Source organism: Lithobates pipiens, unplaced genomic scaffold (assembly GCF_037356315.1).
Source record: "Lithobates pipiens isolate NorthernLeopardFrog02 unplaced genomic scaffold, aLitPip1_a1.2 Scaffold_25, whole genome shotgun sequence".
NCBI classification, from domain to species: domain Eukaryota; kingdom Metazoa; phylum Chordata; class Amphibia; order Anura; family Ranidae; genus Lithobates; species Lithobates pipiens.
The window spans coordinates 124,538,790-124,610,878 of NW_027507787.1; positions in this window are offsets into that span (position 1 = coordinate 124,538,790).

Below are 72,089 nucleotides of genomic sequence, written 5' to 3' on the forward strand. Positions count from 1 at the left end.
AATAGAAATGCTAACGCGACTAGGAGGACAATATGAAATACCCTTCTGGCAGGTGCTACAAGTTAAACATTTTCTTGAAACATTGGGACCCGCCGAAGGGTATGGTCGACCACTCACTAAGTTTGAGAAGTACTGTGGGGAGAGTGAACCTCTCTCCCATATTATCTCTAAGATATATGTGTTATTAACATCACCTTCTCAGGATTTTGATATATCGAGTTTAGATAAGTGGGAGAGGGCCTTTGAACAAACTTTTACACCACCCCAACAGCAGAAAATAATACATTTAACTTTCAAATCATCTAGATGCACTAAGATACAGTAATTAAATTATAAAGTACTAATGCGTTGGTATTACACCCCGTCTCGAATGAACAAATTCTCTTCAGAAATGTCGGATAGGTGTTGGAGGGGTTGTAAGGAGAGAGGCACCATAGCCCATATTTTCTGGTTTTGTCCAGTAATTAGACAGTTTTGTCAATTATTTACTGATTACCAGATCCCGGAAGAGCCAGCTTTTTTCTTATTACATTGCTCACAAATTCCTTTAGAGAGATATAAAAATTCAATGTTATGCCATTTAGTGAATGCAGCCAAAAGCTGCATCACCATATGTTTCGAAAGAGCCGGGGACACCTCGAATCTCTAATTGGTTAAATAAAGTAAGAAGAATTGGGATCATGGAAAAATTGATCCCTCTGCCTTTGGAGGAAAGGGAATGTCTATTGCAAGTTTGGGCTCCATGGGAGTCATTTTTACAATCAGATGAAGGGAAAAGGTTTATTGGAGAGAAACTAGAGGAATAGTTAGTAAGTGATGTGGCACTGGTTCCCCTGTCGGCAGGGGCAACATATTTATACTTATTTATTTAATTTGGGATTCCCCTGGGGGTTTTTTTTCTTCCTCTCTCTCTCTCTTCAGTTCTATAAGTCCCTCATGGGATCTAGGGCTTTGGAGCAGAGGGTTGTTGAGGGGAATTGTTATTGTAATATTGTTAGTTGCTTATAAAAAAAAAATGTATTGTGCATCATTGGTTAAAATAATACATTTTTGTTTTGAAAATTGATTTGATACGTTGTTCTATGTAATTATTTTTAATGATCTATGTCATGTATTCCTGCAGAGAAATAAAGTATTTAAAAAAAAAGAATACTATTCAAAGGAGTACTCCCATCTGTAAATGCAGCAAATTTATATGGAACCTCTTGTGATCGCTCTGCGTTCTTCCCCGCAGATACAGGGTATTACTGTTGGCACCCTGACTGAAACTACGGCCCTTTATGCAGAAGATCTAGTGTTATTTATCAAAGATAACTGGACCATCTCTGCAGGCAGCACTGTTGCTATTAGGAAAATTCTCTGCGGTTTCTGGCCTTAAAGTTAATTGGACCAAGTCTAAAATACTTCCCTTGCGGTCCCATCCTGTAATGGACAAGCTGATCTCGATAATCCCTTGCAGTGGGTCAACCAGATTAAATATCTGGGGCTTTTAATCACAAACTCAGTGACTGATTTCATCAACCTTAATGTATCCCCTTTACTTAGTATCCTATGTACTAAGTGCCACACTTGCAAAAACTTTCCACGGTCCCTCATAGGGAAGATAAAGCTGATCAAAATGAAAATTCTGCCCTTGCTACTGTATGTCATTAGAAATTCCCCAGTGTAGATCCCAAAGTCTCTTTTCAAGTCAATAGGCAGTATGTGGATGGGGAGACCTCCCCACCTGAAATTGCCCATGCTTCTGCAACCATGGGGTGAAGGGGGTCTTGCGGTACCTAGCTTTTAAAAATATTTCCTAGCTGGCCAACTGACAATAGCTCACCCCTGGCTGACTTCTCCCTCAGATGATGCCTCGGTGTCCCTGGAGGAAGCCTGTGTGGGCTCCTATGAGGTGCTCTCACACTTGGTCTACAGAGGTTTGAAGTCCCCATATTCCCTGACTCCTTCCATGCGTTCTGTAATAAGGGCATGGAATGTGACTCAGGGATTGCAGTTGACTAGTGCCAACAGGTTCTCCCCCAATTTACCACTGTGGAAAAATCCCAATTTAGTGCACTTTTATGATCACCTAGACCCCGTTGTCTGGACTAAGTATGGGGTCAAAACTTTACAGCATGTTGTACTAAATGGCACCCTAATGTCATTTAATGAACTCAAGGAGTGCCTCACCCTACCCAACTCACACTTCTTCAGATACATCCAACTTTGACATGCTTTTTACTCTCAATTTGGCAGGGAACTGCTAAACTTTGACCCTAGTGACTTGCAGTGACTCCTTAGTTAAACAAGTCTCTAGCCTATATAAGCATCTTTTCCAGGAAACTGTTGAATTAATGGAACCTTGCAGACTTGCCTGGGAGGCGAAGGCCCCGGGGTTAGACAGGGATGACTGGGACGACATGTGGGGACAGCTTTTCAATATTTAGTCTCAACCAGAGATTGGTTAATTCATTACAAATTCCTACATAGAACATACCTCACTCCGGCTAGATTTTCAAAAATGTTTGGGAACCAACAGTCTTTATGTTGGAGATGTTCAACGCCTATGGTGAACTTTATGCATGTATTTTGGGACTGCCCCCATATTAAAACATACTAGCAAACTATAACGAAATGTATTAGACCAGTCACCTTTGTTTCAATCCCACTGTCTATTGAGGTATGCTTGTTGCATTTGGTTGAACCTTTGGCCACTACTTGGGCTAAACGAACTCTCCTCACAATTATTGTTTTATGCTAAAAAACAAATTGTCCTATCATGGAAGAGCTTGTCTACCACAACACTGGAGGCCTGGAAGTCTCTGATCAACAAAGTAGTGTCATATTATAAAGCTATCTACTTTAGCCCCTGTACACACGGTCGGAGATTTCCACAACCAAATCCGTCGGATTTTGCCCGTCGGATTTTGTCCATCGGATTTTGTCCGTCGGATCTTGTCCGAAACTGTTGCATACACACGGTCGGACAAAGTTGGCGAAAAAATCAGATCTTTCAGAACGTGATGACGTAATTTCGTTACGATGGGACTACATTCAGGCTAGTAGCCAATAGCTTTGATGTAGGAATTTGATCTGAGCATGCGTGGCACTTGGTCCGATCAAAATTCTCTACACATGATCGGAGTATGTCCGATCAGCCCAGTTGGTCGGGAAATATTTCCAACATGTTGGAAAATTGGGTCCGACGGATATTCCGACGGAATCAGTCTGATGCATACCACACACAATCGGATTATCCGACGACACGGTCCGATAGGACACATTCCGACGGATTCTCCGACCATGTGTACAAGGGCTAAGAGGGGCTCTAACCAAGTTGGATAAGGCCTGGGATGGGTGGATGGCTTCAGTGGACACAGTCTTGGACTAACTACATTATCAGATATATTAATTGACCTTGGTCGTTAACATTTGCTGCTGAGTCGTGAAGGATAAGTGTTTTTTTTTTACTATTTTTTCTTTTCTTTTTTTGGAGTACTAGAGGAGTGCACAACAACCAGAGACTAATGTAAAAAGAACTTTCAATGGGCAGCTTCTGTATGTCCATAGATGTTACTGCTTCTCCTGGTAAGGGAACTGAAATGCTCGGGGAGGAAAGAACCGCATAAGTAGATATTATCCTGTAAGATAGAGCAGAGAGTCACTGCACAGAATTGCTATAAATCACACCTCCAGCTGGAGAGTAATGTAGTGGGCATATCTGTCTAGGCAAGACTAAACCAGGGCTTGGTTATTACCCTTTTTGATTTTGTTGTGGGTTTGCTTTTGGGGGAGGGGGTTCTTTTTCTTTTGTTGCTTTTCTATGCCCTTAATTGTTCTACACTGAAATGTTTTACTCTGTAATCCAGTAGTTGTTCCCGCTTTTTGCAGGCTGTTGTTTGTTTATATGTCATAAAATTTAATAAGAAAGTAATTTACAAAAAAATAATAACAATAACAATAAACCAAGCACAGTTAGGCCCCTTTCACACATGCGGACATTATATCCGTATTTCATCCATCCATTTGCGGATGAAATACGGACATACATGCATTCCTATGGAATAGCGGATGTCTGCGGATGAACATCTGCAGACACCCGATATCGTCCACCTCCGCTATTGTCCGATTCTGCAGACGGAGGAAAATCCTATTTTTCTATCCATCTGCAGAGCAGATCGGATGAACACGGAACAGACGGTCTGTGTTCGTCCGATGCCCCATAGAGGAGAATGGAGAGCTGACAGGGCGATCCCTGCACAGTGTGCAGGGACCGCCCTGTTATCCGCCAGCTCAGCAGGGACAATGGAACGATCCCCGCTGAGCAAGTGGATCATCACGGGGTGGATCATTACTGATCCGTCCCGTGGGAAAGGGGCCTTAGGCAATTCCTAACTTATGAAGGAAAAAGAAAAACTGAAACGGTCAAATAGAATGTATATATAAAAACGACCTTGTGCTAAAATCATTTATAACAGACTGCTTCACTTAAAAATCCCCTGAATACTGGAAGGTAGGCAAAAATAAAAGTGAAATAAAAGTGAGCTGCCAATTAAAAGATATCAAACTCTATCAATAGAGACCACAGTGATAGTCAAATCAACGTGGTGAATTATCTTGCTCCTGCACGAGTCTTCCTTCTTTTTATATATACACAACATGGCTCAATACTAAAGCCGCGTACACACGGGCGGACTGTCTGGCCAACTAAGTCCGTCAGACAAAACCCGACAGACAGTCCGTCCTACTTTTGAATGAACGGACTTGACCACACACGATGAACAGACAGTCCGTTGAAAGCTTGCGAGATGACGTGTACAGCACGTACGACGGGACTAGAAATAGGACGTCCAATACACAGCAATGCAACCTTTCGCCATGTAAATCCTTTCTGAGCATGCGCCATACTTAGTCCGTCCAACTTGCCTACTCACGAGCGGACTGTCCGCTGAAACCAAAGTTGGACGGACAATATTACGGAAATTCCGAAAGACTTAGTCCGCCAGACTGTCCGCTGAAAAAGTCCGCTGAAGCCCACACACGAGCGGACTGTCCGCTGAAATGTGTTTCAGCGGACTAAGTTGGACAGACAGTCCGCCCGTGTGTACGCGGCCTAAGAAGAGCTGGCTTAAGGCTTCCAAGGAGATCTGGTGTGGAGATTGAGGGGTTTATGGTTGAACATATGATCCATTTCCACACAGTGATACTGATGAAACACAGAAGCACTTTATTGCATGTCATTATTAAGGAAAACTGGGAACAGTGCACCTTTACTCATCTGTTTGTCTTTTTTTTTAAATCGTCTGGACACAATTTTTTTTAATTTTTTTATTTATTTATTTTTTGATTTGTTTTTGGAAATTGATGTTGATATATCACATTGGTGTCTTTGAGACATATTGCACAATAGATTTTGAGTAATGAACAATATGGATTTTGAGTAATGAACAATATGGACACTAAGTGACACATTTTATGTGGATGAGACATGTTTGTTTTACGTTTTGTTTTTATTCACTTACCAATTTGCTAGTTTGAGCAAGATAATTCACCACGTTGATTTGACTATCACTGTGGTCACTATTGATAGAGTTTGATATCTTTTAATTGACAGCTCACTTTTATTTTAATCAAATAGAATTCTCTAGCACTTCCCTATAAAAAACTGCCCCCTGTGAATATTAAAATGGTGATGGTGATGGTGCAGCCAACAGCCAAACACTCCAACACACTTCAAACACAGTAAGATGTAAAGTGCTAATTCAGTCCAATGTGCACACTTCAGGATACTTACCGTATATACTCGAGTATAGGCCGACCCGAATATAAGCCGAGGCCCCCAATTTACCCCCAAAAAAACTGGCAAACTTATTGACTCGTGTATAAGCCGAGGGTGAGACATGCCTGTCCATCCCTGTGTGTGTGTCCGTCCATCCCTGTGTGTCCGTCCATCCCTGTGTGTCCGTCCATCCATCCCTGTGTGTGTGTGTGTCCATCCATCCATCCATCCCTGTGTGTGTGTGTCTCCATCCATCCATCCATCCATCCCTGTGTGTGTGTGTCTCCATCCATCCATCCATCCCTGTGTGTGTGTGTATCCATCCATCCCTGTGTGTGTGTGTGTCTCCATCCGTGTGTGTGTGTGTGTGTGTGTGTGTGTGTGTGTGTGTGTGTGTGTGTGTGTGTGTGTCCAGCCTACCTGTGTCCCGAGCCTTTGTCCCGAGCCTCCGTCCCGTGCCTTGCCTCCTTGCCTCCGTCCCGTGCCGTGCCTTGCCTTGCCTCCGTCCCGTGTCGTGCCTTGCCTTGCCTCCGTCCCGTCCCGTCCCGTGCCGTGCCTTGCCTTGCCTCCGTCCCGTGCCCTCTTCGTCGGCGCCTCGGCGGCCATTGTAAAATTCAAAAGCCGCGCCTCCGCCTTCGCCTGTGATAGGCGGAACACTGAATTTCCCAGCAGCCTGTGTTCCGCCTATCACGGACATCGTATCATCCTCGTCCGTAGTACGAGGATGATACGATGTCCGTGATAGGCGGAACACAGGCTGCTGGGAAATTCAGTGTTCCGCCTATCACAGGCGAAGGCGGAGCCGGAGGCGCGGCTTTTGAATGATAGAATGGCCGCTGTCTGTCTGCTCGACACGCTGATCGAGCGGGCAGACAGCGATGACTCGCGTATAAGCCGAGGGGGGCACTTTCAGCCTCAAAAAAGAGGCTGAAAATCTCGGCTTATACTCGAGTATATACGGTAAATGCATGCTGGATAGGGCACTCCGTGGTAGCACATTAATAGCCTTCCACTGTGTAGATTGCAATGCCAGAAACCCCCTTACAGCAATATGCATCAAAGGCACCACCCCCCCCCCCCCCCTCCCGTTTCGGTGTGCACAGATCAAGCAACCAACATAATAATGCAAATAGCAGATGCAGGCCACCCTCTGCAACAAGCAGAACTGCAATCATTTTAGCATAGCTCTAAGAGCAGGGACTCGCAAAGTCTTTCAATGGAGAAATGCATCCATCTGGCTAGTATCTAAAACAGCCTTGCTGCAAGTTCCTCCATTCAAGCTCCTGGGGAAGTCACAGTGTATTAGGCACCAGGGTGATGTCATGTGCCTGAAAAAAAAAACACATGTGAAAGGCATCAGCTGAGGGCTGGCTTCATACCAATGTATGTTTCTGTGGCTGTGTGAACTGTTCAACTATCCATAGTCTCACATGCTCTTTCAGGCCAATATTACAGTAGCTATTGCTTACACATAGATGTCAATCATTCACAAATTTAAATTACTTAAATTGTATTTCCACTTTTGCAGTCACATATGTTTTTATGTGTACCTGTTCACACAGCATACCTAAAAAGCCTTTAAAAAAGAAAAAAAAATCTTACCTTTTTGATGTTTTTTTGTTGACTGTAAGAATTTCTCAACTAGGTCAGACTGATATGTCCCAGCAGAAAGGTTGGTTACTGGCTGAGCTAAATTCTCATTAGCATACAATGGAGAAGTCCGACTCCTAAACATGTAAAATCTTGTTGAGACGGGCAGTGTTCGAATCTAGTACAATTGATGAGATGATATCTGTCTGCACAGTAATTTCGGTGAACACCAATTCCCAGCCCCTTAATAACAAAAAGAACTAAGTAGATTTTTTCCTTGCTGAAAATTCTAAAAGTATCAAAAAACTTAAGCTGCAATTTTTATTTATTTGTTTATTTATTTATTTTTTTTAAGTTATGCTATATGGTCAGGGACATGTAACAAATACTGTAAAAAGTAGGTATTATTTCAATTTGGCTTCAAAAGTGAAAATATTTATTAAAGTCAGTCACCTTTTTATGGCTTTAACTTTCTCATTAACAGGTATGATGTTAGTTCTTAACAGAAAGGACAATCACCACAATGAATAACTAACTTTTAAAATAAGGTGCATATGGAAGGCACAAATAGAAAAATTCCCAGCACACTTACCAGTAAGCCAGCAAAAAAAGCAAACAATTTGATTTTTAAAACTAAAAGGCTTTAGCTGCACAAAATTTGCAAATATATGTGGAAGTTGCAATACCCTATCAAGACCCCACTGTAACGTATGGTCCTAACTCTAAACTCTGTGAGTCTTCATATTGAAGCAATTAATAAATTAAGGACAGGTGTGCCTAGAGGCAGCCTATCCCTTCTTAAATCCTTTAAAGGAATGGGCTGCCACCAGGTACAGTGCCTTGTAAAAGTATTCATACCCCTTGAAAGTTTACATATTTTTTCATGTTACAACCAAAAACATAAGTGTATTTTATTGGGATTTTATGTGATAGACAAACACAAAGTAGCACATCATTGTCAAGTGGTTTTCAAAATGAAAAGTGTGGCGTGCATTTGTATTCAGCCCCCCAGAGTCAATAATTTGTAGAAACACCTTTCCCTGCAATTACAGCTGCAAGTCTTTTTCAGTATGTCTCCACCAGCTTTGCACATCTAGAGAGTAAAATCATTGCCCTTTCTTCTTTGTAAAATAGTTCAAGCTGTGTCAGATTGGATGGATAGTGTCTGTGAACAGCAATTTTCAAGTCTTGCACAGATTCTCAATTGGATTTAGGTCTGGACTTTTACTGGGTCATTCTAACACATGAATATGCTTTGATCTAAACCATTCTATTGTAATTATGGCTGTATGTTTAGGGTTGTTGTCCTGCTGGAAGGTGAACCTCCACCCCAGTCTCAAGTCTTTTGCAGACTCTAACAGGTTTTCTTCTAAGATTGCCCTGTATTTGGCTCCATCCATCTTCCCATCAACTCTGACCAGGTTCCATGTCCCTGCTAAAGAAAAGCTTCTTCACAACATGATGCTGCCACCACCATGTTTCATGGTGAGGATGATGTGTTTAAGGTGATGTGCAGTGGTAGTTTTCTGCCACGCATAGCGTTTTAGTTTTAGACCAAACTGTTAAATTTTGGTCTCATCTGACAAGAGCACCTTCTTACACATGTTTGCTGTGTCCCCCACATGGCTTCTCGAAAATTGCAAACTGTACTTCTAATGGCTTTCTTTCAACAATGGCTTTCTTTTTGCCACTGTTCCATAAAGGCCAGATTTATGGTATGTACAACTAATAGTTGTCATGTGGACAGATTCTCCCATATGAACTGTGAATCTCTGCAGCTCCTCCAGAGTTACCATGGGTGCCTTGAGTGATTCTTTGTTCTCCTTGCTCAGTCTCTTAGTATATTATTATTACACATTATTATTACACAGGATTTATATAGTGCCAACAGTTTGCGCAGCACTTTACAACATGAGGGCAGACAGTACAGTTACAATACAATTCATTTCAGAAGGAATCAGAGAGCCCTGCTCGTTAGAGCTTACAATCTTACAAAGGAGAGAGGGTCAAGTGATTCAAAAGATAATAGCTGTGGGGGATGATTTGATGGAGAAAGTAAACGTATAGTTGCTAGATGGGGGCCGGATAGGTGGACGAGCATGTTTTGGTAGGTTTGCAGTTGTGTCATACTCTTTCATACTCTTTCCATTTTCGGATGATGAATTGAACAGTGCTCCATGAGACGTTCAAAGCTTGGGATATTTTTTTTTATAACCTAACCCTGCTTTAAACTTCTCCACAACTTTATTCCTGACCTGTGTGTGTTCTTTGGCCTTCATGATGCTTTTTGCTCACTAAGGTCCCTCAGAGGGCTTCACAGAACAGCTGTATTTATACTGCGATTAAATTATACAAAGGTAGACTCTATTTACTAATTAGGTGACTTCTGAAGGCAGTTGGTTCCACTAGATTTTAGTTAGGGGTATCAAAGTAAAGGGGGCTATATACAAATGCACGCCACACTTTTCAGATATTTCTTTGTAGAAAATTTTGAAAACCATTTATATTTTCCTTCCACTTCACAATTATGGGCCACTTTGTCACATAAAATCCCAATAAAATACGTTTTTGGTTGTAACATGACAAAATGTGGAAAATTTCAAGGGATATGGATACTTTTTCAAGACACTGTATACCACTTTTTTTTAGCATTTTTTTTTACAAATGATTTCAGTGTTAACCAAAAGGTGTAACTATAAAGACAAAATATTTCCTTTGTTAATTATCTTTTCATTTAGTGCTTTTACTCATCCTCAGCCATTGATGGGTATAATCTTGTTCCCCAAAATGTTTTGTTAACTCTTTGGCCTCCAGATAAAATCAAATGTGATCAAATGTGATCATTGGAACAGTTCCTCCAAATTCAGAGGAATTCAGAGGAATTGACCTTAATGGATACTGTAGGATGGCAGTGTGAAGGAGTTTATTACCCACTGTAAATGTATGGTAGGTATTGTTTTTCATATGTTCTGTCTGAATGCTGATTTGTGATCCAAATAGGGATCTCTTGAAAATCAGCAGTTTAGACAAGATAAATATTCCCACAATGCGTACCGAGCATGAACATGCCCCACCCTATTAGATTGTAAGCTCTTTTGAGCAGGGCCCTCTTAATCCTCTTGTATTTTATTGTATTGTATTATAACTGTATAACTGTAACTGTACGGGTGGCACAGTGGTGTAGTGGTTAGCACTGCCACCTAGCAGTAAGAAGGGTCGCTGGTTCAAATCCCAACCAGGACACTACCTGCTTGGAGTTTGCATGTTCTCCCTGTGCCTGCGTGGGTTTCCTCCGGGTACTCCGGTTTCCTCCCACACTCCAAAGACATGCAGGTAGGTTAATTGGCTTCTGTCCAAAATTTGCCCTAGTATATGAATGGGGACCTTGGATTGTGTCTCCTTGAAGGTAGGGACCTGTGAGAGTTTGCGATGTACAGGGATAGGGACAATTGTAGACACTCAGGTTGAACTGGATGGACTGATGTCTTTATTCAACCTTACTAACTATGAAACTATGTATTGTCTCCTTTTTATATTGTAAAGCACGGCAGAAACTGTTGGCGCTATATAAATCCTGTATAATAATAATAACATGAATTCATCCAGTTGCTCACAAGACCCCTTTCACATCGTCAGCACATCGCAACCACATTGCAACCTTCTGCTGGTCCCACCAGCTAAGGTGCAGATAGGCATAGGTCGAGGAACATGCCACTCCCATTGACATTCCACATGCTTGGTCATGGTATTTTCCTGAAAGCACAAAGAAACTATTGTTCAAAATCAATTACAACTTATTCGGGTTGAACTAGCGATATTTTTCACTCTGCCAGCTGTACTTACTTAACATATATGTGGCTTCAAGGCCAATCTAGGGTGGTATCAATGTGTAATGAGAATCCATATGGATTCACTGAATTTACCAGTTCACTTTTTTGGTCAAAACAATTGGTCTCCCAGGTAGCGTTACTGGGCTCTTATGAACCTTTGTTATTAAATAAAGAAAGCAGTTCATTTTATTAATTGAGTATAAAAGTTATTCCTGCGCCTAATCAGGGAGGGGAATGGATCCCCTGATGAAGTCACGTGACCGTGACGAACACGCGTCGGGACGCTACCGGAAGTGACGCAATCGAGCTCGCAGCTCGTTTATACCCTATGCTTGAAATCTTTTCGTTTGTGAGTACTTTAACTGCTTTTTAAATAAATCTATACTTTGTTCATAAAAATACTACGCTATGGGGCTCCCTTCCTCCTTATCTGCTTAAATCCCTTACATAAATTGCTGAGGTAACCACCCCCTCCCCCCACACTGGGCATCGCTGAGCTACTACCTAAAGAGACTACACAGCGGAATAGGCAGGAGATGGGGACACAGTAACAAGACCTCGTGGGATAAAGACCACCAAAGAATCCTGAGGATACACATGTTACATGCTGTTACCTTACAGCTGTAAGGTAAGGGGACATCCATATCCTGAATACACAGGACCACGCGGGATACTTTCACCACCACCATCACCGATCAGATCGTTATAGTTTATATAGAACCAAACACCAGCACTGTATGCGATTTTTTGCCTTATGCGACTTTGGATATAATCGCTTTTGGTTGTCGCATAAGCTCTGAATGGACACAATTCTAACACATGTTATTGTGCAACTTATATGCTATATAGTTTTTAACCACTGAGCACTATTTATCCTTATCAATCTTAGAGCGCATTGTTTATTTTTATTTCTATTTTTATTTCTATTTTTCCACTGGTAACACAAATATTACTTATGCGTTTTCTATGCTGCGTTCTGTATTCATCTTCTTTGACATTTTGCATGATCTTATTCCACTTCACCGCATTTATTATTTATTATATGGGGGAGAGACACCTACACGTATCTAATTTATATTCTTTAATACTGGCACTTCATGCGATTTCTTTTCACTAGTCACTATCAGCCATTTTTTTACTGTTTTTAAGTCAATTATTGTTTGTTTATATATTACTATTTATGGTGTAGTAGACATTGTGACACATTTTAGCACTAGCACTTTTCATACGATTGGATTAGTCGCCACAAATCGCATTATTGATTATCACATGTTTATATATATATTTTATCTACGGGATGTTGTAAGATACGTAAATACGAACTTACTTACTGTTCAGCATTTTTCACTTGATAGTTTTTATGCTAAACTCCAAAAAATCGCATTAGAAATTATTAGGTTTTAATCACTATACTTCTTTTCTGCGTATTGCTCCATCCTTCTTATATTTATTCTAAACACTATTACGTTATAGTGGCGAGGGTCTCCCACGTTCCCTCATAGAACATATATATTAAGCTCCCTACATATCACCCCTTTAGTCTGGGTGGCTACACACCTAGCATTTAAATACCTGTATCTGTGGTACCTATAGACCTTGTAGGACAATATTTCCTGAGCCAGTACTGCGCACCACTACCCTCTTGCTCATTTTATTAATTGACCCACATATGCATTTTCTCTTATTTTGTGATTACACCAATTGCCACCCTTGTGCCCACAACCCATTCACCCTAGAAACAAAAGAGGGAAAAGGATTCATAGGAAGGGAGAAATAATACCGACTATCATTCTACTGGTGATAAGCTTCTACCTCTTAATACTTGCTTGTCAGCAGGACTACATTGCCTCCTTTGTCATTCAACTTTTATCAGTATGCCCTTCAAATCTTTTATTGTTCCAGGGTTTTTCACATGTGTAAGGTTATTACTTTTCTTCACAGACAAAATTGATTTGTTTAATATCTCTTGCCACTATCTCCATAAACAACTGAACATACGTATTCTAACTCAAAGAGGGAGTCTTTTAGGTTTCTATTTGAATATTGGGCGTTCAACAGGTATTACCTACTCCTCACCTGCCTAACTACCTTGCTCTTGGTATAGTGTATTGAGGCCATTGGATCAGAATAAAAGTAAGCTGGTGTTTGCATGTTCTCCCTGTGCCTATGTGGGTTTGCTCAGATTTTCTCCCACACTTCAAAGTCATGCTGGTAGGTTAATTGGATCCTGTCATATGAATGTGAGTTAGGAACCTTAGATTGTAAGCTCCTTAAGTAAAATTACGAAGTTAACAAATACCTGTAATATATCAAATAAATAAGGCAAATTGCCAAAACAAAGGTTCTTACTAAACTTTCCTTGTTTGGGCATTCATCTCAACAAGGAAAGTTTAAATTATTAAGTGGAGGCCAAGCAGAAATTCACAACCAAGTAAACAAAGGGACAGAGATGTTGGCTGACATATAGCCATATTTGGTCAATGACATTACTGAACATATGCTGCCTTTTTGTTTACACTCAGTGGAAGGGACTGGAGTGAGTGTAGCAACCAGCTTGAATGTATACTTTGTTTTTGTTTTTTTGTTTTTTTTGTTTTTGCAAGCCTTGGGGCATTGTTTATCATTTATATAAAGAATACAATTCTGCGTTCAATGATCTGATGATTCATTTAAATGACCCAACAGCTGCACTCATATGTATGAACAAACCATAATACAGATTGAATAAGCTAAATTTTGAGCTGTCATAATTAGTGATACTGTCATAGTAATAATCAATATACAAATAAAGCAAATCATTATAAACAATAATAGTCTATTCATGTGATCCACAAAACTTAATAATAGTTGAAGTGAAAAAGGAACTCCAAAACACCAAAAAAAAGTCCTTGTTGTGAAAGAAAGAAAGTGATGTCTTTACAAATCAACTGTAAGTGTTAAACCTTGTGGTCCCCAGGAGGTAATTAAAGTAAAGATATCCTCTTACCAGATATCATGATCTTTCAAGGCCGATATGTGCATCAGTGAGTTGCTACCCCTCACTACAGGTATATCCAGCTCAGCTTTTCCGCCAATACTGTGTCTATCGATCTCCCATAAGCCTCAGATCCAATTAGGTCATATGTCAGGAAGAAGAGGAAATGCACCTCATTGCGCAACATCCCGTTAAAAGCACAAGAGTTTTTATTAAAATTCTACTTACAATAAGGATTAGTATACAGGCATATTGAAATATACATCAGGGGCTCATTATGTGGGGATCTCTCTGATTCCTGGGATCCCCTCAGTACAAACAATAAGTTAGAGTGACCACTGAGAATGCTTTATCTCCTTCCTATTATCTCCACTTCTTTCTTTCATCTTTCCTTCTCTTTATCTATCCCTTCGGAGGGCTATCCTCCTCTTCCCTCAGGGATACTGATCAACCATAACAACAACCCCCTCTAGTTGGATGCAGTTATGACAAGGGGAGGGTTACCCAATTTCAGTTCTGATGGGAGGAACCTGGTTCTCGTGCAGCGTGATCCCAATTGGGGCGCGGGAACAAGGTTTCCTCAGTTAATCTTTCCAAGTTTAACTTTTCTGGGGCTCTTATATATCTCTTACCTCACTTTAAGAAGCCTTAACTGTTACTTCCGGTAGAACCCCTTTGAGGTCCCCTCCTCTAATAGGAGATATGGTAACCTATCTAGTTCAGATCTCCCTTCATTATTGTCTCGCTACCGAATCTCCCCAACAAGCTTCTAAGATTGATTTTACTGTTATATGATTTTTCGAATTATCTTTGTTGTTACTTGAGCTTGTTTAGCTCTATTTGATGTTTCAGCATCTCTGTACTACTTCATTTCTGAACAAAATAAAATATTTTGCAAGAAATATACATCAGTCCCACGTTCTGCTCGTGAGACCGTCACCACTATTCCTTGCTTTGCCAATGTACGTTTCTTTCAAATCAATAGGCAATAAGGTGTCTTATACAATATATATATATATATATATATATATATATATATATATATATATGTTCAACTAAAACAAAAATTTGTATATGTGTATCTTTAAAAAAGATATTATATCATATAATTGTAAATATATCAGGGCATGGCAGTACAATTTTTACTTATTAGAGATGTTGTTACAATAAAGATTATAAAAATAGGGAAATAAAGAAACTTGAAAATGTTGTTTAAAAGAATACAGAAATTGGAATACATTTCTTTGTTATGTGAAGTAATGTTGGATCTCTCTAGGACTAAAAAATATGTCTTGAATTTGAATGATGTTCAGTGAAGTATATACTTACAATGAACTAAGTAACATGTGTATCGACCCTTCTAAATCATAATTTTCACCCTCTCCTCCACTAAAAAGGAATATCTACATCTGTGCTTTGTGTCTGTTCCAGAGTCACAGGCCACGTCTGGTTTTTGTTTTCTTTAAGACCCGCTCTGATTTTTTTTTTCAAGAGCAATTGTCTTCATATATCCAAGTTATTGAATCCATTTGCTGAAACTATTTACTTTTTTATCCTGACAAAGGGTCTGAAACAGAGCTGTCTGTGTGTAATATATTGCATACCACAAGCACACCTCCTGCCCCCTGCCAGCAGCACAGCACTCTCTGTAAAGATAGCTGATATATGACTCTCCATTTATTTTGAAAGTTAACATGTAGAAGTGAGCTTGTACAAATCAATTACACACTCCCACAGGGTATGCAGGTTTGTGAGTAGGGATGGGTTTTTCAAGCTTGCTGCTACCATGGGTTCAAGGCAAATCCTGGACAAACTTTTTCAAAGAAAGCATAAGGAAATCTGAAAAAAAAGTATAGGGGGGGTTTAGGGTTAGTAAGGAACTTGTACTTTAATTCAGATTGCTAACTCTCTTGGCAATCAATCCATTTTCTGTCTTTTATTTATTTATTTCAGGTACTTATATAGTGCTGTCAATTTATGCAGCACATTACATATACATTGTACATTCACATCAGTCCCTACCCCTTAAGAAGCTTACAATCTAAGGTCTCTAATTAACATTCATACATACATGGCCAATTTATACAGGATCCCATTAACCGAACGGCATGTCTTTGGAGTGTGGGAGGAAACTGGAGTACCCGGAGAAACCCTTGCAGGCATAGGGAGAACATGCAAACACCAGGTAGGTAGTGTGGTTGTCAAGATTCAAACCAGTGACCCTTTTTCTGCCAGGTGAAAGTGCTAACCACTACACCACTGTGCTGCTTACTTTTTTATGTTCTTCTTATGGAGGGGCCCTTGTTTTTAATTTTATTTGTGGTTGATTTGATAACAGCAGTGAATTTAGGATTTTACTCCATCAGTAGCACACTTTAGCTTTTCTTTTTTTTTTGCTGCAAAGCTTCCATAAAATTTCAGGGTGTACTATTTGGGTGTTTTTTTTCTTTACATTGGTGGTTGTATGGTTTTCTTTATTTTATGGTAATAGGGCCTTTTTAAGTTTAGCTGTTTTTTTTCTCTGCAAGGCATCCCTTTGGAAACAATTTAGCTTTTTTTCTTATACATTAATAGAAAAATCAACACAAGTACCAGAACAGTTTGCACCTAAACCACCTCACAATATATCACTCATATTCACGGCACTCCTCTATCCCCATAGATACAATTAAAGTTAGGAATGCACCAGTTAGGCCTAATATACCTACTACCTATACCTACTACACAGTTGTATCTGCAGTATCATAAAGAAGAAGTCTTACTACACCTTATTTTCTCATGCTGTCCCCATGTGATAAATTATATGTAACATGTCCTGTCTTTCTAGCTTGTCTCCTTCCTGAGATGACATGGTTGACAGCATAACCCTCCCCCTCTCATCCCCCACACCTTTTTACCCACTCATTTAGCAAGGAGACAAATAGGTAATTAGGTATGATTGACAGCACTTGTTTCAAGAGCCAGGCACTTTCCAGAGACATGACTAGCTATGCATGGGGAGGAGGTGTGTCATATAGTTACATTGTTAGTCAAGTTGAAAAAAGACACAAATCAATCTAGTTCAACCATAAAAATAAATAAATAAAAAATAATATCATACTATCCCACATACCCAATACTATATCCACAGTTGATCCAGAGGAAGGTGAACAACCCCAGCAAAGCATGATCCAATTTGCTACAGTAGCGGAAACAAATCCTTCCTGATCCCCCAAGAGGTTTTTTCCTGGTTCATCAGGATCAGTGCCCAGTTATAGCATGTACATTTAGGAAATAATCCAGCCCTTTCTTAGCCCTTGTACACACGGTCGGAGATTCTGACAGGATGTTTCCTATCAGACCGTTTTGTCAGATATTCCGACTGTGTGTGGTCTGCATCGGACTGTTTCCGTCGGAATATCCAAGGGACCAACTTTTCCAACTTGCCGGTAACATTTTCCGACAAAATGCTCTGATCGGACATACTCCGATCATGTGTAGCCTACTCCGACGGACAAGGTGCTACGCATGCTGACAATCAAATTCGGACACAGAAGCGCTCGCCCAGGTAAAACTACTGCTCGTAATCGATATAGCATATTCGTCACGCTGCAATGTTAAAAATTCTTTCATAAAGCGCATTCTCTTGTTCTTTACAATGCTGCAAGAATGAACTTCTTTTGATGCTCATAGTCACACACACTTCTCCCGAATGTATTTCCTGAGTCTTTTTTACTCATTTCAGCACTACAATATTTTAAATCATCACATCTACACAATTTTTTTTTTTTTGGGGGGGGGGAATTTTGTGGTTGGTTTTTTTCATCAACATCTCCTTTTTTGTCAGTTTGCTCATCTTTGCATTTTTTGGGGTGTGTTTTGTGTGTCAACTTACCACAACACCATTATTATCTTTTTTGTATTTTTTATTTTTTTTTAATCTACAGGAGGTTGTTTAGTGTTGGTGCCCCTTGTTATTCATTTGACTTTGTATTTTTGAAATGTACCTGCCTGCTCACAAATAAACTGTCCTTTTTGAAGTAAAACACATACGCAAGTATTTCTTCAAACAAAAAAAAACGTTATTTAGGTGTCATTAACAAATAAAGAGGGAGGCAGCGCTGTAGAAACTGGGGAGATTAGCGAAGCCTTTCGCCCCCAGGGCACACATCAATTATTTAAACACAAATCATTGGTGGCCTGAGGAGTACATGTCTGAGGGAGAGAAGTCTGGTCCTGAAGTCCAAGAAACCCGGAACAGCAGCAGATGACATCTATGTTCCCAGGCTGTGGTACTACAAGAGGCTGCATCTTCCGTCAGACCAGACTGAACCCAGGTTCTCACACTCTGGTCTTCCTTCCAGGCTGTGGCTGTGGTGCTGGAGGTGTGGCAGAAGGAGGAGGAGGGGCATGGGCCAAATCACACAAGTGTGTTGCTTGTGTGATTTGGCCCAACAGACCCTTGTTGAGGGTGTGGCGAATTAGCTCCTCGCACAAGATCTTTTGCCCCTCCTCCATTTGCTCGAGTTTACATGCAGCCAAGGAGGCAAAGGCCTCTTGATAGGTGGGGGTGGCTTGGGGGGGCCGCTGAAGCCTCCCCGATGAACCTCAGAGCTGACTCCTCCACATTCCTCTCTTTTCTGGCCCTTTTGTGTGGAAGACGGAAGGGAGGGACCTGGCATTCTGTCAGGCTCCTCCGCCCGCCCACCGCCTGGCTGCCACTTACCCCTGCCTCCTCCTGGCTGCCACTTTCCACAGCCACCTCCTGGCTGCTGCATTCCACACCCTCCTCTTCCTGTGTATGAAAAAGGGACATAGTTTTAGTTTTTGGTTCATTAAACACACACAATTTTCACATCAAGACTGTTGCAAATTGTTAACCAATAGAAAAGACTATCAGTCTGAGCCCAGCATTTCTCATTCTTGGCCTAAAGGTTTTGGACACACTGATATGTGAAACACTTTCTAAAATCAACAATTAGTGAGCAAAAATCAAGTTAACATCATTCATTTTTACTCCCAAAATATGTACAACAATACTATACCTGGCTCAAGCTGGGCTCCTCCAGTTCTTCCTGAGTGGAAGGCCCAGGTTGGGCGTTGGAAGACTCAGCGGGTGTGGAATGTAGCATAGGACGTGTGGAAGGAAGGGTAGAGAGGGATTCTCTGACATCAGCCTGGTCTGACAGAAAATGCATCCTGTCATAATACCACAGCCTGGGGACATAAACTTCATCTGCTGCAGCTCCAGATTATATGGACTTCAGCACCTTCTTCCTCTCCTTCAGATATGTACTCCTCAGGCCACCGAATTTCACTTTTAAATAGTTGACGTCTGCCCTGGGGACCACCAGCTTCACAAACTCAACCAGTTTCTCCAGCGCTGCCTGCCTCTTCAGTTTGTTTTTGTATTGAGGGTGCATTGATTGCCACAGGCAGGGCAGCTCCCTGTATTGATCGATGAACAGAGGGAGGAAACTGTGATCGTTGAAACCGTCCATAATCTCTGCAAGACACAACACAAGACAAACCCTAATGTCAGGCTAAACTCCACTAATTTAGGCTTCAATCTAGAAGCAGTATAGGCTAGTGATGTACCAAGTTCAAAATGTTACCTTCGTTTGCACGATCGTCACGTCAGCTTCTCCCGTTGTTCACAGATCGTATGTACGACACACGCGTGTTGTGTTTTATATACAGTGCGCATGCGTGAAACTCCGCCCACCCCCGACATTCTTTCTAGACTATTCCCCTCCCCTTTGCTTTTGGCGCAGTGGGGAGAGCACATGGCGGAGAGAACGCGCGTGCGCAATCAGAGTTCCACTAACGAGGAGGAGGGCGAGGAAAGCCTGGAGCCTGAAACATCCCCATCCTGGAAGAGAAGATTTAAGGCCTCAAATTTGTCTTTTGGAGAGATGTTGGAGATGGTGGACATATTGAGGAGGACCGACTATGATGAGAAGTATGGACCTTACCCAAACTCAAATATCAGAAAGGCCAAGATCATGACTAAAGTTGTGAAGAGTCTTCAGAAGAATTTTGGGGTACGACAATCCAAGGATCAACTGAGAAAACGCTGGTCAGACCTGAAACTGAGGGAGCACGATCAGTACAGAAGGATCAAGCGCGTTCTTTAAAAAAGTAAGTAGTTGTCGTGTGTTCATATGATTATTCTTGCTTGCATACTGCTCCATGTGCTTTGATTTCATGTTGTACAGTTTAAAATGGCCACTTTCAAGTTCATGGTTTCAATCGTTCGTAAGAAACATCGTTCTGCAGGTAAGTATTCTAGCTTAACAAAGTGTCCACAATAATATTCTCACCTTTGAACTCGGCCAAAAAACACAATTGTACCACACTTCCAAGCAATGTTTCATATTCCTATTTCTGCCCTCTGTGTGCTAAGTATACCTTTTTTACATTCTCCTAGGGGAGAGAAGACTCGGGAAGTCTGAGGACACCAGGGACCCCACCCCTCCCAAAGAAGGTGAAATTCCAACACCAGAAGCAGAGGAGGAGGAGGAAGGAGAGATCGTTGAAGTTGGACAAATTGTCACCACAACAGGTGAGTGTCGGAGACCACAGCTTTCGGTAAGCTAATCGGCATATTTATAATACATGGTGTTTTTTTTGCTTTTTTTTGTAGGTGATGTGGAAGAAGAATCACATTTTACCAGTGAAAGTGCCCAGATCCTGATTGGGGAGATAATGGGGTGCAATCGGAATTTAGAAAATATACAGAAAAACATCAATGATGCTCAAAATAAAATGAAGAACATTGATGTTTTTGGGAGAGTCTGAAACACCCCAAACTAGCTAGGGTTTTGTTTTTGTGTTTTGAAACAAAACTTTTGTATTTTACAAAAAGCCAAATTTGGAAGATGCACACAGTGTGTTAACATGCCCTATCTCCCATCATGGGGGATCAATGTACGTGTTTTGTGGAAAGTGGCTGAGATGAAGGGGTTGCAGCCCCAAAACATGTACATTGATCCCCCATGATGGGAGATAGCACATGTTGGCACACTGTGTGCATCTTCCAAATTTGGCTTTTCCAGGGGTGACACCCCATGTGATGAAGGCAATATCAGCCCAGTTTGTAGATACTCATGTCTGATATTGTCTTCACTTTTCAAAGTTGAACTTTGTAAGTTCCTTTGTTCTGTATGTTATGTTTTTCTAAACGCACATGTGAATGTGCTTTCATTAAAAAGTTAAATTATGTGTGGTTTCCTTTTTCAATGTGCAAAAGCATGATTTGGAGTAAAATTGTTGTTTTCTGTGACAATGGGTGTTATTTACTAAAGGCAACTCCACTTTGCACTCCAAGTGCAGTTTCAGGTGTACTTTTGCAGTGCACTTGTAGTGCATAGTGGATGTGCCTTTAGTAAATAACACCCACAGTGATGTGTTAATTTTCACAATCATGCCATTTTCCTGACCCCACATATTTCTGCCATGGTGCCGAAAATGAGCAGGATGTTTGTCAGTATCGCACTACATACATTAGTTAACAAAAACAAGGTGTGTGTGTAGCAGACCCACAACATAATAAGATTATCTGAAGAAGAGACTGTCCCCTCATCTCGCTCAGAACTTGGGTTTGCACTGTTGGAGAAAAAGGCACAACAACAAAAATCTAAAATTTACCTAGGAGACACCTAAAACCAAGCCAAGCAGTAAATGAAAACAAAGATTATTGGAGTTTCAAAGAAAAATGTATTAAAAAATGCCTCTCAGACATTGTCTGGCATATCAATGGCCCCCCTACCCACAAAGTACTCCATGTATTGGTTTCGGACCTCACGGGCGCTTTGGGGAGGCAAGCCAGGACGAGCAGCTTCAAGGGCCGTGAGGTTCTCATTTTCTCTTGGCCAACTGAGACCACATAGTTTGCTGAATGTCTTTTTAAGAAATTGTGCAGAATACAGCAGGCAAGCACTATGTGATTTATTTTATATTCCGCCATGTGGATAGGCGTTAAAAAAAGGCTGAACCAGGTGGCCAGTATTCCAAAAGTGTTTTCCACCACACTTCTGTGTCTGGCCAGCCGGAAATGAAAGATCCTCTGGTCCGGGGTGAGGGTCCTCATCGGGGAAGGCCGCATCAGATGGTTTGAGAGAGAACACTCCACCATCCTACATCTGGCCATTTTGCCCCACGTCCACATAAAGGAAGTCATAGGTCGCTGACACCACCGCCAACATCACGATACTATTAAACCCCTTGTAATTATAATAGTACGATCCAAAGTTGGGGGGTGGGACGATGCGGACGTGTTTCCCATCAATTGCACCTCCACAATTGGGAAAGTCCCAACGACTGGAAAAGTGGGAGGCCACAGTCTGCCATTCCAAGAAACTGTGGCGTGAAACAAGACAAAAAATTTGTAATTTTGCTAATCAACATTGCAAGCAGATTAGACACCAACATTTTTGGCCAAGATCAGTATAACATTTTGGGAAATGATTATTTAAAGCTTAAAGTATAAGGTCCCCTTATCAGAGTCATCACCCCCCCACCCCCCCCCCCCCCATCTGATGGGCCCTTGCAAAAAAATAGGGGGGGGGATGTGTTGGACATGTAACCCTCTCCACTTGATTGAGAGCTGAATGCCTAAATAATGTGTGATACTTTGGGAAGCCCCTCCTTACTTACACTATTGGCAGCCCACCGGACAGGTAAGAAGTGTCATAATACCAAAAATTTTAAAAAATGGAAGCACATTTTGACATTCTGCTATTACATATCAAGATAATAGGGAAAACAATTAGAGCATTTGAAAGTATTGAGGCAGGCCCTTGCACTACATGCTTTGGTGAATTCGTCCAAAAATGTGACCATCAAAAAGGTAGGTAGAGTGTGTATTGGGTTTGGTAAAGTCAGTAGATAGAGGATTGCTATCAGCTGACCTAGCAGTTGGGGGAGGGGGGTTCCTAATGAGTTTGGCATAACCAAAAAAATAAAAAGTCACTCTGCATGAATTGAAGCACACACATAACATTTGTAGACATTTTAGGGGGTGTTTAGGGGAAAGCAATATTATGGAGCTGACAAAGCTAAGTGACTAGACTATAGTTTTATGGGCCAAGAAGAGCATGGTGGGGAAGTTAGTGAGGCAAATATGCATGAGGACAAAGGGGTAGAGCATATGAATTAGAGAATATTGCAATCATGGTAAATAGGGAAGGAGGAAAGAAATGCAATACATTAGCAATCATTAAATACATAGAATGTAATGTTAAAGGATAAAACTTACCTTCATATAGTCCTTCTGCAGGACCTGAATGATGGTAGAACAGGTCTCTGGAATAATGACCCCCAGAGCCTGGGGGGAGATGCCTGTGGAGAACTTGAGGTCCTGAAGGCTTCTCCCTGTCGCCAAGTAGCGCAACGTGGCGATGAGCCTCTGCTCCGGAGTGATGGCTTGCCGCATGCAGGTATCCTGGTGATAAAAGGGGACAGCAAAGCCAGCAGACGGTGAAAAATGGGGTCCGTCATCCAGAGATAATTCCTGAAATCATCAGGATTATTCTCCTGGATCTCATGGAACAAAGGCATGTGCGAGAACTGGTCACACTGACGCAACCAATTCTTGGTCCACAAATGCCTCCTCTCTCTGTTCATGGACCGAGCTTGTGTCAAAATTAGAACCCTAACACAAAGCCCCTGCACAGCACAAACTCTACGACGAGTACGTACACGAAACATGGTTTAAAGCGGTCGGCTGGTCAGAACAGACAACAGAAAGCACTGATAAACAGCAATGCCTGAAAGAACGACCTGAAAAGCAGAAGCAAGCAGACAATAAGCAATGCAAATCAAAGCATACTATACCAACAGGGCTCGAGTCCTGCGGGAACGCGTGGGAACGGCGTCCCCGCACTTTTTTCACAGCAGGAACGCCGTTCCCTTTGCAGGACCAGAGCCGCCCGAGGCTCTAGCACAGTCTGCTAGCTGTGTTGTCTTCACAGAGCTGACATCGGAAGAGCAGCACAGTGATGCACGGAGGGCAGGGGCTGGCTCAGTTAACTGATTGGTTAATAGAACTGCTCTGCATTCTATCAACCAATCAGTTAACTGGGGCAGGTCCCGCCCTCTGTCCATCCCTTTGCTGCACTTCCGATGTCATTTGCTGTGTCCTGTGTAAGGTAAGACAGGGAAGAGGGGGCTGTTATGAAGGAGGGAGGGGGAAAGTATCAGAAACTGAAAGGAATGGAATGAGGAGAGGTGATATAAAAGGGAGGCAGGGCAGGAATGTGAAGGGGGGTTCTACAAAGGGGGTGAGGACAGGAATGTAAAGGAAGTGCCATAAAGGGGCTGAGGACAGGTTTAAATTTTAAAACTAGCTACTTGGTCATCTTCCGTACTATGTCGCATTCGCAGTCTGATCATCTCCTGTAGTATGTCGCATTCACAGTCTGGTCATCTCCTGTAGTATGTCGCATTCGCAGTCTGATCATCTCCTGTAGTCGCATTCACAGTCTGATCATCTCCTGTAGTCGCATTCGCAGTCTGGTCATCTCCTGTAGTATGTCGCATTCACAGTCTGGTCATCTCCTGTAGTCACATTCGCAGTCTGGTCATCTCCTGTAGTCGCATTCGCAGTCTGGTCATCTCCTGTAGTCGCATTCGCAGTCTGGTCATCTCCTGTAGTCGCATTCACAGTCTGATCATCTCCTGTAGTCGCATTCACAGTCTGATCATCTCCTGTAGTCGCATTCGCAGTCTGATCATCTCCTGTAGTATGTCGCATTCGCAGTCTGATCATCTCCTGTAGTATGTCGCATTCACAGTCTGGTCATCTCCTGTAGTCGCATTCGCAGTCTGGTCATCTCCTGTAGTCGCATTCGCAGTCTGGTCATCTCCTGTAGTCGCATTCGCAGTCTGATCATCTCCTGTAGTCGCATTCGCAGTCTGATCATCTCCTGTAGTCGCATTCGCAGTCTGATCATCTCCTGTAGTCGCATTCGCAGTCTGGTCATCTCCTGTAGTCGCATTCGCAGTCTGATCATCTCCTGTAGTCGCATTCGCAGTCTGATCATCTCCTGTAGTCGCATTCGCAGTCTGGTCATCTCTTGTAGTCTCATTCCCGGTCTGGTCATCTCCTGTACTATGTCGCATTCACAGTCTGGTCATCTCCTGTAGTCGCATTCGCAGTCTGATCATCTCCTGTAGTCTCATTCCCGGTCTGGTCATCTCCTGTAGTCGCATTCACAGTCTGGTCATCTCCTGTAGTCGCATTCGCAGTCTGATCATCTCCTGTAGTCGCATTCGCAGTCTGATCATCTCCTGTAGTCGCATTCGCAGTCTGATCATCTCCTGTAGTCGCATTCGCAGTCTGATCATCTCCTGTAGTCGCATTCGCAGTCTGGTCATCTCCTGTAGTCGCATTCGCAGTCTGGTCATCTCCTGTAGTCGCATTCGCAGTCTGGTCATCTCCTGTAGTCGCATTCACACTCTGGTCATCTCCTGTAGTCGCATTCGCAGTCTGATCATCTCCTGTAGTCGCATTCGCGGTCTGGTCATCTCCTGTAGTCTCATTTCCGGTCTGGTCATCTCCTGTACTATGTCGCATTCGCAGTCTGGTCATCTCCTGTAGTCGCATTCGCAGTCTGGTCATCTCCTGTAGTCGCATTCGCAGTCTGGTCATCTCCTGTAGTCGCATTCGCAGTCTGATCATCTCCTGTAGTCGCATTCGCAGTCTGGTCATCTCCTGTAGTCTCATTCCCGGTCTGGTCATCTCCTGTAGTCGCATTCGCAGTCTGGTCATCTCCTGTAGTCACATTCACAGTCTGGTCATCTCTTGTAGCATGTCGCATTTGCAGTCACTGTATTTTATGTGAAATATATATATATATATGCATATGAGCGTATCTTTTTTTTTTTTTTTTTTTTGGTGGGGGAGTGGATCTTGGGTGGGAGTTCCCACACTTTTTTCCCCAGGACTTGACCCCTGTATACCAAGATATAGTCCACAATGAGAAACAAATGCTTACTGACTACACGCACTGATAATCAGATACACAAAGACAAGCAGAAACTGAAGAGCAGTATTGAACTGAAGCACAAATCTGAAAAGGGTGAATCGTCTCTCACCAAACTTCTACTAACACACGATAAACACGAGATCAGCAGAAGGAGCCCAAAGGGTGCTGGACGTGGTGCTGAACTTACTTTTTCTAGTGCCGCCGTACGCGGCTTACGTCACCACATTCTTGGCAACCGGAAATTCCGACAACTGAGTCCGACCGTGTGTATGCAACATCAATTCTGGACCTCGTCCGGACTAAATCCGTCGGAATTAATCCGACGGATTTGGTTGCAGAATGTCCGACCGTGTGTACGGGGGCTTAAAGCAATCTACTGAGCTGGCCAGAACCACATCTGGAGGGAATCTATTCCACATGTTTACAGTTCTTACTGTAAGGAAACCTTTCCATATTTAGAGATGAAATCCCTTTTCCTCTAGACATAAAGAGTGCCCCCTTGTCCTCTGTGTTGACCATAAAGTAAATAACTCAACACCAAGTTCACTGTATCGACCCCTTATATATTTGTACATGTTGATCATATCCCCCTTAATCTCTTCTTCTCAAGAGATAATAAATCCAGTTCCTCTAATCTTTCCTCATAGCTGAGCTCCTCCATGCCTCTTAACAATTTGGTTGTCCTTTTCTGCACTTTCTCCAGTTCCCCGACATCCTTTTTGAGAATTGGTGCCCAAAACTGAAATGCATATTCCAGATGAGGCCTCCTAATGATTTGTACAGGGGAAAAATGATATCTCTCTCTCTGTAGTCCATACCTCTTTTAATTCAAGAAAGGACTTTGCATTGCATGTTATTATTGAGCTTATGATCTACCAAAACCCCCAGATCCTTCTCCACTGCAGATCCCCCCAGTTGTACTCCCCCTAGTATGTATGATACATGCATATTTTTAGCCCCCAAGTGCATAACTATATATATTTATCAATATTAAACCTCATTTGCCACTTAGTCGGCTAATTAGACAGTGCATTGAAGTCAGCTTGTAAATTGGAGACATCCTGTAAGGACGTTATTCCACTGCATAGTTTGGTGTCATCTGCAAAGACTAAAATGGTACTTTTAAACCCAGACCCTATATCATTTATAACGGTATTAAAAAGTAAGTGTCCCAACACTGAACCACTGATAACCTTAGACCATTCAGAGTAACAATCCTTAACCACTACTCTCTGAATTCTGTCTTTTAGACAGTTTTCTATCTATTTACAAACTGGTCTTTCCAAGCCTGTAGACTTTACCTTTATTTAGTCGTGTGTGGGGAACTGTACTGAAAGCTTTTGCAAACTTGACAACTTCTGTCTTTCATGAATCTATGCTTAAAATACTGTTGCTTAAAATACTTTTTTTCCAGCAAGAACTCATCTATGTGGTCTTTTATTAAACTCTCCAGTATCTTCCCGGCTATAGAAGTTAAACTAACAGGTTTATAGTTACTTGGTAATGACTTTGTTTCCTTTAAATATAGGCACCACATTGGCCCTACACCAATCCAATAGTACTATTCCTGTCATTAATGAGTCCCTATGCTCAGCTACAGAGCATATGAGAGTGAAAAAACCCAGACAGCTTGCAGGCCTTTTTTACTGTTTATTGTTTCTGATCATGTGGAGTCTTTGGTATCTAATTTTTCTCATACGAAAATCGTACAAAAATAGTACACATTAAACAAAAATTGTTTGTTCTGTTCACGTACAAAACATTTTTTTGAGTTTGTCCCTTTGTAAATTTTCATTTGCAAAGTCGGAATTGGATATCGGAAGTTGTGTACACACTATACAAAAAATGAACGATCAGAATTTTTCTTCCGATTTTCTCATAGTTTGTACCCCTCTTCAGTCATTCTATTTCAATGAATTTAAAAGTAAAGAATGATTTACTATGCAAGTCAGGACAAGGTTCCCATTTTCTGTGCTGTGGTCTTTGTTTTTCACTTGATACAGGAACTTTGACCCAACACCCCTCCTTCTTCCTGTTTCAGTATTGAGGGAGCAGAGCTTTGATTTGAAAGGTGAGCTATCTGTACTTTATTTTTCTACTTTCAGTGTCACTGTACTGAGAATTATGTACTCAGTTATCTTGAGCTTTCTTTATGAATTAATATCCACATAGTTTAGGAGCTGTCACTACAGGTGCATCCATTACACTGGTTTCGGGATAACTGAGCATTTACACCACCATACAATTGACATGCAAAAAAAAACAGGCTTAAATGATGGGAGGGGCATAAATGTAGGAGGACAGTGAGTTAAGAAGGGATTTTCATTGCAGGACATCAGTAGATCATTGGAGAGGCTAAGGAATATATTGTATATGCACTGACCTGTGGCCTGTGCCTTTTGTCTCTAGTAAACTTCGGCCTGTCCTTGCTATTTAGAAATGTCCTTCTCCCTCATTAACATGTCCTGCTACTAGCTGATGTAACACTACTGTATTGGCTACAGTGTCTTAAAGTGAACTTCATCTTGTTCAGTCAGTTTTAACCTCCTTGGCAGTATGATTAGTTCTGGTTTTAGGTGCTGAAAACGGTATAATTATTTTGCATGGAAATTTGGCGTTTTATTTTGTAGTCCTGTAATTCTTAGGAATAACTCTCTTAAATCTGTTCAAACCAGAGTCTAGCAGACATCCCAGGTATGATAACATTTATAATATAATAAATAATAATAAAAATTATTCAATAAGGTAATCAAATCCAAAAACACAGAAATTTGCTCATTTTCAGAATTGTCGCTGTTATTAGATTTAGTGTTTGATGACGAATTTCCCCACAAATCACTATCACTCAATTCTGCAAGTGATTATAACTTATTATCGCTGTTTTCTAGTTGGTCTAAAATCACTTTTGACACTTTTTGGTTGCTATGGACAATCTCCAAATTCCAGGCAGAAAAAACAGTATTTATAATATAAAAGTGCATGCAGGGCACTGCACAGACCACTAGGGGCAAAGGGGGTGTGTAATAATTGTTTTATACAGTACTGTAATCTGTAAGATTACAGTACTGTGTGTGTTTTGTGTGTTTTTACTTTTTTGAATTTGGCGCCGATCCCCACTCCATGGCGCCGTAACGTCGCAGGGAACGGAGCTCGGCGGCATTCGGGCACTATGTGAATCGAGCCGAGGACAGCTTGATCACACAGCGCGGAGGACATCGCTGGATCCAGGGGACAAGGTAAGTAACTTCTCCCTGTGTCCTCCCTGTATCCAGCAATACGATCCCGAGTCTTGGGTTACCGCTTATGATACTGAAATCCCAGCCCGAGCCAGACTCGGGATTACCACTAAGGAGGTTAAGAAAAACTATTTTTTTTTTTTTTATATTTCTTACTTTTTAGATTTTAGTTTCTAAGTATAAAATTACATCTGTAGGTCCCAGTAGGTTCTAAAACACTGTAAAGGTTTTTAAAAATATATGTTTGTATTATCATTATAAATAAAATTATATCCATAATATATACATATAACAATAATAGATATTTATATAAATCTACATCTGTGCTTTGTGTCTGTTCCGGAGTCACAGGTCATGTCTGGACTTTTGTGCTTTGTGTCTGCTCTGGAGTCACAGGTCATGTCTGGACTTTGTTGTCTTTAAAGTGGTTGTAAACCCTTTGCAACCACTTTTTACTACGTGCAAGCCTACAATTAAGCTTACATGTAGCTACACTGGATATCTCCTAAACCTGCACGGTATAGGAGATATCTCTGCATTTGCATGTGCCCTTGCTTCAGTTAGACTGTGCCGTTACTGGTGGCTCCCACGCGGGAGTGACATCATCGCTGCTCCAGCCAAACACTGCGATACCCGGAAGTAACCCCCGGGGGTTTTGATCTCAGGTAAGTAATTCATAATTCATAATAAGCTAGTATGCTATGCATAGTAGCTCATTATGCTTTTGTCTTGTAGGTTTTTTTTTTGTAGGATTTGTTTTTGGGGGTTTACAACCATTTTAAGATTGATTTTTTAACCACTTTCAGACCGGACCATTTTGCTGGTAAATGACCAGAGGTCTTTTTACACTTTGGCACTGCGCTGCTTTAACTGGTAATTGCGCGGTCATGCAATGTTGTACCCAAACAAAATTTGCGTCCTTTTCTTCCCACAAATAGAGCTTTCTTTTGATGGTATTTGATTGCCTCTGCGATTTTTATTTTTTGCGATATAAACGTAAAAAGACCGCAAATTTTGAAAAAAAATGATATTTTCTACTTTTTGTTATTAGAAAAATCCAATAAACTCAATTTTAGTCATACATTTAGGCCAAAATGTATTCAGCCACATGTCTTTGGTAAAAAAAAAGTCAATAATTGTATATTTATTGGTTTGCGCAAAAGTTGTCACATCTACAAACTAAGGTACGTTTTCTGGAATTTACGCAGCTTTTAGTTTACGACTGCCTATCTCATTTCTTGAGGTGCTAAAATGGCAGGGCAGTACAAAACCCCCCCAAATGACCCCATTTTGGAAAGTAGACCCCCTAAGGAAATTGATAAGAGGCATGTTGAGCCCATTGAATATTTTATTTTTTTGCCTCAAGCGATTGAATAATGACAAAAAAAAAAATTTTTTTTTTTTTTACACAAAGTTGTCACTAAATGATATATTGCTCACACATGCTATGGGCGTATGTGAAATGACACCCCAAAATAAATTCTGCTGCTTCTCCTGAGTATGGGGATACCACATATGTGGGACTTTTTGGGAGCCTAGCCGCGTACGGGGCCCCGAAAACCAAGCACCGCCTTCAGGCTTTCTAAGGGCGTAAATTTTTGAGTTCACTTCTCACTACCTATTACAGTTTTGAAGGCCATAAAATGCCAAGATGGCACAAAACCCCCACAAATGACCCCATTTTAGAAAGTAGACACCCCAAGCTATTTGCTGAGAGGCATGTTGAGTTCATGGAATATTTTATATTTTGCCACAAGTTGCGGGAAAATGACAAACTTTTTTTTTTTTTTTTTTTTTTAACAAAGTTGTCACTAAATGATATATTGCTCATGCATGCCATGGGCATATGTGAAATGACACCCCAAAATAAATTCTGCTGCTTCTCCTGAGTACGGGGATACCACATATGTGGGACTTTTTGGGAGCCTAGCCGCGTACGGGGCCCCGAAAACCAAGCACCGCCTTCAGGCTTTCTAAGGGCGTAATTTTTTGATTTCACTCCTCACTACCTATTACAGTTTTGAAGGCCATAAAATGCCAAGATGGCACAAAACCCCCACAAATGACCCCATTTTAGAAAGTAGACACCCCAAGCTATTTGCTGAGAGGCATGTTGAGTCCATGGAATATTTTATATTTTGCCACAAGTTGCGGGAAAATTACAAACTTTTTTTTTTTTTTTTTTTTTTCACAAAGTTGTCACTAAATGATATATTGCTCACGCATGCCATGGGCATATGTGAAATGACACCCCAAAATAAATTCTGCTGCTTCTCCTGAGTATGGGGATACCACATATGTGGGACTTTTTGGGAGCCTAGCCGCGTACGGGGCCCCGAAAACCAAGCACCGCCTTCAGGCTTTCTAAGGGCGTTACAGTTTTGAAGGCCATAAAATGCCAAGATGGCACAAACCCCCCCCAAATGACCCCATTTTGGAAAGTAGACACCCCTAAATTTAGGGGTACACTAGTGAGACTAGGTAATAAATGGCGTGTGCCCTGAAACTATAAAAAAATAACTAACCAACCAGCGTCACCTGTAACAGTTATATGGTGATCACTGGTGAAAGGGTTAACTAGGGGGCAATTAGGGGGCTTTATGCGGTAGTATATGGGGGTCCCTGGCGCTATAAAAAGCTGCAGCGAACCTAAATACCTACCTGCCTAACTAGCGTCACCTGTGACACTAATACAGCGATCAGAAAAACGATCGCTTATTAGGCTGGGTTCACACTGGAGCGATGCGGGAACGCCACGAATGCGCGGCGGGTTCCCGCATCGCATGCCTCCCGGCGGCAGTTCACACTGCCCTATGCGAACTGCTGGGAGTGTCAGTGAAATGTTACTGACACCCCCAGATCAGTTCGCATATCGCAGTGCGATCTGCAAACTCGGATCGCATGGTGTGAACACCCATGCGATCCGATTCTGCTGCGGGCCAAAAAAAGGGTCCCGTGCGAATTTGCGGCGGGTGCGGCGGGTGCGGCGAATGGCTGAACTCGAATCGCACAGAGATCGGATGTGATTTGCACTGCAGTGCGGTGCGAATCACATCCGTTCTCATAAACCGCTGCAATGTGAACCCAGCCTTAGTGACACTGGCGACGGGGGGTGATCACGGGGTTAAACCTTTATTGGGGGGGTTAGGGGGGTACCTTAGAACTAAAGGGGGCTAACCCTAACTGCCCTAACAGTTATTAGTCACAAATGACACCCGCCGGGTGATCAGGGGGTTAAACCTTTATTAGGTAATAAATGGCGGGTGCCCTGAAACTATAAAAAAATAACTAACCAACCAGCGTCACCTGTAACAGTTATATGGTGATCACTGGTGAAAGGGTTAACTAGGGGGCAATCAGGGGGCTTTATGCGGTAGTATATGGGGGTCCCTGGCGCTATAAAAAGCTGCGGCGAACCTAAATACCTACCTGCCTAACTAGCGTCACCTGTGACACTAATACGGCGATCAGAAAAATGATCGCTTATTAGGCTGGGTTCACACTGGAGCGATGCGGAAACGCCGCGAATCCGCGGCGGGTTCCCGCATCGCATGCCTCCCGGCGGCAGTTCACACTGCCCTATGCGAACTGCTGGGAGTGTCAGTGAAATGTTACTGACACCCCCAGATCAGTTCGCATATCGCAGTGCGATCTGCAAACTCGGATCGCATGGTGTGAACACCCATGCGATCCGATTCTGCTGCGGGCCAAAAAAAGGGTCCCGTGCGAATTTGCGGCGGGTGCGGCGGGTGTGGCGGGTGCGGCGAATGGCTGAACTCGAATCGCACAGAGATCGGATGTGATTTGCACTGCAGTGCGGTGCGAATCACATTCGTTCTCATAAACCGCTGCAATGTGAACCCAGCCTTAGTGACACTGGCGACGGGGGGTGATCACGGGGTTAAACCTTTATTGGGGGGGTTAGGGGGTACATTAGAACTAAAGGGGGCTAACTCTAACTGCCCTAACAGTTATTACAGTCACAAATGACACCAATGCAAAAAAAAAAAAAAAAAAAAAATGACATTGGTGTCACTGTGACTGGGGGGCAGGGGTAATTGGGGGGGTGATCGGGGGGTAAAGGGGGGGTGTGAGTGTGCCTGGCATGTTCTACTGTGTGTGTGAGTGTTGGTGCAACTTACTGATCCGCTCTCCTCCGTGTCGGAACGAAAAATACCGACACGGAGGAGAGAATACATCACTTCCTCTCCTGTGTTTACATTACAGGAGAGGAAGTGATGTCACCGGGGATTTCTATTCGTCGGGAGCGATCGCGAGGGGGTGGCCATGAATGAATGGCCGTCCCCTCGTCCGGGATCGCTCCCGTACGAATACCGACCGCCGCAGGCACCGGGCGGGGGCCCGATCGGGCCCCCGACCCGCGGGAGGCAAGGGACGTACATGTATGTCCTTATGCCTGCCCGTGCCATTGTACCGACGTACATCGGCGTGCGGCGGTCGGCAACTGGTTAAAGAACAATTGTCTTCATATATCCAAGTTATTGAATCCATTTGCTGAAACTATTTAGGGTCTAAGGTCTATCTAGAGTCTGAAACAGAGACCCTACATACTACTATAGGCCATTTGGGCCTGGCTGAAAAACTCTGTTTGCAATCCCTATATCCTGCCTTGTGCTAGGATGGGAAAATCATTTATTTTTGCTTTTGTAGCGCTGGAAATGAACATTCAATGGTTTTCACATACTAGCAATAAGGCAGCATGTGGAGATTTCTAGTAGAGATTGCTAGTGGCTAAGAAGGATCTATGTGTTCTGGTAAATCATGGATAAAACTGCCCTTGTTAAAGCTAGCAAAATACATACTTGTATTAAAAGAGTTATAGCCTCCAGAGAAAGAGAGAGACGTAATTTTGCCCCTCAACCAATCATGGGTAAGATCTCATCTGAAGTATGCAGTTCAGTTTTGGACACCAGTTCACAAAAAGGATATTGGGGAACTGGAGAAAGTGTAGAGAAGGGTAACCAAACTAAAAAAGAGTCATGGAGGAGCTCAGCTATGAGAAAACATTACCTGAACAACATTAATTTAGTCTTGAGAAGAATTGATTAAGGGGGGATATGGCCAATGTGTATAAATACATGAGGAGTTCATATAGTGAACTTGGTGTAGAGTTCTTCACTTTCAGGTCATTACAGAGGACAAGGGGAAACTCTTTACATCTGGAGGAAAAGACATTTAACCTTCACATATGGAAAGAGTTCTTCACAGTAAGAACTCTGAAAATGTGGAATAGACTCCCTCAAGAACTAGTTCTGGGCAGCTCAGTTGATTGTTTAAAAAAAGATCTGGATGCATCCCTAACAACAAGGACCCTCTTTGTATGGGATAATAAAAGGCGTGGGCTGAAGTTTTTTTTATGAAAGTAAAAAAGCTTTTATTCCTACAAAAAAAATAAAAAAAATGTACACATATACAGTGAAATAAATTGTCTTCAAATACATTATTGCAACATCTCACAATTCATATTACCAATGGGAGAACAACATACAAGAACCAGATGAGATGGCACTGAAGAGTTTTGAGGCATGGTTTTCTTTAGAGGTGCCTAGATCTAATTTGAAACAACCTTCAATATAAATATGTCAATAAATATATATGTCAATACAAATACGGCAAATGATTATACATGAATATTAATAAAGCATTATCATGGTTGTGTCAGTACTAACCCATCAATAAAACATGGAACAGTTTGTGCTCCTCTCCCTGCACAGCAATGGTGGACATCGACCTGCTTTTGGCTCAGCTGCAGGCAGCTGCCGCCTCCAGGTGCCCTGAATGGCTGCAGAGCCAATTGCCCCCTCCTTACTGAGCAGGTATCTGGATCGGTGACAGGGGGAGGACCTCCTGCGCGCTCGGAGTTCACGGGCCCCCGAGTGTTTTTCTCCAGGAGCCTCCCCCAGAGCTTCGCACCACAGTAGGAGCCCCCGGACCGGGACCCGTCCGGCATACCAGCAAAATGCCAGCGGGTTTCAGAAAAAAAAATTTAAATATTTTTTTGGATTTAGATTCTCCCTAATACATCAATCATGTTCTTCAGTCTTTGTTCAATTTCCTTGCTTTTTTCTTTGATAAGGTCTAAATCCTGACTACAACACATTGGGGATTATTTACAAAGGAAAAATCCAGTTTGCACTACAAGTGCACTTGAAATTGCACTGAAAGTGCATTTGGAAGTGCAGTCGCTGTAGATCCGAGGGGGACATGCAAGGAAAATAAAAAACATTTTAGCTTGCACATTATTGGATGATAAAATCAGCAGAATCAGCAGAATGTCCCCTCTTTTCAGATCTTCCCTTCAGATTTACAGCGACTGCACTTTCAGTGCAATTTCAAAGTGGATTTGCCTTTCGTAAAAAACCCACATTATGTCTTGGATAAGCCGTTGTGCACTGTCACTGGTGAAACGAGTAGATTGTTCTTCCACAACCTGCACACACATACCTAAAATAAAAATACGCTCAATGTATTATAAATATGCAGGCATACATCTATTACCTGAATCTGTGGTGTCAGACAATCACCTGTTGTGGTGACAATCTCAACCACTTCTTCCACTTCTCTTTCCCCACATCCTCAGGTGGTTGTGACCTCTGCTCCCCTTCTTTCGGAGGTGTGGGATTCCTGTTTTCCTCCAATGTCTCGAGTCTTTTCTCCCCTATGAGAATCAAACAAAAGGTAAACTTAGCACATAGATATTTGTGGCCAGAAATATGAATGTGAAACATTGCTTGGAAGTGGTGTACAATTGTCTGTTTGGGCAGAGTTCCAAGTTGAAGACATGATTAATTCCCTTAACCAAGCTGGAATACTTACCATTTTTGGACACATTTCACACATGGAGACACCCCAAGCATCCACTGGAGTACCTGTGTGTGGGACACCCTAAACAATGTGCTCTGGTATCCCACACTAGTGCTCCTGAGTCCAGATGTGTAAACAGCTGCTGAGTGTCCTCTCCTTACAATACACTGAATCAAATTTGCAATTCATTCTAGTTTCAAAGACATTTAGACAACAATGTCCTTAACTGCTTTTAATACAAATTAGCATGACCAAATGTAGTTAACCCTGTGTCTGCCAAAAACATTGTATTTAGTTGGCAAACGAACAATGTTTCCTAAGAACGATTACTGTGCCCACGAACAGTAAAGTAGCCACTTTAAACTGTAGCACATGGAGAAGCATGCAAGTAATAATCATAATAGGAACACACGACAAGTACTTACTTTTTAGAAGAACTTTCTTGATCCTTCTGTACTGATCCTGATCCCTTAATTTGAGGTCTGACCAGCGTTTCCTCAATTGCACCTTGGATTGTCGTGCCCCAAAATTCCGCCGCAGACTTTTCACAACTTTAGTCATGATTTTGGCCTTTCTCACATTTGGGTTTAGGTACAGTCCATGCTTGCCATCATAGTCGGTCCTCTTCAATATGTCAACCATCTCCGCCATCTCAACAAAGGACATATTGGAGGCCTTAAACCTCCTCCTGGATCCGGACATTTCAGCCTCTGGGCTTTTCTCCTTCTTGTTACTTCTAGCAGTAACCACCTGCTGTGTCTCTGCCATGTTCTTCTCCCACTGCGACAAAAGAAATGGGGCGGGGAATATTATAGAAAGAACATCAGGGGTGGGCGACGTGGGCGGAGTTTCACACATGCACAGTGTATATAACGTTAACACGCTTGCCGTACGTATGTTTGGTGTGCTGAGGAAGGAGGACGAATGTTCTAATTAAAGTAACATTTTAACTTTGGTACATCATTGGCCTATACTGATTCGAGATTGAAGCCTATATTGGGAGAAGATTCAGAGAGTTTAGCCTGATATTAGTGTATTTGCCTTGTGTTTTGTCTTGCAGCAAATATGAAAAAATTAAAAAAAAACTGAATTCATCGATAAAAACAGGGATATGTAAAATTGTTGGGAGATTAAAAACCCCATATATCACAACAAACCAGCTAGGAAGGCATCACTGGAGAAACTGCTGTAATTTGTGAAGACACAGGTCCCCGATGCAGACATCAAGTTTGTGGAGAAGAAAATTAGTAGCTTGAAGCACGTATCGGAAGGACCTTAATAAGGTACATTAGTAAGGCTTCCATGAGATCAGGAGCAGCAGCAGAGGATGTGCATGTACCCTGTCTGTGGTACTACAACAGGGTGGGGTTTCTGGAAGACCAGATAGAAGCCAGGGAATCATTTTTGACACTTCCATTCACCCTTCCCTCAACCCTTGCCTCAACACCAGCTGAGGCTTCCAAGGACCAACCTGGGCCTTCCATGCTGGAAGAAGTTGAGGTGCCCAGCTGGAGCTAAGTATAGTATTTTTTAACATATTTATTGTCTGAAAATGATTGTTGTTAACTAGATGTTATTATTAATAACAAATAAATGATTTAACTAAAAGTGTTTGACATATCAATAGACCGTAGGGGCCAAAAATGATTGTGACAAGAATGAAAAATTCTGGGGTCAGAATTAGTCTTTTCTATTTATTAACATTCAATTTGCAACAGTCATGAGCTGAAAATTGTGTGTCACTGATGAAGCAAAAACTAAAACAATGTCCCTTTTTCATACACAGGAAGATCTCAGCCAGGACGAGGCTCTGTGTCAGGGTCCCGCTCGCACCTTGCGAGCGGACCGCCGTTCGCGCATGCGCACTCGCGCCGCTAGTCAGCCTGGGCATCGGCGCGGGTGCGCTCGCTGCTGTGCGCCCGCATGTGTGCACGCTAACGCGATTGGCGCCAGTGGCCCTATTTAAAGGTACAGCAGCAGATGCTCTGTGCTGTTTGTCTGCAGCTAGTACCTGAAGAACCCCGTTTTCTGCCTGTTCGTTCCTGATTGCTTGACCCGGCTCCCGTCTGACTTCGCTGCTCTCTCCCGCCCCGACCTCAGCTTGCCTGACCTTGTTTCGGACTGCTTATTGTTGCTGAATCTCTGCCTGTTTTTGACGTTGCGCTATCTGCCACCTGTCTGCTGGTTCCTGCCTACCTGACCTATCTCACCTATATCTCGTTCTGAGACCTTCCGGGATCTGACCACTGCCTTCCAGGTTCATTGGGTTGCCAGCCTTGCCGCTACTGCCAGTTCTGCCAAGCCGTCTCCTGCTCCCACCAGCTCCTGCGGTTCCAGCATCTGGAGGTTTGCCGCTTCGCCTGCATCTGCTGCTGCTTCCGGCCAGACACTCCTACCCCGCTGTGCTCTCGTACCACTGTTCTCACTCCAGTGGGACTTGAACCAGAGCCGTAAGAGAGGTCTTCTTCCTAAAAGTCAGGCTCACCACCCAGGTACCTAACCATACAAATAGCCATGACTGAGCCTGCGGAAGGAGCCTCTGCTATGAAGGAGATCTGTTCACACCTTGCGGCTCTCACCCAGGCCGTGAAGTCTCTTCAGGAGGGGTATACCAGATTGGAGGAACGAGTTCAGCATCTGTCCAGTTCCTGTCCCACGGTCACTGTACCTCTGTCTCCTCCTGCTCAACCCGTCTCCCAGCCTGCTGTTATGATGCCCCCACCTGAACCAAGGGTGCCTATTCCTGAGAGGTTCTCAGGGGACTGTTCCAAGTTCCGGGTCTTCCGCAATGCTTGTCAGTTGTACTTCGCCCTTCAGCCCAGAACTTTTTCCCTGGAAGCAACCAAGGTGGGATTTGTCATCTCTCTATTGCAAGGAGAGCCTCAAACCTGGGCCCATCACCTCCTGGAGAATGACAATACATTGACTCAGACTCTCTCTTCTTTCTATGAGGGGATGGCCCAGCTATACGATGACCCTCAACGGACTGCCACTGCTGAATCTGCCCTATCTGCGCTCCAGCAAGGCCGCAGAACGGCCGAGGACTATGTTACGGATTTCAGACGCTGGAGCGCAGACACCCAGTGGAATGAGTCAGCCCTGAGGCATCAGTTCCGCATGGGCCTTTCTGAAAGTCTCAAAGATGAACTGGCCCGTGTCGGTACCCTGGACTCTCTGGAGGGCCTAATCGCACTTGCCATCCAGATCGACCGACGGCTTTGAGAACGTAGAGAATGCTCCTCACAACCCCACCGGCCTGCTTGAATGACTGCGAGAGTTCCAGCCCCTGCACCCTTTTTCTCACCTCCCCCACAAGGGGGTCCTGCCAGCTCTGCCCCGGTTGCTGATGAACCCATGCAGCTCGGACTGTTGCGACCCACTTTGTGACCAGAAGAGTGAGCCTGGCGCCGGCAGTTGAACTTATGCCTTTACTGTGGTGGATCTGAACATTATGTAATTAACTACCCTGCTAAGACACGTAAGTGCCTCTCTTCTGTGTCTGCCAGTCATGTACCCTTGCCAGCCAACACCACCCACATTGCTCTTCCTCTCTCATTGCAGCTTCAGGAAAAGACGGTCTTCATCAGCGCCATCATTGATTCAGGGGCCTGCAGCTGCTTTATCGATTCCGCCTTCACCAGCCTGCATACCATACCTCTTCGGAGGAAGGCCCACAGACTATCCATTTTTCTGGCAGACGGTTCTCACATCAAGTTGGGCCAAGTAACCCAGGAGACACTTCCCCTACCAGCTATCTCCCCTTGCCAGCATAAGGAACTACTTACCTTTTGATGTGATCTCATCACCCCTGTTTCCGGTGATCCTGGGCATACCTTGGCTACAGGCCCATAACCCCACTATTAACTGGTCCACTGGAGAGGTGAAGTTCCTGTCCCCCTATTGCTTAGATCACTGTTTTCCTGAGGCATCTGTCCGTCCTGGAACACTTCTCTGCTTGGACTCTGATCAGAACTTATGTCAATCTGTGCCCAAACCATATCATGAGTTCCTGGACGTTTTCAGTAAATGGGGGGCAGACTCCCTTCCTTCGCACCGTCCGTATGATTGTCCCATCAAGCTCCTTCCAGGGGCTGAGATCCCGTTCGGACGCATCTTTCCCTTGTCTGAGAAGGAACAGGAGGCCCTGAAGGTCTGCATTACAGAGAACCTCAAGAAGGGGTTCATTCGCCATTCTACCTCTCCCGCAGGCGCCGGAATATTATTTGTCACCAAGAAGGATCAGTCACTTCGGGCCTGCGTGGATTACCGCGAGTTGAACAAGATTACGGTCAAGAACCGCTACCCTCTGCCCTTGATACCAGAACTTTTCCAGAAGTTGAGATCGGCCACAATCTTTACTAAATTAGGCTTAAGGGGGGCATACAATCTGGTCCGCATACGGGCCGGTGATGAATGGAAGACAGCTTTCTGAACTAGTTTTAGGCACTATGAATATCTTGTGATGCCTTTTTGGCTCTGCAATGCCCCTGCCACCTTTCAACATCTTATAAACGATGTTTTCCGGGACTTTTTGGACGTTTTTGTTATAGTTTACTTGGATGACATCCTGATTTTCTCCGGGTCCCTGGAGCAACATCGGGGACACGTTGGCAGGGTGCTGTTCCAGCTCCGCCCAGCACGGATTATAGGCCAAGGCCGAGAAATGCAGGTTTGAGCAGCGGAACATTCAATTTCTTGGTCTTGAGATTTCCCCAGCAGGCATCAGGATGGATCCACAGAAAGTATCTGCTGTACTCGACTGGCCGGCACCCACAGACAAGAAGGGGATACAGTGCTTTGTGGGTTTTGCAAACTTTTATAGAAAGTTCATTAAGGGGTTTTCTGCCATCATCACCCCATCACTCAACTCACTAAGCAGAATGTACGCTTCCATTGGGGCTCTGAGGCACAGGAGGCCTTCAAGAGGCTCAAAAGCCTGTTCACTTCTGCCCCCATTCTCAGCCATCCTGACCCATCTCGGCCCTACATCCTTGAAGGCGATGCTTTCCGAAGTGGCTGTGGGGGCGGTGGTATCGCAACGTCAAGGCAGTAATAACCTAATGCACCCCATAGGGTTCTTTTCCCGGAAACTTTCTCCTGCTGAAAGGAACTACGACATGGGAGACCGAGAGCTGCTGGCCATCAAGTCAGCATTAGATGAATGGAGGTATTTGCTTGAAGGTGCTGTCCATCGTGTATTTATTTACACCGATCACAAAAACCTCAAATACCTCCAAACCGCTAAGCGTCTGAAGCCTCGGTAGGCCCGCTGGGCCCTGTTCTTTTCTCAGTTCTACTTCCACATTACATACCGCCTTGGTTCAAAAAATGTGAAACCGGACGCGCTCTCGCGCATGTATGACGAATCTAAGGATGCTGCTCCCCCAGACACCATTCTTTCTGCTAGCACCTTTTTGCTCGTTCAGCCAGATCTGCTGTCCCAGATAAGAGAAGCATCTCTTAATTCTCCTTGTCCTCCGGGGACTACATTGACAACCAGAGAGGGTCTGCTGTGGAAGGACAGTCAAATCTTTGTCCCTGCGAACGTCCGGATAAGGGTCCTTACCCTTCTTCATGATCATCCCCTAGGAGGGCACTTTGGGGCTCATAAGACTCTGGAACTCGTGCTGCGCACTTTCTGGTGGCCCGGCATTAAGGAATTTTGCAAGAAATACGTTAACTCCCGCCCCGTGTGCATCCGGAGTAAAGCTACCAGGAACCGGGCCTGGGGGCTGCTGAAACTGCTCCCTGCACCTGATTGACCCTGGAAAATGATCACCATGGACTTTATAGTCGAACTTCCACCCTCCGAGAACTGTACAGCCATCTTTGTAGTGGTAGACCGTCTGTCCAAGATGGCCCATTTCCTACCTTTGAAACTGGAACTCCTTCAGCATCTGCGACGGCCCGTATCTTCATTAAGGAGATCATTAGACTACACGGGGTGCCCGCTAATATTGTGTCTGACAGGGGGGTCCAGTTTACTTCCCGGTTTTGGAGAGAGAGTCTGTAGATAGAACTGGCCTTGTCTTCTGCTTACCACCCCCAGACCAACGGACAGATGGAACGTACAAATCCGACTCTTGAACAGTATATCAGGTGTTTTACGTCTTTTGTGCTGGACGATTGGGTATCCCTTTTGCCCTTAGCGGAGTTCGCCTACAATAATGCCAGTCATTCAACCACAGGGCAGTCCCCGTTCTTTGCCAATTATGGGTTCCACTTATCATTTCTTCCTGATTTCCTTTCAGAATGTTCCGTTCCGGCAGTCTAGGACACCGTGACCTTTCTTCACCGCAACAACCAGATCCTACAGGAAGCTATATTCAAGGCTCAGGCGGATAGTAAGAAGGCCTTCGATCGGAGGAGAAGGGGAGAATTGGTTCTTCAAATCTGGGATTAGGGATCAGGTATGGCTTTCAACTTCTAATCTTAAGTTAGCCTGTCCTTCCAAGAAGCTGGTACCCAAGTTTTTGGGGCCTTTTACGGTTAAAAGGAGGATTAATGAGGTATCTTATGAACTGTCTTTACCTGAATCCATGAAAATACACCCGGTTTTTCATGTGTCCCTGCTTAAACCTTCAGTACCTGACCCCTTTCCTAATAGAGGAACAAGACCGCCTGAGCCTGCTCTTGTCGATGGGAATGAGGAATACGAGGTAGAGGCCATTCTGGACTTTAGAAGACGGCAGGGACAAGGTCAGCTCTTGATTAAATGGAAACCCTATGGCCCAGGGAACCTGATGATAATCTGCACGCTGAGAGATTAATTTCGGGCCTTTTTCTCCGCACACCCTGAAAAGAGAGACGTTAGGGGCACCCAGAGGTTGCCCCTTGTGGGGGGGCAATGTCAGGGTCCCGCTCGCACCCTGCGAGCGGACCGCCGTTCGCGCATGCGCACTCGCGCCGCTAGTCAGCCTGGGCATCGGAGCGGGTGCGCGCTAACGTGATTGGCGCCAGTGGCCCTATTTAAAGGTACTGCTGCAGATGCTCTGTGCTGTTTGTCTGCAGCTAGTACCTGAAGAACCCCGTTTTCTGCATGTTCGTTCCTGATTGCTTGAGCCGGCTCCCGTCTGACTTCGCTGCTCTCTCCCGCCTGACATTGTTTCGGACTGCTTACTGTTGCTGAATCTCTGCCTGTTTTTGACGTTGCGCTATCTGCCACCTGTCTGCTGGTTCCTGCCTGCCTGATCTATCTTGCCTATATCTCGTTCTGAGACCTTCCAGGATCCGCCACTGCCTTCCAGGTTCATCGGGTTGCCAGCCTTGCCGCTACTGCCAGTTCTGCCAAGCCGTCTCCTGCTTCCATCAGCTCCTGCGGTTCCAGCATCTGGAGGTTCGCCGCTTCGCCTGCATCTGCTGCTGCTTCCGGTCAGACACTCCTACCCCGCTGTGCTCTCATACCACTGTTCTCACTCCAGTGGGACTTGAACCAGAGCCGTAAGAGAGGTCTTCTTCCGTAAAGTCAGGCTCACCACCCAGGTACCTAACACTCTGATTGTGGTAGATAGGAGGAGGTGAAGGTAAGTGTCAGCCAGGAGGTGGCAGGGCCCTGTAGCCTCACCCAATCCCAGGCACCTCCCCTACACCTTACAACAAAAAGGCCCAGGAAGGGAAGTAATGTGGAGGAGGCAGCACTGGGCCTCATTAAGGATGCTAATGCGGCCCTGAAAAGCCCCCCCAATGCTGAAGAGGCCTATGGCTGCTATGTAGCTGCTAAATTGCAGCAGATGAAGGAGGGCCAATGCCTCAGGTGTGAGAAATTTATTTTTGAGGCCATTCAAAAGGGGTTGAGTGGCCAAATAAGTGATATCATGCACTTATGTGCACTCGCCCATCTTCCTCCTCCTCCTGCCACAAGTCCACCTCCAGAGCCACAGCCTTCAAGGATGGCTGCAAGGAAGGCTGCAGGGAAGCGTGGAGGGAAGGCTACCGGACAAGAAAGTGATGGCCTGGATTCAGTCTGGTCTAACAGAAGACGCAGGCTGTTGTGGTACCACAGCCTGAGGATATATATATATATCTCTGGGAGTCCTGGACCAGTTGTGCTCCCCATTATATGGACTTCTCAAGCTAACAATTTATTTTTATCAAATAGTTGATGTGTGCCCTGGGGTAGAAAGGCTTCGCGAATTCCAGCAGTTTCTCCAGCATTGCCTTCCTCTTTATTTTGTTATGAGCCAAAATAAATGGAGATTTTTTTTATCTGAAAATACTTGCCTATGGGTTTTTTCTTCAAAAAGGACAATTTGTGAGTAGGCAGGTACATTTCAAAAATACAAGGTCAAATTAACAAGGAACACCAACCTCCTTGAGTTAAAAATATACTCTTACTTTATAATTTCATGCTTTTAGCACTGCATATATCCATAATTTCTCTCACACAGCACATGAATACTTACAATTACACCCCAAAATACATTCTGCCACTCCTCCTGAGTATGGTGATACCACATGTGTGAGACTTTTACACAATATATAAAGAAAGTGTTGCGCTAAATATAATAAATATGTGCAAAGAAAAAATCTCTGTCCAAAATATATACTTATACTTGTTTAACAGGTTGCCCCAATACTAATTGTATCAACTGTGTATATGTATAAATATTACACATGAATAAAATAAAATTTAAATAAAAACGTGCAAAAAAATAAAAAATATATAAATTGTTCATCAAAGTCCTCAAGTGAAAGTTGGTGCAGTAGCTGCATGAGGGACCATCAATAATCCCCCTCAGCGTGAAGAGTAGTGACAAATATCTTCCAGAAATCCCAAAAAATTTGCACAGTACACCCTTATGTGAACACCGCCACCGGGGACAGATTTTAGGCTTACCGGATGCCTGTGACCCAAACGGACATATGCCCGAAGGGTCTAAACGGCTGTGGTTCAAAACGATTGAATGGCCTCCAGGGAACCATAAAGCGTGGTTGATGCAGAAACTCCTCCAAAGCCAAACCCAATGCCAAATATCCTCCAATCAATAGAACAGATCACACTCCGCAAGACGATCATACAGAATAAAAAGATGGAACCAAAATAGTGTAATTCCGTAAAAACTTGTAAATTTATTAAAAAGGTATCAAAATTATGTTTATGCAGTTGACAAAGCGCTTTCTACTGACGCGTTTCGTCTCCTTGAACGTCGTCTGGGGTGTCCCCCCACTGCTGCAGCACTCACTTATATAAGCCTTTGTGTCCAATGGGCCGGAATTACTCGTCTGTGTGTCCCCACGGGTTACTTCCGGTTTCGACCAAAATGGCCGCTAAGCGTGCGTTCCAAGCTTCGCTTTGGACAATTTTTATTACTGCAATTCCCAATTGTTATTCCCAATTGAATTAGCATATGGGGTTACACAAATCTCAAGTGCGGCTCAGCGTATCTAGCTAATAGTAATCCGCTGAACCGCACAGCAAGGGCGACGAACAACGTGTTCCGCCCTATACACAACAACCCGGAAGTGACACGAATCACCTACTCTCGTCACTTCCGGATTGCACCGACCTGGAACGCAATACAACTCGCGTTCTCGTGCCCAGCGGAAGTGATGTCCCCACCACTTAACCGTCACATCCAGACCCTGGACCGCAAACACACAACTAACATAGCGGAAGTGACGTGGAAAACAGGGCCAGAACGGGGAAAAATATGTGCATATCGAGCATTTTACCAAGCGGAATGACTCGTAATTATATTACGGTTTTCATAAAGGGCCACTTTAAGCTCCTCTCCCAACCTTCCATGTGTAGATATGACCAATCACAACGCAGATGGAGGAATACGGCCCACCCGTTCACATCATACAAATATTAATACAAAGTTTAATAAAAAAAATATAGAATGTGAGCTTAAAATAAAAAAATTACAAAATTATTATAAAAAAAGAAGAACAAAATTATTTTTTTTAGAAAATATAATAATTGCACTCATCAGAGAACAGCATTGGGCCAATATGAGACAGAGACATACATTATAACTTGGGCGAATATGTGGTGGACCACTAGGCCAACACAAGACAGAGACTAATCTACAGGACCATCTTGAAAAAGAGGATAGGGAACAGAAATATAAAAAACAGAAAAAATATTCTAGAGATGTGGGAGACTATAAAACTGGGGTGGTATTCGGGTGGCAAAAATCCCTTCAAACCACTCCTCCAATGAACCCTAATATAGACATGGATACCCAAGGGACCCTTTCATCAGTCCCCAATGTGCCAACAAACAGTATGCCTGTGAGGACATATAGTGAGGTGGCACAAAGGGGGAGAGATATTGATCCCCATATACCACAACAAACGGTGCAACATTATAGCCCCTATACCCCCCAACATAATCAGAGGGGGAGGGGTAACTTTAGAGGCAAGAGAGGTGGAAGGGGCCAATACAAAGGTCATCCACATAATTCTTGGAACCATCATTCACCCTATTACTCTCCAGTACCAAGGGAAGGGGGAAGTCCCAGCCCATACCCAGGAGGATCTCAACATCAGAATATGGATGGAGTTCCCACACAGAACAGATTTGCTCCACTTTGTGATCTGCGGGATTTAGAAACCACACATAATAGTTACTCTGCACCTCCTTATACATACAACCAGCCCAATAACTATGAGAATCAGGGTTTTCAAGGGGACCCCTACACTCAAAAACGAGGTCAAGACCCAAGAGAGGATGCCGGGCGGGAAGGAGAGTACAGAGGAGGAAAGAGAAGAACCTAGTTGGTCAGGGCATTTTCAACCTTGGTACTAAAGTGTTTACCCAGGAGGAAATGTCCGATAAGGGATTGAAATATGCCCCCCCAAAGAAATTATATAAATGTAATACTTTTATTGACTTGCACAAATATATACGTAAAATCAACATCCGTTTAGAACAGACTATCTTGCTTCCACTTCGGGAACTGTCCATTCTGGACTATCTAACCCTTCCTTGTTTACACCCCCAGTACCAATTGCCCCAGCGGTTAAAACCTTTAGGGACTTGGTACTTAAGGATCTTGACAAATTGATTACCATTTCCTAAGAAAGGATTTAAAACTTTATGTGATTGCAAAGATGTGATCATGCGTCCTGCTGATAAGGGGGGCGGGATTGTCATTTTGGACGCTGAACAATACGAGATAGAGATGTACAGAATTTTAAGCGAACCAGGCACATACAAAACCCTTCCAAATAACCCCACTAATCTATATAAAAAACAACTTAAAGTACTCATTAATAAGGGCCATGAATTGGGGATTCTAAACAATAAGAAGAAATCGTTTCTAGTTCCAGTTCCCCCCCAGATACCTATAATATATTATCTACCTAAAATCCACAAGGATCCGGTTAACCCCCCTGGGAGACCCATAGTAAGTGGAATCAATTCGATAACCTCCCGTGTTGGCCATTATATTGATTTCTACTTACAACCTCTAGTCAAAGGAACACCATCTTACCTTAAGGATACGGGCGCCACCATAAGAAAACTAGAAAACATTAAACTTCAGGACCATTACATCATTGCCACTGTGGGCGTAGCCTCGTTATACACGTGTATACCCCATGAAAAGGGGGTAGAGGCAGTACGCTATTTTCTTAACCAGGAACATTCTCTAGCTGCCTTCCAATGCGATTATATTATGGAACTTCTAGAGTTCGCTACGGAACACAGCTATTTCTGGTTTAATGGGCTTTTCTATCTACAACAACGTGGGGTAGCTATGGGGGCAAAGTTTGCCCCCAGTCTCGCAAATCTTTTTATGGCCAAATGGGAGGAGGATGTTGTCTATGCCCAGCGGAATCCATCATTGGTATTCTGGGCACGCTATATAGACAACATCCTCCTCCTGTGGAGTGGGTCCCCCGAATCTCTACAAGAATTTTTTGACTTCTTGAATACGAATGATAGAGGCATAATATTAACTTATGAAATGAGCCCCAGTAAGATCATTTTTTTGGATCTGGAAATTGAGCTGGTCAATAATAGATTTGAATTCAAGACGCATTTTAAACCCACAGACCGCAATGGGTTCATCCTCATGGATAGCTGCCACCACAAATCGTGGCTGGGTTCGGTCCCTCGCAGCCAATTTCTTAGGCTCCGTAGGAACTTCACCCCGATAGATATATTTAGGACACAGGCTGAGGTTCTAAAACAGCAGTTTATGGACAAAGGGTATGATAATGCGATCTTGGAATTGGAGTTACAGAAGGCCTCATCAGTCAGTAGGGATTCACTTTTAGCTGTTAAGCCCTTACAGGAACCCAATGACAGCTATAAATGGGCCATGCTGACATCCTTTTCGATGCAATATGGGCAAATTAAGGCCATAATAAATAAACATTGGGATGTCCTTAGAAATGACTCAGTACTGGGCCCCAAACTGCCAGATAGAGCAAGGGTTCTCTTCAAGGGAGCCCCTGCTCTACAAGGCAGCATTGCACCCAACATTATTAACCCGCCGACCCGGCCTTCCTTTTTCCATAACTTGACCGTTTTTTTTCCTTGCAAAAAATGTGTAGTATGTCTACACAATACAGTGGGTAGATATAAAACCACGAAATTCAGGTCAACTGTTACAAATAAGATTTATAACATCAAAACATTCTGCACCTGTGGTACCCGTTATGTGGTTTATCTAATTACCTGTCCCTGTGGGAAGCAATATGTTGGACGAACCACTAGGACATTCTCAATTAGAGTGGGCAAGCACATTGCTCTAATTAAAGCAAGAGACACTAAACACACTGTCACTAGACACTATAAAGAATTCCACGGTAGTAATCCACAGGGTACACAGTTCGTGGCTATAGACAAATTTGTGCCCCCTTGGAGGGGAGGGGGGCATGACAAAAGGAGTATCTCGTTTGGAGACATACTGGATATATGAGCTCTGGTCCCACTCTCCGCATGGTTTAAACGTGGAGTGGGACATTAATGCTTTTATTAATGAAGCCTGACAAGAAAAGTAGTTGATAGCCCAGTGTATATCTGTCCCAGATTACAATGGATGTCCGGATCATGTCTCTGTCTCGTGTTGGCCTAGTGGTCCACCACATATTTGCCCCAAGTTATAATGTATGTTCTAATCATGTCTCTGTCTCATATTGGCCCAATGCTGTTCTCTGATGAGTGCAATTATTATATTTTCTAAAAAAAATAATTTTGTTCTTTTTTTTTATATTAATTTATAAAAAAAAATATTTTAAGCTCACATTCTATCTTTTTTTAATTAAACTTTGTATTAATATTTGTATGATGTGAACGGGTGGGCCGTATTCCTCCATCTGCGTTGTGATTGGTCATATCTACACATGGAAGGTTGGGAGAGGAGCTTAGAGTGGCCCTTTATGAAAACCGTAATATAATTACGAGTCATTCCGCTTGGTAAAATGCTCGATATGCACATATTTTTCCCCGTTCTGGCCCTGTTTTCCGCGTCACTTCCGCTATGTTGGTTGTGTGTTTGCGGTCCAGGGTCCGGATGTGACGGTTAAGTGGTGGGGACATCACTTCCGCTGGGCACGAGAACTCGAGTTGTATTGCGTTCCAGGTCGGTGCAATCCGGAAGTGACGAGAGTAGGTGATTCGCGTCACTTCCGGGTTGTTGTGTATAGGGCGGAACGCGTTGTTCGTCGCCCTTGCTGTGCGGTTCAGCGGATTACTATTAGCTAGATACGCTGAGCCGCACTTGAGATTTGTGTAACCCCATATGATAATACAATTGGGAATAACAATTGGGAATTGCAGTAATAAAAATTGTCCAAAGCGAGGCTTGGAACGCATGCTTAGCGGCCATTTTGGCCGAAACCGAAAGTAACCCGTGGGGACACACAGATGAGTAAGTCCAGCCCATTGGACACAAAGGCTTATATAAGTGAGTGCTGCAGCAGTGGGGGACACCCCAGACAGCGTTCAAGGAGACGAAACGCGTTGGAGGAACCTCCCTGCTGTTATTTTTATATGAAAGCGCTTTGTCAACTGCATAAATGTAATTTTGATACCTTTTTAATAAATTTACAAGTTTTTACGGAATTACACTATTTTGGTTCCATCTTTTTATTCTGTATGATCGTCTTGCGGAGTGTGATCTGTTTTATTGATTGGAGGATATTTGGGATCGGGTTTGGCTTTGGAGGAGTTTCTGCATCAACCAGTTCCACGCTTTATGGTTCCCTGGAGGCCATTCAATCGTTTTGAACCAAAGCCATTTAGACCCTTCGGACGTATGTCCGTTTGGGTCACAGGCGTCCGGTAAGCCTAAAATCTGTTCCAGGTGGCGGTGTTCACATAAGGGTGTACTGTGCAAATTTTTGGGGATTTCTGGAAGATATTTGTCACTACTCTTCACGCTGAGGGGGATTATTGATGGTCCCTCGTGCAGATACTGCACCAACTTTCACTTGAGAACAATTTATATATTTTTTCTTTTTTTGCACGTTTTTATTTTAATTTTATTTTATTCATGTGTAATATTTATACATATACACAGTTGATACAATTAGTATTGGGGCAACCTGTTAAACAAGTATAAGTATATATTTTGGACAGAGATTTTTTCTTTGCACATATTTATTATATTTAGCGCGACACTTTCTTTATATATTGATTGTACTTGAAATTTCCACTTTTAGTGTGTTAGCGGCTGGCTCGTTAGAGATAGCGCAGTGTTTTTTTCTATTTAAATTCTAATTTCTCTGAGACTTTTACACAGCCTGGCCACATAGAGACGCCCAACATCCAAGTAGCACCTCCAGGCGTTCTAGGAGCATAAATTACACACCTAATTTAATTCCTACTTATCACACTTTTGAAGGCCCTGGAGCACCAGGACAATGGAAATGCCCATATAATGACCCCATTTTGGAAAGCAAACACCCCAACGTATAATCTATGAGGCATGATGAGTCTTGTGAATGGTTCATTTTTTTCCAGATTCTTTTGGAAAATGTGGGAAAAAAATTAAAACACATTTTTTTTTTTTACACAAAGTTGTCCATTTATAAGATATTTCCAACACATAGCATGTACATAGCAAAAATGACACCCCAAAATACATTCTTCTACTCCTCCCTGAAAAGTATGGTGATACCACCTGTGTGAGACTTTTACACAGCCTGGCCACATACAGAGGCCCAATGTTCAAGTAGCAATGCCAGGCATTCTAGCAGCATAAATTATACACACAAATTCCTGCCAACCTATCACATTTCTGAAGGCCCTTCATATTTCTAACAGATAGCATGTTACTGTTACTGTTACTGTACATACCAATTATAAACCAAAATACATTCTGCTGAGCAAAGGGTAAACAAAAGATAACCTGTGGTTTTAGTAGAGCAGTGGTCCACAGAGGAGAGCATCGGCCCTGGCAGCAAAACAGGCAGCAGGCAAGACTGCTGTCCATAGTCAGTGCAGCTAGAGATGTTGTCTGCACAGCCAAAGCTTTGGTCCAGGTAGCAGGCAGGGACATGGTCAGCAGCAGCGAAAGGATCGTCCATACAGCAAGCAGGAATGCTGTCCATAGTTGGTATAGGTAGCAGGCAGAGATATGGTCAGTGCAGCCAAAGTATTGGTCCAGGCAACATGCACATGGTCCATGAAAAGTCCTGGGTCAATACAGACAGAAATATTGCCAGCACAGCCAAAGTATTGGTCCAGGCAGCAGGCAGGAGCATCAAGATTAGGGCCTCAGTTAGGAAAGAATGGAGATGGGGTAGAAGTTCTCCCACCCAAATCACTTTGAAGCCTCTGGACTCCAGACCCTGTTCTGGGAATTAAAAAACAAAGAGAAAAACAAAAACAGTTTTTCCCAACTCGGAACACTCTTCTGGAGCCCCTCACATATGTGAGATCCCTGTGTAGCAGGGTTAAAGATCAGTCCAAGGGACAGGCAAAAACATGGTCAACAAGCCGAGGTCAGTGCAAGTAAAAGGCAAAAATATAAGGTAGGCAGAGGGAGTAGTTTATTTGTGAGGAAACTGGCTTTTCAGTTTCCTCATTGTTTACAAAAATCCAGTTGGGGACCTGGAGCCCGGCGATTCCATAGTGTTACGTGGCTGGGTGATTGAACAGGTGGGCCCTGGGCTTATAACAAAGCCAAGACCAGGGTTCTGGGCTCCACCTCCTGAGGAGTCCAGGAAAGCAAGAGAGAAGTGTGCATGTCTGCACAGCTCTGTTTGTCAGAGCAGACAGAGGGTCAAAGCCTGTGGGCTGGAACAACAAGGAAGCTGGGAAACAGTGCTGAGGTACAGTAATTCTGTTATAAAGTCAAGAGGGCTGAAGCAAAGCCTGAGCAGCAGAGCTGACCATAGAGCCAGGTGGCTTGGTATTTTTCATTTGTTACTACTGTGAAATTGAAACCCCTGCGTGAAAATTATCAATGGACATTTTCTTTTCATTTTTGATTTAATAAAAGTGGGCCAACAAGCCCTTAAATGGCATGACTGGCGTGGACTCTGCTCACTGGTGTGTTCTACATAGAAGCTAAAGAACCCCCAAATATCACAATATATATAGTTTTGTGCTGCCCTAGGCCTGACTAAACTCGTGTACCCCCTGATTTAAATATGACCCACCTCCTACCTGCCAAGGCCACACTCCTCGCTGTTTAAGACCTGCCCTGATATTTTCAAGTGGGGACACTAGTTCTGAGGGCCTGGGGGGGGGGGGGCAATGGATTCCCTTAATTTGTATAGATTTCCTCTCAGTTCCTTTTTGTCTATGGGCACAAAGTGAAAGGAAATCTCTGCAATGGGAGAGGGATGGTAAAAAATAAATTGGCAGGGGTTATTACCCTCCCTAAGTGTTGCCTGTAGTTCTACTTTAACCTCCTGCCATCCGCGCTGTGGCCATATGACAGCCACAGCGCAGATGTGAATTTCCGGGAGGCCACAGTGCGGATGTGAATTTCTGGGAGGCCGTCATATGATGGCCTCCCCTGTGCACGCTCCCTGCGTGTGCTGTGATCACCGAGTCACTGAGACTTGGGTGATCACCGATCCAAGTAAGGAGCCGGCTGACCCTTTACCATGATGTAAACAAAAGCTCAGTGGTCGTTTTTTTTTGTCCTCCTCACGCTGACAGCGGAATAACCATGCCAATGGTGCAGCAGAAAACATAGCACAGTGTGGAAGGTTTGTGGTCCAGAATGGTAGGACAGTCAAAATTAGAAGCAGCGCCCCCCCTCACCACAGTTGCGGAATGCCGGCCGCCTGCATACCGGAAGCAGTACAGCCACTTTATGGGGGCACTAGACTAATTTGCCTCTCAGCCCAGTCCACCACATAAGACTGATGCTATACTAACAGTGTAGCTCAAGCTGGCGAGGACTCTTTTTGTGCTGCCCCCCTGCAAAGTGCTGCCCTAACCTGGGCCTTGTTGGCCTTGGCCAGAATACAGCTTTGTGTATATATATATATATATATATATATATATATATATATATATATATATATATATATATATATATATATATATATATATATTATACTCCCACAGGGGCTGCTGGGTGTTATGGCCCACCGGTCACCCTGCCCAGCCTGGCATTCAATCCTCAGTCACTCCAAGGGGCAATGAAACGTCCACTAGTTTTGTTTTTATTTTTATTGAGGGGATTGAAATTGGATAGGGTATAGGAAATATGGGATGCTCAGTGAATTTTAGAACAATCAATTAGTGAATTTTAGAACAATCAATTGGGACAACTTATATACTCTCCTTTCACAGGCTTTACAGAATCAGGGAGCCCATACAGCATAAGTTTGAAGAGGCATGAGATTCTGAGTCCTTTGGGTCACTAAGGATGAAATTGTCAGGAACTAACTCTTCCCTTCCCTTCAATCAGTAGCCACTGGCGTGGTGAAAAAAGCCAAGCTCCCCTGAGCCTGTCCTGGTGCCATACTTACACAGGTACTCATTGATGACCCTCTGTTCCTCTCCAGTACCTTGACCCAGGTTATTTATAGGATTCCTCTGCTACCTGCCTTCTGTGTTTGACCCTTGGCTTGTCTAAAGGACTTCTCTACTTACCAGCTCTCTGTGCATGACCCCAGCTTGTCTTAAGGCTTCCTCTGCTGACCTGTCTCCTTTGCTTAACCCCTGGCTTGTTTAAAGGACTAATCTCTACTGGCCTGCCTTCTGTGTATGACCCCGGCTTGCACTACGGACTTGTTTCTATTCAACTTTCTGTGCCCAAACCCCAGCATCCTTCTAAGGCTCAGTCCCAGTCACTATCATTGGGTCTGTTGGGTTAGAGCCCCAGCTGGACTTCCTACTCCAGTCTGGTGTCAAGTCCATTTCTGAATGGCATCTCTACTCCACGGAAGTCCTCCACTTATGATCCATCTACCTGCTGGTAACCCATGCCTCTCTGTGCCCTATACCCTCTGTACCACCTTCAGGGGTAAAGTGCACTCAGTTGCAAGGGGAGTCGCTCTCAGCATCCCAGCCTTGGCGAGTACCCTGACACAGAGATTGCAAACAGCAACTACTGCACATGTGTTGAAAAAAGCCCAAACCAATGAACTTTTGGAAGTCAGTGAGGAATCCTCAGCGTTCTGCACCTGTGGCACTCTGTGGTGTGATTCAATAGAGTGGCTGCCCTTAAACTGGCCCCTGGAGGACATCCTGCCTCATTGGAGTTGTGCCTCCTCCTCTTCCTCTTCCTACTGACTACAGTCAGTAACCTCATCATCCCCTCTCTCCTCATCACTGGAGCAAACTTGGCAGTATGCTCCAGCTGGGAAAACATTACTGCTAGTTTATTATCCTTCTGTGGCACCCCCTCTCTCCAGGCTCACATTACTCCCTTCCTCAACTTGGGAACCAACATTGGAGCCTTCAAATTGCTGCGCAGCAGCATGTAACCGACAGTATGGTCGAATAATTCTGGTGAATCCTCCAAGCGTGATGGTGGGGATACAGAAGGAGTAACTGTGTACAAGGAGCTGGTGGAATAGTCTGCTGTGGCAGCTGCGTTGAAAGGCAAACTAGTATGAGGCTGGGTGACAGAGGATAGGGAGGATGAGGGCGGCTTAGTTATCCACTTCACCAACTAATCTGCATATTGTGACTCAATAACACGGCTAGCAGCAGAAAAAAAGGACAAGCGTGCCCTGCCTGCAGAGGATGCGCCATGTCCGTGACCACCACTTTTCAATGTAGACACAGAGGCTGCTTGCCCTCTTTTAGTGGCCTGCGAGCTTCCCTTTGGGCTCCTTCTACTAATCTTGTGTTAGTGGAAGTTTAGTGAGAGAAGATTCTTGCTTTTCAGCCTCGTGCTTTTCAGATTGTTACTGCGCTTCAGTTTGTGCTTGTGAGTTTGTATCTAGTTTTCAGTGCGTGTAGTCAGTTTGCATCTGGTTTTCAATGCATGCTATTTATAATATGTATTTGATTCTCAATGTGTTTTTGTCTGCTTGTTTCTGAATTTAAGCCTTCTCAAGCCTTTCTGAGTTTCAGTGCATTCTTTTAGTTTGTTATGAACAGCCGACCGTTTTGAAGCCATGTTGCGGGTACGTACTCATCGTAGAGTTCGTGCTGGCAGGGGTTTGGTATTGGGGTTCATACTTTGACCCAAGCCCAGTCCATGAACAGGGGGAGGAGGAGTTCATGGACAAAGAATTGGTTGCTCCAGCGTGACCAATTCTGTCATATACCTTTGTTGCAGGAGATCCGTCAGAATAATCCTGATGATTTCAGGAATTATCTTTGGACGACAGACCCCGTTTTTCACTGTTTGTTGGCTTCGCTGTCCCCTTATATTACCAAGCAGGACACTTGCATGTGGCAAGCCATCACTCCTGAACAGAGGCTTGTTACCACCTTCCGGTACTTGGCTGATGGGAGAAGTCTGCAGGACATCAAGTTCTCGACAGGCATCCCCTAGGCTCTGGGGATCGTTATTCCAGAGACCTGTTCTGCCATCATTCAGGTCCTGCAGAAGGACTATAGTAAGGTAAGTTTTCTCCTTTAACAACACATTCTATGTATTTAATGTTTGCTAATGTATTGTATTTCTTTCCTCATTCCCTAATTACCACGATTGTAATATGCTGTGAATGTCCCCTTTGTTCTCATGCATGCTGGAATTTTTTAATGCTCCGTTTTTGTCCTTCATGCATATTTGCCTTCACTAACCTCCACAGCATACTATCCTGGGCCCATACACACCTAGCCTAGTCATTTAACAATGTATTTTGTCAGCTCCATAGTAGTGCTTTACCCTAAACACCCCCTAAAATATGTACAAATGATATTTGTGTCCTTAAATTCAGGCAGAGTGCCAGAGGCTTTTTTTGGGGGGGTCACAAAATCATTTGGAACCCTCCCTCCCCTAACCGCTAAGTCAACTGATACCAATACTCTATCTGCTGACTTTGTCAAACCCATACACACTCTTTTGTGGTCATATTTATGGATGAATTCACGAAAGCATGTAGTGAAAGGGCCTGCCTGAATACTTTCAAATGGTACTGTTCAATGTTTTGTTCTACTATTATTGTGATTGCAGAATGCAAAAATGTGCTTCAATTTGGACAGTGTGTATTCATATTTTTGTATAATGTCACTTCTTACCTGTCCGGTGGGCTGCCAATAGTGTAAGTAAAGGAGGGACTGGCCAAAGTAACACACATTATTTATGCATTCAACTCTCAATGAAGTGGAGAGGGTTACCTTCTAAAACATCCCCCCCCCCGCCTCTAAAATTTTACAATGGGCCATCAGAGGGGGTAAGGAATCTGATAAGTGGGCCTTAGATTTTTTCTTCAAATAATATATATATATATACCATATTTTTCGGACTATAAGACACACTGTTTTCCCCCAGAAATATGGAGGAAAATGTGCCTGCGTCTTATGGTGTGAATATACGATTGGCACGTCCCCCGCCACGATCCGGAGCACTCCACGGCCTAAGCAAAGGCCGCGGCTTCGGCCTAGCTCCGGAGCGGCAGCCATCTTGGTGCACCCTTCGGCCGTTTACAATGTGATCACTTGTAAACAAACCGGCGTCATGATGACGCTGGTTCCTCTCTCCAATCTGTGTACAGATCTGTACAGTGGAGGGGAGAGATCGGATGGCAACAGCACTGTGGGCTGCATCTGTACTGCCCACAGTGCTGCTCTATGACAAGTGCAGTCACAGCCATCCCTCCATACCCTGCCAATACTCTGCAATTCTCTGCCAATACTCTGCAATACCCTGCCAATACTCTGCAATAAACTACCAATACTCTACCAAAATTTTCTATGGTAATGGTCACTCTGCATTTTCTATGGTCATGGTCACTCTGCATTTCATGGGCACTGGAAAATATTTTAGTACACCATTTGGTTCAGAATATTTTTTTTCTTGTTTTCAACCTCTAAAAAGTAGGTGCGTCTTATGGTCAGGTGCATCTTATGGAGCAAAAAATACGGTACTTATCTTGGCAAAGAATGTTTGTGTCTAATCTGCTTGCAATGTTATGTGCAAAAGTCCTAATTAATGGCAGACTGTGGCTTCCCAATTTGCCCAGCAGTGGGACTTTCCCAACTGCAGAGGGGCAATAGATAGGAAACACGTCCACATAGTCCCACCCCCAACTCGGGGTCATATTATTACAACTACAAGGGGTTTAATAGTATTGTGATGTTGGCGGTGGTGTCAGCGACATATGATTTTTTCTATTGGAAGGAGGAAAAGACGGGATTATTACGGTGCCAAGCATACACAATATACATCAAAATTCCTGCGGGAAGACCTGACCTGCGAATGACCACGTCTAGCTCCTTTGTTGGTTGTTTATTGCCCCCAAAAAGGCATTTTATTTTTAGCTTTTTTTTATATTTGTACTTTATTATGATGTAATAAAATATAATTATTTTTTATATAAATTTTGGTGTATATTGTGTATGCTTGGCACCACAATAATCCCGCCTTTTCCTCCTTCAAATTTTTGAATTGAACATGTTGGGATGAGGTACCTTATCTAAAACAGACCACAGCCACTTCTCCTTTTTTCTGTTCTCCACGATTTTCTCTATGTGTATGTGGGGAAGAATGGGCGGATGTCGGATGGGGGAGACATCGCCCAGACCGAGTTCTATGGACGGCTCCAGAGTGGTGGCTTGGGATTGCCACCTCCGGAAGACAACATGACTGGTCTGCCGCTCGTCTTTATCGCCGATGAAGCATTTGGCCTGGGTGATCACCTGATGCAGCCATTCCAGATGAAGACATTCATCCCGGAAAAGAGTGTTTTTAACTACTGGCTGGCCAGAACCAGAAGAGTGGTGGAGAATTCTTTCGGGATAATTGCCTGCCGATTCCGCCTATTCCTTACGCCAATCAACATGGCGGAATATAAACTTAACCAAATTATCCTTGCATGCTGCATTCTCCACAACTTTTCAAGGACAAAGTCTATGAACTATGTGGCCTCAGTTTGGCCTGAGGCCGGATTTCAAGACCAAACCCTGACGGCGCTTGAAGCTGGCTGTCCTGGGTTGCCCCCCCCAAAGTGCCCACAAGGACCGTCAAAAATATATGGAGTACTTTGCAGGTAGGGGGGCCATTGATATGCCAGAAAATGTTTGAGAAACCTTTTTAAATAAATTTGTATTTCAAAATTAAATAATATTTCCTTTGATTTACTGCTTGTGTTTCTTTTAGCTGCCTCCTAGGTTATCCGATGTGCTTTTTTTTTGTCCATTTTCTTCAATAGTGCAAACGTAATTTCTTTGATACATGAGGTGACAATCTCTTCTTCAGTTAACTATTATGTTGTGGGTCTGCTACACACACACCTTGTTTTTGTTGTTAATATGTAATGCATTAATACTTAAAATATTCATCATTTTCTGCACCATGAATTTATTTTTTGGAGTTATGAAAATGGCCTGATTGATGCAGATTATCAAGCGCTGTGGGTGTTATTTACTAAAGGAAAATCCACTTTGCACCGCACTGAAACTGCATTGAAAGTGCACTTGCAGTGCAAAATGGATTTCCCTTTAGTAAATAACCTCCATTGTCACTGTAAACAACAACTTAAGCAAAAAAAAAAAACTGCTATTGAGCATTGAAAGAAGAAGCCACACATTGTTGAGTAGAACATTTTTTACTCTGTGTACATTCACATGTGTGTTTAGAAAAGGGTTTTTTAAGAAACCAACATATTTGTGAAATCCATTTTATTTATTTTTTGACAGTAGAAATATAAATTTTTGTGATAAACAGGCATGTTTTTTAAATCATGCAACAATACACAACTCAGGAACTTACAAAGTTCAACTTTGAAAAATTGAAGGCCATATCAGACAGTAGTATGTCTAAACTGTGTTGATATTGCCTTCATCAGATGGAGTGATGTCACCCCTGTGAAAGCTACATTTTGAAGACGCACACAAATTGAGAGTCAAAATGGGGATACCCCTTATGATCCCATGCCTAATGTCAGCATGTGCTAGCTCCCATCATGGGGGATCAATGGAAGTGTTTTTGGGGAGCAACCCCTTCCTCTCATCTACTTGAGTTGCGAGGAAGGGGTTGCACCCACAAAACATGTACATTGATATCCTGTGATGGCACATAGCACATGTTGACACACATTCAAAATTTGGCTTTCAAAATTTTGGAGAAAAGTTCGAAAAATAGAAACAATTTAATAATGTTTTCGATTCTGCCTAAAACATCAATGAGTCTTTTTTCAACATCATTGATGTCTTCCTTGATCTTCTGTTAATCCCGATTGCACACCATGATCTCCCTGATGAGGACATGTGCACTTGCATTTGTGAAATGTGTTTTTTCTTCCACAACATCCATATTACCTAAAAAAAAAAACACCATGTATTATAAATATGCAGGCATCCATCTATTATCTGAAGCTGTGGTACCAGACACTCACCTGTTGTGGTCACTATTTCATCCACTTCATAAACCTCTCCTTCCTCCACATCCTCTGGTTGTTGTTTTGGGATTCCCTGGTGACCTCAGACGTCCTGAGTCTTTTCTCCCCCATGTAAATAAAATAAAGGTATACTTAGCACACAGATATTTAAGGCAAGAAATAGGAATATGAAACATTGCTTGGAAGTGTCATACAATTTTTGGCAGAGTTTAAAGCCGAAGACATGATTTTTTTCTCATTACAAAGCTGGAATAATTACCTTTTTTGTTAAAGTATCACACATGGAGACAGTCACCCCTAGTATCCACTCGAGCACCTGTGTGGGATGCCCTTAAAAGTTTGTTCTGGTCTCCGACACTTGTGCTCCTGCGTCCAGATGTGTAAACAGCTGCTGAGTGTCCTCTCCTTACACTGAATCAAGTTTGCATTCCATTCAAGTTACAAACCCTATCTAGACAACAATGTACTAAATTTCTTTTAATACAAATAGGCATGACCAAATGTAGTTAACCTGTATCTGCAAAAAACATTGTATTAGTGGGCGAAAAAACTATGTTTACTATGAACGATTACTGTGCCCAGGAGCCTGAAACTTGCCACTTTAAACTGTACAACAGTAAAGAAAAGCACATGGAGCAGTACGAACGTAATAATGATAATAGGAACACACAACAAAATACTTACTTTTTTGAAGCACTCTCTTGATTCTTCTGTACTTATCCTGCTCCCTCGATTTGAGGTCTGACCAGCATTTCTTCAGTTGATCCTTCAATCGCTGTACCCCAAAATTCTTCTGCAGACTTCTCACAACTTTTCTCATGATATTGGCCTTTCTCATATTTGGGTTTGGGGTAGGGTCCATGCTTCTCGACATAGTCGACCCTCTTGAAGATGTCCACCATCTCTACAAAGGCCATATTTGAGGCCTTAAATATCCTCCAGGAATGGGACGTCCGTGGCTCCGGGCTTTCGTCGTTGCTGCTGCTGTCTTCATGCACTTGTTCTTTCTCCGCCATGTGCTCTCCCACTGCACTGAAAGAGAAGGGGTGGGGAATATACTAGATAGAAGGTCAGGGGCAGGCAGAGTTCCACACATGCGTAGTGTATATAAAGTGTAACACGTTTTAACTTGGGTCTTTACTGCTTATAGATTGAGGCCTATATTTGGACAAGATTATGATGCCGCATACACACGATCGGAATTCCAGCCTGAAAAAGACTGATGAGAGCTTTTCATCGGAAAATGTGACCGTTTGTATGCTCCATCGGAATTTAGCTGTCCTAATTTCTGCCAGACAAAAATTTATAGCATGTTCTCAATTTTCCAGACGGAAAAACTTTCTATCGGAAATTCCGATCGTGTGTATGCAATTCCGACATGCCAAAAATAACACATGCTCAGATTCAACTACGAGACAGAAGCTATTGGCTACTGGCTATTGAACTTCCTTTTTCTAGTCCCCACGACAACCATCAACTATTTGAAAGCCACAATTGGTGGCAGGAGAAGCACTTATAATAGGGTGTGCAAGAAGGTCCAGGATTCCCATAGATCAGGAGCAGAAGCAGATGACGTTTATGTCCTCAGGCTGTGGTACTATGACAGACTGCATTTTCTGGGAGACCAGAGGGAACCCAGGCCAGCATTCTCCAGTCTTCCTTCAATGCTTCCTTCCACCCCAGCTGAGGCTTTCGACCTCCAACCTGGGCCTTCCAGCCGTGTGCAGCTTGTGCCAGGTATAGCATTGTTCAACATATTTCTTGGCAAAAAATGAATGATGTTAACTAGATGTTATTATTGATCACTATTTTTTGATTTAGCAAAGTATTTTACATATCAATAGACAGTAGTGGCTACAAATGATTGGGACAAGAATTATAGTCTTTTCTATTGGTTAACATTCAATTTGCAACAGTCATGAGCTGAAAATTGTGTGTGACTGATAAACCAAAAACTAAAACTATGTCCCTTTTTCATACACAGGAAAGTCTCAGCCAGGAGAAGGCCGTGGAAGGAGGTGACGGGGAAAGTGGCAGCCAGGTGTCTGGGCCCAGTAGCCTGCCTGAGTCCCTCCCCTCCGCCTTAAAAAAAAAGCGCCAGGAAGAGTAGTAACCAGGAGGAGACTATACTTGGGCTATTTCAGAAGGCTACTGCGGCCCTCCGAACCCCCCCCCCAATATTTAAGGGGACTTTAGCAGCATGCAAAATAGAGGAAATGGAGGAGGGCCAACGCCTCTTCTGTGGGGAAGTGATCTTACAAGCCATAAGTAAGGGGTTGAGGGGCGAACTCAAAAGTCAAAGCCAGGTTTGTAAGTTTGACCATTGTCCTCCTCCTCCTCCTCCTCCACCTCCTGCCACAACTCCAACACCAGAGCCACAGCCTGGAAGCAAGTGTGCAAGGAAGACAAGAGAGTGATGGACTGGGTTCAGTCTGGTCTGACAAAAGATGCAGGCTGTTGTAAGATCACAGCCTGGGGACATATATGTCATCTGCTGCTGTTCCTGATCTCACCAGTTTATCCAGCGTTTCCTTCCTCTTTATTTGGCTATGACCCATAATAAATGTCTATTTTTTGTTCACAAATACTTTCCTAGGTGTTTAACTTCAAAAAGGACAGTTTATTTGTGAGTAGGCAGGTACATTTCAAAAAGACAATGTCAAATTAACAAAGGACACCAACACCAAACAACCTCCTTGAGGTTAAAAAATACAAGTTAATAAGGGTGCTGTGGCAACTTGACACACAAAACAACAAACATTTTTATGGAGATCAGTAGAAAGAAAATCTAAAAAGAAAAACAGGAGATCTTGATAAAAAAAAAAGAAGATCACTATATATATATAAGAAATTCAAAACATTATTATGGAGATCTGACCAAAAAAAATAAAAAAAATATTATTCATGAGATCACAAGAAATCAGTTTGTGAGAACTATTGAATATAAGCAGCAAAACAACTTCATTATTCTAGCATTGTAAAGAAGAAGAGAATGCACTGCATTAAAAGATTAAAAAATGTGCAGCCTGATGAATGTGATATTTCCATTATGAACACTAGTTTTACAAGACCGAGCGCTTCTGTCTCGTACTTGATTCAGAGCATGCGTGGAATTTTGTGCGCCGGAATTGTGTACACATGCTCACAATTTCCAACAATGGATTTTGTTGTCGGAAAATTTGAGAACCAGCTCTCAAATTTTTGTTGTTGGAAATTCTGACAAAAAATGTGCAATGGAGTCGGTCAGAATTTCCAACAAGCTCCTATCGACCATTAGTTGTTGGAAAATACGATCATTTGTACGTGGCATAAGTGTAGTAAGTTGAACAATTTAACCACTTCAGCTCCGGACCAATAAACACCTTAAGGACCAGAGGTCTTTTTGCAATTTCGCACTGCGCTGCTTTAACTGGTAATTGCGCGGTCATGCAATATTGCACCCAAACAAAATTTGCGTCCTTTTCTTCCCACAAATAGAGCTTTCTTTTGATGGTATTTGATTGCCTCTGCGATTTTTTTTTTTTGCGATATAAATGGAAAAAGAGCGAAAATTTTGAAAAAAAAAGATATTTTCTTCTTTTTGTTATAAGAAAAATCGAATAAACTAAATTTTAGTCATACATTGAGGGCAAAATTTATTCAGCCACATGTCTTTAGTAAAAAAAATGTCAATAAGCGTATATTTTTTGGTTTGCGCAAAAGTTATAGCGTCTACAAACTAGAGTACATTTTCTGGAATTTACACAGCTTTTAATTTATGACTGCCTATCTCATTTCTTGAGGTGCTAAAATGGCAGGGCAGTACAAATCCCCCCCAAATGACCCCATTTTGGAAAGTAGACACCCCAAGGAAATTGCTGATGGGTATGTTGAGCCCATTGAATATTTATTTTTTTTGTCCTAAGGGATTGAATAATGACAAAAAAAAAAAAAAAAAAAAATGTTTTACAAAAAGTTGTCACTAAATGATATATTGCTCACACATGCCATGGTTATATGTGGAATTGCACCCCAAAATATATTCCGCTACTTCTCCCGAGTATGGGGATACCACATGTGTGGGACTTTTTGGGAGTCTAGTCGCGCACGGCACCCCGAAAACCAATCACCACCTTCAGGATTTCTAAGGGTGCAAATTTTTGATTTAACTCCTCACTACCTATCACAGTTTCGAAGGCCATAAAATGCCAAAATAGCACAAAACCCCCCAAAATGACCCCATTTTGGAAAGAAGACACCCCAAGCTATTTACTGAGAGGCATGTTGAGTCCATGGAATATTTTATATTTTGCCACAAGTTGCGGGAATATTACAAACTTTTTTTTTTTGCACAAAGTTGTCACTAAATGATATATTGCTCACACATGCTATAGGCATATGTGAAATGACGCCCCAAAATACATTCTGCTGCTTCTCCTGAGTACGGGGATACCACATGTGTGGGACTTTTTGGGAGTCTAGTCGCGCACGGCACCCCGAAAACCAATCACCACCTTCAGGATTTCTAAGGGTGCAAATTTTTGATTTAACTCCTCACTACCTATCACAGTTTCGAAGGCCATAAAATGCCAAAATAGCACAAAACCCCCCCAAATGACCCCATTTTGGAAAGTAGACACCCCAAGCTATTTACTGAGAGGCATGTTGAGTCCATGGAATATTTTATATTTTGCCAAAAGTTGCGGGAATATTACAAACTTTTTTTTTTTTTGCACAAAGTTGTCACTAAATGATATATTGCTCACACATGCTATGGGCAGAAGTCAAATTACACCCCAAAATAAATTCTGCTGCTTCTCCCGAGTACGGAGATACCACATGTGGGGGACTTTTTGGGAGCCTAGCCACGTACGGGACCCCGAAAACCAAGCACTGCCTTCCGGATTTAAATATAAAATGCTACCAAAAAACCTGTTAGCGATGGCAGGGATCAGGCCTGACTCTGCGATCGCTGCAGTTATGTGTTTAGTGTTTTGTAAGTGACAGTGATCGATCGATACTGCACTTGGGTGGGCTGGGCAGAGGGGCAAAACGCAGGTGCTAGCAGGTATCTGGGCTGATCCCGCTAACAATGCGTTTTTTTGGAACCCTAAACTGCTGGGGACGCTAGTATAGATCTGATCAGATCAGATATTGATCTGTTCAGATTCTATAGCACTACGGGAGGTGTATGCTTTGCGTGTGGGTGTTAGCGGTACTGGCACTAACCTAGCGCTGCCTGGGGCGACGCAGACCCTGACCCTAAAACCTAATTGATATCACCCCCCGGGTGATCAGGGGGTTAAACCTTTATTGGGTAATAAATGGTGGGTGCCCTGATGCTACAAAAAACAAACTAACCAGAGTCACCCGTAACACTTATACGGTGATCAGTGGTGAAAGGGTTAACTAGGGGCAATCAGGGGGTTCAAATTTTTATTAGGTAGTATATGGGGGTCCCTGGCGCTATATAAAAACCTGACGGGGAACCTAAATAACTAACTGGCTAACCAGCGTCACCAGTGACACTTATACTGTGATCGCTGGTGAAAGGGGGTGAAAGGGTTAAATAGCAGCAATCAGGGGGTTAAAACCATTATTGGGTAGTATATCGGGGTACTTAGCGCTATAAAAACCTGGCGGTGAACCTAAAAAAATAACTAGCTACCTAGCGACACTAGCGACACTGATGCAGCGATCAGAAAAATTATCGCTTAGTGACACTGGCAAAAGGGGGTGAAAGGGTTAACTAGCGGCAATCAGGGGGTTAAAACCATTATTGGGTAGTATATCGGGGTACCTAGCGCTATAAAAACCTGGCGGTGAACCTAAAAAAATAACTAGCTACCTAGTGACTGTAGCGACACTAATGCAGCGATCAGAAAAACGATTGCTTAGTGACACTGGCAAAAGGGGTGAAAGGGTTAACTAGCGGAAATCAGGGGGTTAAAACCATTATTGGGTAGTATATCGGGTTACCTAGCGATATAAAAACCTGGCGGTGAACCTAAACAAATAACTAGCTACCTAGCGACACTGATGCAGCGATCAGAAAAATGATCGCTTAGTGACACTGGCAAAAGGGGGTGAAAGGGTTAACTAGCGGCAATCAGGGGGTTAAAACCATTATTGGGTAGTATATCAGGGTACCTAGCGCTATAAAAACCTGGCGGTGAACCTAAAAAAATAACTAGCTACCTAGCGACTGTAGCGACACTAATGCAGCGATCAGAAAAACGATCGCTTAGTGACACTGGCAAAAGGGGGTGAAAGGGTTAACTAGCGGCAATCAGGGGGTTAAAACCATTATTGGGTAGTATATCGGGGTACCTAGCGATATAAAAACCTGGCGGTGAACCTAAAAAAATAACTAGCTACCTAGCGACACATGCAGCGATCAGAAAAATGATTGCTTAGTGACACTGGCAAAAGGGGGTGAAAGGGTTAACTCTAGGGGCAATCAGGGGGTTAAATCTTTATTGGGGGGTGCTAGGGGGCTACCCTGGACCTAACACTAACTGTCCTGACAGTTTTTACTGTCACAACTGACACTGAATGCATTGATCAGTAAAGAAATGATCAATGCAATCAGTGACACTGTGACTGGGGGGGAGGGGGGGCGGGGGGGGGCGGGGGGGGGATCGGGGGGCGATCGGGGGGGGGGGGTTTGTGTGCCTGTGTGTACCTACATGTCAGTGTAGTGTTGGTGCACACTTACTATTAGTCTTCTCCTCGTAGTCCGGTCAAAAAGACCGCCCCGAGGAGAATGACATCACTTCCTCCTTCCTGTGTAAACAATACACAGTGGGAGGAAGCTTCTCATTGGCCAGGAGCGATCCAGAGGGGGTGGCTGAAAACCAACGGCCATCCCCTCATCACGGAGCGCTCCTGGAGCGAACCGGACCGTCGTATCCAACGGGAGGGGGTCCGATCGGACCCCCCACCCGCTGGAAGGCAGGCACGTACATTTACGTGATTGTGCCTGCCTGTGCCATTGTGTTGACGTACATTGGCAATACGGCGGTCCTTAAGGTTAATAGGCAAAAGATGCATATGTACTCACAAGAGTATGTTATAAACAGGCATATTGAAAATGAAATAACAGCCATCAGGGAGAGAGTTGATCCAAGAGCATTGGTGCAGTGGAGCGGGTTGCACTGGTAGATGCCTACATTTCCTGGTCCTCGATCACACGGGATGCCAGGGGGATGACATCACTTCCTGGTTGGACGGTGTGTCAGTAGGCAGGCAACGTGTTTGCCGAGCATGCGCTCCTTCTTTAGAACTGATTATTTTTTTCCATTGTCCCCTGTACTTCAAGGTGTGTAATAGTCAGGTGGATCTCCACCTAGGTAGATTCAAGCGCCAACTTTTCTCTTAAGTTTTCTCTGTACTGTGTACACCGCCTGCACTGTATTATATACTGTATACTGCTTGCACTGTATTATATACTGTACACCAACTGTACTGTATTATATACTGTACACTGCCTGCACTGTATATATACAATTGTGCTCAAACGTTTGCATACCCTGGCAAAAATTGTGAAATTTGGGCATTTATATTGAAAATATGACTAATCATGCCAAAAATCTGTCTTTTATTCAAGGATAAGTGATCACATGAAGCCATTTATTATCACATAGACGTTTGGCTCCTATTCAAATCTTAAATTAAAATCATAATGATAACAGAAATCACCCAAATGACGCTGATCAAACTTTTACATACCCTGGAATGTTTGGCCTTGGTACAGACACAGAAGATGGCACACACAGGTTAAAATGGCAATTAAAGGTTAATTTCTCACATTTGTGGCTTTTTAAATCACAATTAGTGTCTGTGTATAAATATTCAATGAGTTTGTTAGCTCTCACTTGGATGTCCTAAGCAGGCTAGGCACTGAGCCATGAGGAGGTAGAAAAGAACAGTCAAAAGACCTGCGTAACAAAGTAATAGAACTTTATAAAGATGGAAAAGGATATAAAAATATACCAAAAGCCTTGAATATGATAGTCAATACTGTTTATTTCCTTATTAAGAAGTGGAAGATTCTAGGCTCTTTTGATAGCAAGCTAAGGTCAGGTAGACCAAGAAAGATTGCAGCCACAACTGGAAGAAGAATTGCCCAGGATACAAAGAAAACCCCACAGGTAACCTCAGGAGAAACAATAAAACACATTTCTATCAGTGCAAATAATAATAACGTTAATCACCAAATAGTGATATGTGTAGTAGTGATATAACAAAAAAATCCCACCAAAAACAAAGAAAATGTTTTTGAACCCCCCCCTCCTCCCCCCACCTGGCTGCGGCACACACAGAAAATGTGTTCACTTCACATAAAGATACATAACAAAACAGTGTTGCGCTTCCTAAATAACTACCAATAAATCCTTAAATGAGAATATGTTATTAACTTGCAATATAGCAAGATACTGAGTGCACAATCAAATACTCATGTTCCCTAAGTGGGAACAGTGAACAATAAAGATAGTCTACACACTTAAAAAATGAATTGAATAAAAATAAGTCAGAATACACAAATATAATCCTCAGAGACTTCTGCACACAAACGCACAACACACCACCAGTTCATAAACGTTGAAAATGCAAGCGCTCTCCTCCACCTTAATATCCTAGCCACTCACCTCACGTTCTGAACCCTGTTTCACCAAAAGGTCAGAAGAAGCAGGTTCCCTCTCTGGGATACAAACTGAACCCCTATTCCTTCTGTGCTGCCTCCGGCTAATTAGATGGATACCAGCCAGTACAAATATCCTCAATGTGGTCCAGTGCACATGGGAATAGAAAAGGAAAAATCTAGTGCTCTCTGTATATCAAAACGGTTTATTTCCTTATGAAAACATTACTCACAAACACAGCACTTAAGCAGTGCGGGCTCAGGATGCATAGAAAGGACAAGATGCTTGCGGGATGATTCTGCCACTGCGACTCCTTCCCCCTATACACGTTACATCGAATGGGCTGCTACACCACTTGCCTTCCCTGTTTTCCACCTTTTTCCCCTCTTCCTTTCCCCGCCTTTTTTTTTCCATATGGAACTTATGGAAAGAGCTGAGGGGGTGACAATAGTTGTAGGCGACTTTAATTTTGTTTTTGATCGCGATATGGATACTACAGCACCATCAGGACCCCAAAGGAGTGTGGATAAAAAAAAGATTTAAAGAAGTGCTTGATAGATATCAATTAGTGGATATATGGAGCATACTACACCCAGTGGAGAAGGACCTATACATTCCAATCAAAAGTCCATGATACATATCACAGACTAGATTATTTTTTGATAAATTCACGGGCTGTAGCCACAATTTCCTCCTCAGAGATTGGTATTTTCTCTGTGTCAGACCATGCCCCTATCTTTTTGGAGATGGATAAGTTAAAATGTAATATACCTAGAGGTACATGGAAATTAAATGATAATCTATTATATGATGAACTATGTATGAGACCTGAGATACGGTCAGCAATACTGAATTTTATACAAGACCATACAAATGACAATACGTTACTTCCCAATCAATGGGAAACATTGAAATGTATAGTGAGGGGCTTATTCATAAAGCATGGAGCCAGTTTAAAAAAAAGCAAAGGGAAATAAAACGGCATCACTTCAACAGGAAATTGTAGAATTAGAAAAGCAACATAAACAAAATCCAGAACGGGAGATATTAATGGCATTAACGGATAAGCGATTAGAATTATGTACAATATTAAATGAGCAAACATTAAACACAAGAGATAGAAATCAAACATTATATTATCAACAGGGTAATAAACCCAGTAAATTATTAGCTAGAGCTCTACATCAACAAATGAATACTACAGCCATTGTTAAGATAAAAACAGAAACAGGGCATATGATATACGATCCAAAAACTATTTTGAAAGAATTTCATATGTTTTACTCAAAACTATATAATATACCTAATCAATTAGCAGAACATGATCCTGAAATATTTCGGCAGAGTATAAGGCAATATATAAAAGACACTGCTATACCAACCTTAACATTAATGGAAGTAGAACAACTAAATTCTGAAAGTAATTGATATACTAAAAATAGGTAAAAGTCCAGATCTGGACGGTTTTACTCCTTACGCTTTTATAAAACTTTTAAAGATTTACTAGCCCCAATTATGAAACGGACATTCAATTCAGTGTCTTTCTCAATCATTTGTTCCGCAGAGTATGCAGGCATATATTTCACTCATACCTAAGCCAGAGAAAGAGCACACACTCTGCGGAAATTATCGACCAATCTCGCTGACAAACGTCGACCTCCGAATATATTCAAAATTCATAGCTAATAGACTTACATTGAAGCTGCCGAGAGCTATCCATTTTGACCAAGTGGGATTTATAGAAGGCTGAGAAGTGAGAGATAACACCCTGAAGACCTTGACACTGATTGAGTATGCCCGGAGACACGATTTTTCGAGGAGACATTAAGACAATGGGGGGTGGGACCAGTGCTTTTATAAAAGATAATGGTCCTATATCAAAATCCAACTCCTAAAATAAGAGCAAATGGGGAGGTATCTGAAACTGTCGCCATAGCAAATGGAACTTGGCAGGGATGCCCCCGTCCCCAATATTATATGTTTTAACCATGGAACACTTGATGACAGCGATACAGAATAACAAGGACATACAAGGAATTAAGGTAAAAGCTGAAAAATATAAAATATCAGCATATGCAGATGATCTGCTAATATATATCACAAGCCCAATAGTAACAATACCAAATTTAATTAGGGAGTTTAAACGTTTCACTAAATTAAGTAATTTTAAGGTTAATTATAATAAATCTGAAGCCTTGAATATTACACACCCTGCTAATACTGTTGAACACCTGAAAGATAACGTTTCTTTTAAATGGCAGCATAATGCAATTAAATATCTCGGTATATATATACCTGGAGAACTGGAGAAACTAAAAGATTATAATTACCTTCCAATAAAGCATAAAATCACTAAGATGTTTCAACAGTATGATGGTTGGTATTTTTCTTGGACAGGCCGTATAAATATTATAAAAATGGATATACTACCAAAAATACTTTATATTTTTCAGACAATTCCGATTTTTCCTTTAAAAATATCTTGACTTCCCTACGCAAAGCTATTGGGAATTTTATATGGGCAGGCAAAACCGCTAGGATAAATAGGGAAGTCCTAACTAGGTTAAAAAAGGATGGGGGCATGGCCCTCCCAGACTTGTCGCTTTACCTAAGAGCAGTGTTGGTAGCCAGAATTGTGGACTGGTTTCACAACAGGGAATGTAAACAGTGGGTGAAACTTGAGGAGGAAATTGTGGGTATAAAATTGAAATTGCTGCCATGTATAAAGAGAGAGAACAGGCCCCCAAAGGAAGAGATGCCGTTTCTGGTTACATCAACATTGAAGACATGGGATGGTTTGATGAAGCGGGGAGTAGGATCCACTTATATGGGCCCAATGACACCCCTCTAACAATTCTGAATTTCCACCAGCTAGAGAAGCCATGACTTTCCTGAAATGGCAGAGAGGGGAGGATACAAGGATTATACAGACAATGGAGGATGGTAAACTTCCCCGGTTGGAAGCCCTGGGCAGGGAACACGAAAATAAATGGATGCAATATAGGCAACTTCAAGAATATATCATTGCCCTTAAGAAAACGGGGACACTAAATAGAGCACCGACTGCACTGGAACTATTATTTTTGCAAGAACAGAAACCAATACATAATCTATCCAACATATATATATATATTTAATATCGAATAATAATGAGTTAGAGTTGAGTTATATAAAAAAAAAAATGGGAAAAAGAACTAGGGATAGCTATCCTTAAAGATAAATGGGATAAGGCAATTACACTAACACATAAGATGTCGGTTTCTAGTAAGCACCAAGAAAGAAATTATAAATTATTAGTGAGGTGGTATAGATGTTCAATAGATGTCCAATAGATATGCATAGAATGTCACATATCTGATATTTTTGCCCTAAGATACAGATGTTTTGGAAGAAAATA